Genomic DNA, 72,089 nt, shown 5'->3' with positions numbered 1-72,089 from the left:
ATTCAAGGTATTAATACACGTAGACACCGAAAACTACGGAGCTCACTATCTAGACATTGTCATCGGCAACCTGGGACACCTAGACATTGCATTCAACGTATTATTACACCTGGACACCGAAAACTACGAAGCGCACTATGTGGACCTCGTCATTGCCAACCTGGGACACCTAGACATCGAATTTAACGTACGATTACACCTGGACACCAAAAACTATGAAGCGCACTATCTGGATCCCGTCATCAGCAACCTGGGACACGTGGACATCAAATTCAAGGTATTAATACACGTAGACACCAAATACTACGGAGCGCACTATGTGGACCTCGTCATCGGCAACCTGGGACACGTAGACATCGAATTCAACGTACGATTACACCTGGACACCGAAAACTATGAAGCGCACTATCTGGATCCCGTCATCGGCAACCTGGGACACGTAAACATCGAATTCAAGGTATTAATACACGTAGACACCGAAAACTACGGAGCGCACTATGAGGACCTTGTCATCGGCAACCTGGGACACCTAGACATCGAATTCAACATACGATTACACCTGGACACCGAAAACTATGAAGCGCACTATCTGGATTCCGTCATCGGCAACCTGGGACACGTGGACATCGAATTCAAGATATTAATACACGTAGACACCGAAAACTACGGAGCGCACTATGTGGACCTCGTCATCGGCAACCTGGGACACCTAGACATCGAATTCAACGTACGATTACACATGGACACCGAAAACTATGAAGCGCACTATCTGGATCCCGTCATCGGCAACCTGGGACACGTGGACATCGAATTCAAGGTATTAATACACGTAGACACCGAAAACTACGGAGCGCACTATGTGGACCTCGTCATCGGCAACCTGGGACACGTAGACATCGAATTCAACGTATTATTACACCTGGACACCGAAAACTATGAAGCGCACTATCTGGACCTCGTCATCGGCAACCTGGGATACCTAGACATCGAATTCAAGCTTGATTCATAAGAATCGACTTAAAAATTCCCTAGCGGCACTTTCTGCCAAGCGTAGAGAACCTTCTTTTCCGTTGACTCAATATATATTATATATTACCTAATTTACCTAAATAGAAATCTTCCTCCTGACCGATAAGTCTATCGACCTAATTTCGAAATACGCGCGCGATATCGAAACTGGCGATACCTGCGCCGCCAGTGTCGAAAAAGTGAAAGTGACGTTCTCTGTTTGTTACATGTATGTTATAAAGAGCGGTCGACGTAGACGACGACGACGACGACGACGTATCTTAATAAAAAATTTTCACATTTGGACTTTGCGTCGCAATATCTCCGCTCGTAGGGCACGTAGCAGAATATTATGAGAGAAACCCCCCCCTAATTGGACCCCAAGCTATCGATCAAGCCTACTTAGAACTTGATCCGTTCACTCGTTATCGAGATCTCAACATCTCGGGTACTCGCAACCCGTCGCGTCGCGTAAAAGAGTCACGGTCGGTCTCGCTCCGCGTGTACTTGGCGCGAGACACTACCGTGTCTCTTGATATTGTTTTTTTTTATACAAAAGTGTTTGTAGTAAGTACTCCAAAGCTTCACAAATTTTTGCTGGTTTTATAGTTTCATACATGTAATCAGATTTATGTTCCATGTGCCTTTTTAGTTTTAATTGAATAGTCGACATTTCATCAAAAGTTCTAGGTAAAACATTTATCATCTCAATAATTTCAACTGGGATATTAACTATACTTCCTTTTAGTGATAATTGAGGATTAATAGCATATGGTTGCAATGCTTTTATTTGCATAAACGGAATATATGGTGACACCATTCGTTCTTTAAGGGCAGTTAAGTTTGTCACTACTTTTGGCACATTTGAAAATCTTAAATCTGCATTTGATGCTGTTTTTGGAACGTCTCCTGATGTAATATATTTTTTTCATGTCTTGCAGACGTATTCCGATGAGTTATTAACAATTTGATTAATAAATTTATTAATTGCAATTTTTGTGTCACTGAATTTATTTCGTATTTTCGTAATATTAAAACGTTCTACTGATTTAAAAAAAAAAAACAAATTTTCACAACACATACTATATCTGGTCCAAATTTTCTGTTTTTTTTTTTTTTTTTTTTTTAAATTTCATTATCAATACATTATGATAATATTCAGTATCTTTGATGCTACTATTTATTTTGTTCCGAACAGAATTGCTGTAGTTTTCTCGATATCTAAAAAAATCGTCAAGTCTTAATATCTTTTACGTTCAATATAAAAAATTCTTTCATTTGCGTTGTAGTTAAGATCTTCCCGTAACGTGCGCAAAACTTGTATTCTATCTCTATTTTTGATTTGTTTATTTATCTGGTAACTTGTATCTTTTTTTTTTACTTTTATTCTTTGTAGATTTTTGTCTTTCTCTGCTTCTTTAAATACTTGATTTCGACGTTTATTTATTATTCTTTGCTGATTCCAGTCTCTTTCTTTTTTTTATACATAGGATCTTGACGTATTTGCGTCATGCGTTGTCTGTTTTTTTGTCTTTCGGCTTCCTTGTATGACGAAGAATATATTCGTATTCTTTTTACGCGTTCTACTGCTTTTCCTCTTTCTTTACTTTGTTGTTGTATATTTTTTTTAATCATATTTTCAATTTCATCATTCTTTATATCATTAATATCACTGTCATTTGTTATTTTTTTATTAATAACATTTTGCGTATCGTCTTTATCAGTCGAAAAACAATCATATTCACGTTTACGTTTCATGTTTCTTTTTTTGGTATTTTTCTTTTGTTTTTTTTCTTTATATTCTTTATTAGATCGTAATTTACTCATCAAAAGTTTATTATCATTATTTTTTAAATTTACACTTTTTTTCTTTAATTTTAACATTTTAATAGTTAAAGTTTTTTAGTTGCCTTTTTTATCAAATTTTTTTTTTCTTATGCCAACTCATTTTTTCACTTTCTTTTTGGTTTCTTTTATTTTTAGTTATTTTTATCTGCTGTTTTTCTATCTCTCACGTTCTAATTCTGTTGAAAAAGTAGAAGGAATAAAGGTAATTTACTCGCAATCACTCTGTTATGTATCTTTAATATTGTCATATTAATATTGTGTTTGTAATTTCAGTTCTTTACTGTTAAGATACAATTTCACGTGCTGCTAAAACAAGCAATTTAAACGACAGATTTGTTGCTCCTCGCGGAAAAAAGTTAAATCTGAACTTTATATGGATTTTAATAAAATCTCCATTTAAATTTTATTTGATTTAAATTAATGCTGAATAACTGCATTAATATGGCTCATATTTGTTTTATATATAAAACTTAATTAAGAATATACGAAGAAATATCGATGTACATTTCGATTAAACATCTCGAACATATGAATACATGTTGTATATTCTTAATCGACCTGTATACTTATACGTATGTTTCGTAGTATACAAGATATATATACGTAATTCTTTTATAGTGTATCATTTCATCATCAAAATATTTGTATTTAATTTGGCTTAATAAGGATTTAACTAGCTAATATATTCAATTTAAATATTAATTTTATTGAAACCATATATGAAATTAATAAGTTGTAAATCTTATTCAAATTTCATTAAATTCAAATAGGACTTTTATATATTCTTAATATGTTGAATTCAAATAAGACCTTTATATGTTCTTAATAAGTTCTAAATCTAATTTAAATTTAATTAAATTCAAATTCCTTATTCAAATTTAATTAAATTCGCATTATGGATCATTCATATAATCCATATATGCGCTTGGACAAGTTTAATCCAATAGTAAGATCTTATTTAAATTTAATTTTGATCCATATTTGGAACATTATAACCTTGGAACATTATAACACATTATAACCTTGCAGATTCGCAAAACTGAAGAATACTAAAGATGCATTTATGCGAGGAAAATGTATTTGAAGGAATTGAATATAATTATGATATAAATTATATACTTATATATTTCATATCAAGTATATTACATAAAAGCAGAACACGAGTGCCTTCAAGAATATTTTCGATATCAAATTGACAAGAATAAATATTTTTAATGTAAATGTAGTGTAAATAAAATGTAGTATACTGAAACAAAGTCTGGTATTCAGAATATCTTTAAAGGCACTGTACGTGTTTTGCTATAAGATCTGCGTCACAATTATCGTTAACTTATCTAATTTGTACAATTTTGGTATCGTTTGACAAGCACTTTATAATTTTATTGTAATAGAACAATTTTAGAAGATTTTTAATAAAGACAGTAATAATTCAATTATATAAAATAGAAGATTGACAATATTTATATCATAATTTTATATCATAAATATTGTTAAAGAAACATTGGTACATAATACATATTTTTATTTTTATCTTTAAAATGCAATAAATATGAGTAATGTTTCCAATGGAAAAAAAAAAAAAATGAAAAGACAATACAACTTGTGTTAAAAACGAAATGCAAGTACTAAGAATTATATCTGTATTATTCATTGCGCTATAATTCTTATGCAATATGGTATTTATTTTGCTAACATCAATTATAATAACTAAATAATTAAGTTTTGTGTGACAATAACAGTGTGTATGTGCTCTTTTCAAATTTTTTCCATGGCACTGGCTGAATATACAAAGATAGTATTTCCCTAATAAATAATTATTATGCGTAATAATGATTTATTACGGAATATTGTCGTGGACCACCCCTGACGCGTCTCCGCTGAGCGTACCAGCGTTGCCGGCTCCGACCGCGTCCTCTTCCTCGTCGATATCCTGTAACAAAATACGAATAGTATAAAAATATTCTAAATAGTAAATACAAAATTAAAAAAAAATTAATTTTTATTAAATATGTACTCATTGGTCCCTGCTGCTGTATTTGCACCATCAGTTGCAATTTGGCTTCCTGCTGTGCGTGCGTGCGTGCGTGCGTGCGTGCGTGCGTTCATACCGGTATCTTGTCGATGGTATTGTCCAATTTATTCACGTTTGCCAATATTGTTTCTGTGTTATTCACTGGATGCTCATACAGTTTTAAGAAACTTTCTGCGATATCATCTTCGATATTATCAAATTTTAATGTATTATTCTGTCTTTGTTCTCTATCTTCAGTAATATTGCGGTTACTAGCAATCTAAAAAATAAATTATTTAATACAATATAATAAGTAATATTATACAATATTTTAAGTCATTTTAAGAATAATGTATTTTGTTGCTACGATATTATATGTATAATATAGCGAGGGTTTCATGCATGTGTATATATCAAGGGGTCAATAGAAGAATAAGTATAGTTTTTTTTGTCAGTCATTTTTTCAAAAATTTACCGCAAAAATGATGACATAAAATATAAAAAAATTGTATATACTGTGTTCGGCTACAGATGGGAGAAAATTTAAGGAGTGATTCTACAATATAAAATAATACGAAAATCAAGAATAATAAAACAAGTAAATATTTAGACATTAATATGATTATAAAACGAAGCCTCTACCGAAATTTTGTTATTCTTGATTTTGTAATTCTGAATATTTAAATATTTACGTAAAGATGCTTAAAGAACGTAAATATTTAAACATTGATAAATAATTAAAAAACCATTTAAGTTTACCATTAAGGTAACCATTAAGAAGCCATCGATCTTTACCGATGTTTTAGATTTTTTATGATTAATAATTTTGCAGTTCCCGACGTTCTCCAATTTATTCAGGTTTGCTAATATTGTTGCCGTTTTCTCGCTTATTTTGTCTATATCTGAAAATGACACATTTTTATATATGCACATATAAAATAAAACATATATTGTTATCGCTTTTTCGAGATGCTAATTGGTTATTAATTTTTAACGCGAGAATTTTAAGTCATGTCGATCTGTCAAAGTCTAATGTGATAAGCAGCGCAAATTAAATTTTGATTAGTTTATTTTTTTGCACGAACATTACGAGTGAGCGAAGCGAGCGAGCAATAACCAAAACCTAGTATATATGTATATATGTAAACCAAATATATATGTAATATATATATACATATATTATTATACAGGGTGTCCGAAAAATCGCCTACTCCACTTCGGGAGGTGATTCGGGACCCAAAAACAAGCAAAAAAGTTCATACAAACATAGGTCCGGAAATGAGCCGTTTCCGAGTTATAGCCTCTTATGTTCAAAAATCGTAATTTAGAATCCGCTTGGCATCCCTCTTTCTCAATTATTTCTTAAATTAAAAATTTTTATTTTTAAATATTTTTAATTTTTTTAATTTTAAATTTTTTTTTAATTTTTCAATATTTGTAAATACGATTACATTATTTTTAAAAGAAATCAGTTGTTTCCACAGCTACTTGAAATCAGTTGTTTTCACGGCTATTCAAAATCAGTTGTTTTCACGGCTACTTGAAATCAGTTGTTTTCACGCCTATTCAAAATCAGTAAGTAAATCACGGCTTTTCAATAAGTTTCAAATTATTATTTAACAACACCTTACTTTTAGGTTGTATCTAATCTTTCCGTATTCATCAATGGATCGTTTAAGTTTTAATGAATTAGCTGATATTTAAAAATAAAAATTTTTAATTTAAGAAATAATTAAGAAAGAGGGATGTCAAGCGGATTCTAAATTACGATTTTTGAACATAAAAGTGGCTATAACTCGGAAACGGCTCATTTCCGGACCTATGTTTGTATGAACTTTTTTGCTTATTTTTGGGTCCCGAATCACCTCCCGAAGTGGAGTAGGCGATTTTTCGGACACCCTGTATATGTAAACATGTATTATATATATTTGATTTATATACCTTGATATAATTTTAATTTGTTTTTCAGCTCCTTATTTTCTATTTGTAATGTTCGTATCTTGTCTTCGAGAACACTCTTTGTTTTTTTTTCCATAGGTTCGTAATTTTCAGAATCCGATGATGTGTCATCTATACATTTGGACCACTAAAAATGAAAAAAATTTAACATTACATTTAATTTTTAATTACATCAATAATTACAGATAAAATACGTAGGTCACTTACATCAAAGTGGGTTCTTTTTTTGCCAGCTTGTTGAGTTTCCTTTATAATACTTTTCGCCCTTTCTTTAGAGGCATTTATTACATCATGGATTGTGCGTTTATCCTGCGTATTTGAAATTATATCAAGTATTTGTATATTATGAATTGAAGCATAGGGCCGACTCATAGCCCATTTATATAAAAGTGGGATTAGTTTCATGATTATTTCTTTAGATTGTGTTTATTATACAGTACTGCTCAAAAGTCTAAGATCACCTGCTAAAAGCATTCGCTAATTTCAAACATCAGTAGCTCAGCGCCGCACAGTGGGGCGAACGCCTCATTTTTCGGTTATTTGCTTATAACTTCTACATTTTTCAATGAAATGACTTAAAACTTGACATAAATAATGTACGATTATTATACATTTAGTGTATAAAATCAAAATTATTTAATTAACAATTTTTCATAAAGCGCATAGATAATTTTTTTATTTTTTAAATACTTTTTAGTTTTTTTTAAAGTCGGTTCTATTTTTAAAAAAACTTTTTGTTTTATACTTTTTTAGTGCTTCATTAAATTAATATGAATAACTATTATTGGATATTTCCTTACTGCTCCGTACCCTGATGTTTTAGCGCGATATTTTATGTACTAAAACCTTTCTGGAGAATTGCTCTATAGGACAGTGAAAACCGCATTTAAATCCGTTCAGTAGTTTTAAAGAAAATCGTAGTCATACATACATACATACACGCCGAATATAGAACCTCCATTTTTTGAAGTCGGTTAAAAAATAAAGTTAATTTGATTTTCAATGATAGTCTTAAACCTCGGAATGTTTAATTTTTGTGAGTTTTATAATAGAAAAGGAACTGTTTTTCTTGCTTCTCACATCTATTTCTTGAACTTAATCATCATCTACATCATTATCGCTGAAATATAATAAACATTTTGCATCTTCAGTTAATTCTTTCTTTTTATGTCCCATAATTTTTCGCGAATTAGATATTATTGGATCTGAAGCAATTATCAAATTATTAAAAATAACTTCATTATTTTGTATTCGCGACATTTTTCGGGAATAATTTTCTCTATATTTTCTAAAATATTTATGGTTTGCTTCCTGAGCATCTTCAGATAATTGTCCTATTGGTATGATAGCATTTTTTATAATATCACTGCCTTGAATCAATAATTTGTGGACTGAGACTGGCATGTAGTACCATGGGTATAATGATACAAATAATTCGGCAGTTCTAAAAGCATAAGATTCGAATTCCGACACGTTAATCCTATTCCCGCTAGCGATTACTTGCAACAAAACTTCAAATCGAGTTATTAAGTTTTTATCTAAACTTGTAATGGCAGCTGATAATTCTGAATTAGCAAAAAATTTTCTGGCCGTGTTGCCATCATTGGATGTACCTTTTCCTTGTTGCACGAAGTCTATCAAGAGACCTGCTTTTGTTCTGAAGGCAGTCTGTATCTCTCTTTTTCTTTGCTCGACTTCTCGTTTATGACTCTCATTCCTCGCTGACCAACATTTGATATTAATTTTATACGAAATATGTAATAAGCATTCGAAACAGCGAATCCAGCAATGTAATCGTAATTGTAATGTAATTGTAATCGTAACGGCCAGCTATCCATTTTGACTTCAAATTTTTTGTGAAATTTATGATTTTTTGTTTCAATGGTTCCAACGCGATTTTAGGTAATTCAGTATCAATACATGATATTATGTGGCTTATTAAAGCCTCATAATTTGATAAATCAAGATTATTTGCACGCATACAATTAAAAAGTTGACGATTTGTTCGGAAATTTTCCATTTTGCGAGCGTGTTAAAGTGTAATCTTCTATATCAAGAGACACGGTAGTGTCTCGCGCCAAGTACACGCGGAGCGAGACCGACCGTGACTCTTTTACGCGACGCGACGGGTTGCGAGTACCCGAGATGTTGAGATCTCGATAACGAGTGAACGGATCAAGTTCTAAGTAGGCTTGATCGATAGCTTGGGGTCCAATTAGGGGGGGGTTTCTCTCATAATATTTCGCTACGTGCCCTACGAGCGGAGATATTGCGACGCAAAGTCCAAATGGGAAAATTTATTTTTAAGATACTCCTCCTCCTCCTAACGCCGATCTTGTATGATGACGTCATAATCAGAAACGTCACTTTCACTTTTTCGACGCTGGCGGCGCAGGTATCGCCAGTTTCGATATCGCGCGCGTATTTCAAAATTAGGTCGATAGACTTATCGGTCAGGAGGAAGATTTTTATTTAGGTAAATTAGGTAACATATAATATATATTGAGTCAACGGAAAAGAAGGTTCTCTACGCTCTACGCTTGGCAGAAAGTGCCGCTAGGGAATTTTTAAGTCGATTCTTATGAATCAAGCTTGATATAATATATATTTATTAAGTCAACGGAAAAGAAGGTTCTCTACGCTTGGCAGAAAGTGCCGCTAGGGAATTTTTAAGTCGATTCTTATGAATCAAGCTTGAATTCGATGTCTAGGTATCCCAGGTTGCCGATGACGAGGTCCAGATAGTGCGCTTCATAGTTTTCGGTGTCCAGGTGTAATAATACGTTGAATTCGATGTCTACGTGTCCCAGGTTGCCGATGACGAGGTCCACATAGTGCGCTCCGTAGTTTTCGGTGTCTACGTGTATTAATATCTTGAATTCGATGTCCACGTGTCCCAGGTTGCCGATGACGAGATCCAGATAGTGCGCTCTATAGTTTTCGGTGTCCAGGTGTAATAATACGTTGAATGCAATGTCTAGGTGTCCCAGGTTGCCGATGACAATGTCTAGATAGTGAGTTCCGTAGTTTTCGGTGTCTACGTGTATTAATACCTTGAATTCGATGTCTAGGTGTCCCAGGTTGCCGATGACGAGGTCCACATAGTGCGCTCCGTAGTTGTCGGTGTCTACGTGTATTAATATCTTGAAATTGATGTCTAGGTGTCTCAGGTTGCTGATGACGAGGTCCAGATAGCGCGCTCCGTAGTTTTCGGTGTCTAGATGTAATAATACCTCGAATTCGATGTCTACGTGTCCCAGGTTGCCGATGACAAGGTCCACATAGTGCGCTTTGTAGTTTTTGGTGTCTAGGTGTATTAATAACTTTAAATCTGAATGTAGGACACGTAGATATCGAATTCGAGGTATTAATACACGTAGACACCGAAAACTACAAAGCGCACTATGTGGACCTTGTCATCGAAAACGTGGGACACCTAGACATCGAATTCAACGTATTATTATACCTGGACACCGAAAACTATAGAGCGCACTATCTGGAACCTGACATCAGCAACCTGGAACACGTGGACATCGAATTCAAGGTATTAATACACCTGAATACCGAAAACTATGAAGCGCACTATGTGAACCTCGTCATCGGCAACCTGGGACACCTAGACATCGAATTCAAGCTTGATTCATAAGAATCGACTTAAAAATTCCCTAGCGGCAGAATCAAGAGACACGGTAGTGTCTCGCGCCAAGTACACGCGGAGCGAGACCGACCGTGACTCTTTTACGCGACGCGACGGGTTGCGAGTACCCGCGATGTTGAGATCTCGATAACGAGTGAACGGATCAAGTTCTAAGTAGGCTTGATCGATAGCTTGGGGTCCAATTAGGGGGGGGTTTCTCTCATAATATTCCGCTACGTGCCCTACGAGCGGAGATATTGCGACGCAAAGTCCAAATGTGAAAATTTATTTTTAAGATACGTATATATACTTCTAACGCCGACGTTCTTGTATGATGACGTCATAATCAGAAACGTCACTTTCACTTTTTCGACGCTGGCGGCGCAGGTATCGCCAGTTTCGATATCGCGCGCGTATTTCGAAATTAGGTCGATAGACTTATCGGTCAGGAGAAAGATTTCTATTTAGGTAAATTAGGTATATACTTATATAATATATATTGAGTCAATTGCTTCATGTTTATCTGGAGAGATTTCGTATCCTTACATCGTATTACCACCGCTGCCGGAAAAGAAGGTTCTCTACGCTTGGCAGAAAGTGCCGCTAGGGAATTTTTAAGTCGATCCTTATGAATCAAGCTTGAATTCGATGTCTCCTGTCAGTCAGTTCATCATCTGATCAGTTAACCTATCTCGATCGATCGAGAGACACGGTAGTACGCGCGGAGCGAGACCGACCGTGTGACTCTTTATTACGCGTCGCGAAGTAAGGTGCGACAACGCGCACATACGCGCGTACGCGAAACGGCAGTAACACCGTAATCGTGCCGGCGATATACTGAATTGAATTGCTTCGTGCTTATCTGGAGATTTTGTATCCCTACATTGGGTGCGTTCAGCCGATACTCCGCTAGCCTAGCAATCGTGAGCAGTCGCTCGTTTTCGCTCGTTTCCTCTCCTTTGACCCAATGGATTAAAAGGAGAGGAAACGAGCGACTGCTCACGATTGCTAGGCTAGCGGAGTATTCGGCTGAACGCACCCATCGTGTTACCATCGCTGCCGGAAAAGAAGGTTCTCTACGCTTGGCAGAAAGTGACGACTGACACGTTCGATCCCGACTTCGTTGATCGCAGAAGAGCTGAACTCGAGGTACGTTTCCGATTTGCAATTATAAAAGTATCGTGCGATGAATGTTGTACCCAATTATAACCTCAAATGAAGTTGTGCACGTTGCTGAAAGATATATATATATCTTGATATATAGGCTACGGTCAACGTGATACAAATGCTCTGGAGCGTTCTTCTTCTCCTTCTTTCTTCATTGAAAGAAAAGAGAAGAGGAATGCTTCGAAGCATTTGTAGTGTCACGTTGACCGTAGCCATAATATCATATTAATACATTATTTATTTTTAGATATAGGTCAAGGATTGCCATTTAAAGCTGGTACGTTTGATGGGGCTGTCAGTATTTCTGCGCTTGTGGTTGTGCTATGCAAGCAAAACTTTGCACAATCCTACAAAACGTTTATATCGTTTCTTATCAACGTTGTATGCATGTCTGTCAAGAAGCGCAAGAGCAGTGTTACAATTCTATCCAGAGAACGGTGAACAGGTTGTTGATATATATATATATATATATACTTATATAATAGGCTACGGTCAACGTGATACAAATGCTCTGGAGCGTTCTTCTTCTCCTTCTTCTTCATTGAAAGAAAAGAGAAGAGGAATGCTTCGAAGCATTTGTAGTGTCACGTTGACCGTAGCCATAATATCATATTAATACATTATTTTATTTTTAGACGTAGCTGTTGATGAAAGAGAATTAGATGGTGACTTAATTTTGGGAGATATAGATCAAGAATTGCCATTTAAAGCTGGTATTATTGGAACCACGAGAGTCGCGTGGCAAACGGGAAAAGAAAACCGAGGACAGTAAACCAAGCAGCGGAAAAATATCCCTATTCGACTTTCTCGAGGATAAATTACCTGTACAACCTGAGAGTGTCGAAACAACTAATTTGTCTCAAAACAGCTACATACAAATTAATAAAAGTAATCAAGATCGTTTTGAATCAAGAGGATTTGATTATATATATATATATATATATATATATATATGTATATATATAGATTATATAGAGACATTATTATATATAGAGATTATATAGAGACATTATATAGAGATTATATAGAGACATTATTATATATAGATATTATATAGAGACAAAGATTAAATCCTGTTGCTCTCAACGTCTGCCTCTGCCTCGTCTACCCCAATGGTAATTGGGTGATGACAATTTATATAAGAAGGCCATGAATCTTTCTTCTTGGCGTCGTATCCCCGCGGCTCTGCCTCTTGGTCTGCGAACTGTAAAATAATAAAATTGTATAAGAAATTTTATGAATTAAATACATATAATATGAATTAAATTTTTTATATATAACGAGAAGATATTTATTAATTTCGATTAAGATGGTTTGTTTTGATTAAGATGGTTTGATTAAGATGCATTGTTATTGCGATAAATGTTACCACATGCCTCAGTGGTCGAATTGAGACGACGCCTGCACGGATAGCGGGAGGTTCCAGGTTCAAACTCTGGCTGGGGTAATATTTTTCGCAATCGCAATCAACTTATTGGCGGAATATATCATTACTTTCTGTTAAATATATATATAATATTAATATTACCTTGTCTATCATCTTCGGCATGGAAACGATCGGCGACGACGGGATCAGCGGCGACAGGTCCGGCGACGACGGGACGGGCGGCGACGGGACGGTCGGCGACGGAACCGGCGGCGACAGGTCTGGCGACGGGACGGTCGGCGACGGAACCGGCGGCGACAGGTCCGGCGGCGACGGAACCAGCGGCGACAGGTCCGGCGGCGACGGGACGGGCGGCGACGACGGAACCGGCGGCGACAGGTCCGGCGGCGACGGGACGGGCGGCGACGACGGAACCGGCGGCGACAGGTCCGGCGGCGACGGGACGGTCGGCGGCGACGGGACCGGCAGCGATATCGGTGGCTGATCCCGATAATTCTAACCCGAAATCAGCGAAATCGTTGTCATCATCTAGATCCATCTAAAATAAAATAAAAATAGCAACATTGTAATTATGTGAAATTATGTGAAATATATATATATTGAAAAGACAGTACTTACCATTTGTACTTTCGCGATTTCTCTCAGTATGAAACGGTGGTTTCGTTGGCTCCTGCCTCTAACCGAGGACAATACGGCCAGTATTTGCCACTGTTTGTTATACAAAGTCTGGAACACTGTTAGCGTAGCGAAGTCTGAATGGAAATAATATCAAAATGTAGGAAAACTCGAGGACAATACGGCAACATATGAAATCGGCGACGATGGCGGGTAAAGTGTTTAAAAGCGTGGAATACCCTTATAGGGTAGAGAGCCTTTCAGACTATATTCGGAAACTTCACTCTGGCCTAGTTTATATTGATCACTTGATACGCGTATTAAATAGTAAATAACTAGTAAATTAGTTTGATTATTGGTTTGATACGCGTATCAAGAGATCGGTGTAAACTAGGTCATTCGAATACACACCAGCGTCGTTCTGGAGCCTTATTCTCGAATCGTTTTCATGAAACTCGCATGCGAAATTCAATGTTTTTCAAATAGAAAGTCGCACACGAAAATCATTAGGGCAGGCTCGAGAATACGGTCCCTGTCCTTGTTCAATTTTTAGTAACAAGATAAAGCGATGCGGTGTGCACTCGAATATAGTTTTTGAATGCAGCCCTAAAGGCTCTATCTATACACGCCGATAACGTCGCCGCCGATCATGTCACCATCGATCACGTTGCTGTCGATCACGTCGCCTATCACGTCGTCGTTGATTACATTATTCGTGGTTGTTGCGTTCCGCGTACGCGTTACCGGTTCCTACGCTTTGTTGACAAATACATTGTGGGATTAATAGCAGAGAAGAATTCTCTCTGTTGTTATTGATAGTATTTCGTCGTTGTTCGTGGCTCATAAGCTATTTCGCAAATAGCTTACAATCTCATCATATCTGTGAGTGAAGGTTATATTGTCGATATATTGCGATATCTCTGAGACAATATCTTTTTCTGTGAGTGAGTGAATTGTTAACAGATTACATCCAGCGGACGGTGAGTCGCGTCAGCACCGCTCCTGTTATCTTATACCCATAACGAGGCCCATAACAAGGTAACTATTTTTTTAAGGTGCCTTTTCACGTTGACACTCAACGCTCATTTTCAGCAAGAAAAAATCTTCAGAAATAATATATGTATCTATAAGATATATATATATATTATTACTTGAAGATATTACTCGAAAAAAATTAACTCTAATCCATCCAACGTTTTTTCCGTCACTTCATTCCGCCAATCATGCACTTTCGTGTCTCACGCATTTTTCAGTACTGTTAACAGCTTTGAAAAATTCTCAAAAAATTATTATAGTATTTTTATACCTTCGACTAAAAATCAATGTAAAGAAGATTTGGAAATTATTTATTTAAATATTTTTTTACAACAATTATATGTTGAAAGACGCACGTTACGACTTGTTTTATTTAAAAAATCATAACTCACGAACAAATTTACAAAATTTAATGCTTCAAAGCGCAAATTAAAGCTAAAAGTAGTGCGAATGAGAAAAAATATGAGATAATTATTGATTAAATAAGAATACTTAATTTTGTCGCCGCAAATTTGGTAATTTTTAAATGGTACAGAAGAACTTTAAGGACTTAAGGAATGCTAGAAAAAGAATTTCTGAATAAGAAAACTAATTTGAAGTGTGACAGATATTTCTTATGTAAAAAAATTAATTTTTTTCATAGTTTCTCCCCACCTTTTCAATCTGCCTCTGAGCCATAATAGTCCTCTGTGGAATGTCAAATTTTTTTTTGACAGAAATATTTTTTAAATACGCTCAAATTATACACAAAAATACATTTTTATCGAAAAAAAAATCTCACTTACCTTTCACACAACACTTTCGTGTCCCACCGAGATTTTGATTGTTCGCCGTTTCGAGAGTAAATGAGCTACGGCTCTGAAATTTCTGTCCGATGCTCCCTACTACAACAACTTTTTTTAGGCGTGGAGGAGATAATCCCACGCTCGTTTGTTTTTTGGAACAAACGATCGCTAGAAATCGCGTGGGACACGAAAGGGTATGGTTGGATGGATTAGGGTTAATATTTTACTTATTTCGAAGTCTATGTTTGATTATGCTGGGACGATTAACGATGATTCAGCGACGACGCTGAACATTAAACAAATTCAATTTTATTTCTTGGATGCTAGCGTCAAAGCGATACCACTACATTCACCTTATTGATGACGCTTATTTTCAATGTCTTATGAATTGACACCTTAAGTGTGCAAGTAGAAACCTGCACATTGATTTTTAAGTATGCAAATCATAAATTTACTGAGTTCTAGAATAAAATACCTTTCCCAGGTAGCACATACACGTTTCAAAAATGTTTTACAAGCATTTTTCCGAAACATTTTATAACCGATTTCTAGAAACATTTTTCATGAGTAAAACTGTCCATTCGAAAAACGTTCGAAGAAACGTTTCTTTTCCGATAATTTAATATGCTTTCGAGAGTTACGTCACAGGTTATGTAACATAATTAATTACTCGACAACCATGCAGACAATTATCTTCAACTTTGGCATGGACGACAGATTTCCATAAATGAATATTTTCCATAAATTTGAACTAATTCTTATCAAATTGATTTGACTAACCAACCTCCTTAATATTTTTATGTCGAAGAAAACTACATCTAAAATAGTTAACAATTTTCTGCAACAGCATTTTGTTATTCGATTATTACAAAATAACTTTAAAAGATATACAATCTTTATCAAGAAGTACATCTGCTACGCGTTTTGTATTTCTATTACGTTTTTATTAATTTAATTAGTACCGTTTAATTATGATAATTAGTTGTTTAAAAAATTAAATGCCGAAATTGTTAAACTGCCAATGAGCCCCGATCTCTCTTATTGATGTGCACCAGTTCAGGAATTTCTTCAAAATAAAACAAACATATAAACGTTCTTTTAATAGCCACGTTCAGCAGAACGTTTATTTTGCAACTGTTGGAAGTTTTCTAAGCTCAAATTTGTCCGATGACAAATAGATTAAGACCGGTAGGACAAAATTAATTTAAGTAAATAAGTGGATATATGTGCATGGATAAAATAATTTATTTTGTGCAATAATTAGTGCAATATAAATTTAAATGTTTAAAAAAAGACTATTAAAGCTATTATAGATAAATATTAAGTCAAACCTTACCGATGACCTTGACCTTGACATATGTTGTCAAGGTCATCCTTCTGAGTAACCTTCAAAAGGTTTTAGCTGGCAGTCATTGTTTATTAAAAAGTTATAAACAAAAAAAGTTTAAAAAATATAGACCTGGGTTTTTTACGAGCAGAATCAATCACTATTTGTACTTGCGTTTGTACTTGCGGGGATAATTTGTACTGCAAAAATATAAAGTTTTATTAGTAGAATCAATTACTACTTGTACACTCGGGATAATTTGTGAAAATATAAAGTTTCAGATTTTCTATCCTCACCGTTCGTTCGGAAACTGTCCTCCATTTTCTGTACTTAAAAGTATTTAAAACAAATTTGAAGATTTTAAAAGTACATAATTTTAGAGTTATTTTAGCCGACCCAGCAACTAATTTCTTTAATATATTTTACTTCTGTCATGCTAGATGCTAGTACTCCTATTCTTTATTCATTTTATGCTTGGTATTCGTAGTCGGATCTCATTTTTATGATCGTCTTAAGTACAATCTTAAGATATTTCAAGTCAATCACAAAGCATTTTAAGACATTACTTAAGATGGTCTTGAAATAAGATTTGACTATAAATATTGGGCTATTAAATTAAATTGTATTATGTAAATATATATTTTCTTTTGCAGGTCTTCTGGAAAAAAAAAATATATATATATATATATATATATATATATATATATCCGGCTGCTCTTTGGCGCTGTGTAACGGCTGCCACAAGCGCTGGCAAACATTGGCTGCTATTAGCGCTAAATTTTGGCTGTTTATACGGCTATATTTGTAAAACAGCTGCATTAGCAGTCATAGAAAAATATCTTATTTTCAACAAGTAACATGTCGGTACACACAAAAAAATTTATTACTTTAATGCCTACAGACAGAAATATAATTGTCCAGGGTCAACGGCTGACGGACATACATATGGATCATTTCCATAGACTTTTACAAAGTTGTTCAGATTATAGACCTGTCGGAATACAATTGCCTGATATGATTCAACCTGTATCACAAGATAAAAAACACATTCAAATATTGTGTAGCTCGTCACATTGGGTGTGTTGTTATTATGATACAAAAAATATATTTGTATATGATTCCTCACATAATAAAACATTGTGTAAAGATCATGAGCGATTCTTGGAAAAATTATTTCCAGCACATGACTTTAAAAAACATCCCGTCAAATTTCCTAATGTGCAACGTCAACCGAACTGTAGCGATTGTGGTGTTTTTGCTATAGCTTTTGCTACTTCATTGTTATTCAATATTAAACCTGACAAAGTAAAGTATGAATATAAGTTTATGCGTTCACATTTGGTACAAATTTTGGAAAATAATGTTATGGAACATTTTCCTCAGGATTTGCAAAGTGCTAATCCTCAAAAGGTACTTCCATTAGCAGTGATAAGAGATAGAGAAGCTAAAGCGACTGCTCAACGTATGAAAAGACATTTTAAAAGTAATTACGCTAAAGAATGTCGGGCAGAAAAACAGGATTTAGAAAATCGCGCTACAAAGCAGCAACGATGCAAACAGAATTTACCAAATAATCGTGCTCAAGATTCACAATGTGCTATTTCTCAAAGAGTACTTCCATTAGCGATAATAAAAGCGACAGAAACTGAAGCAATTGCTAAAAGTGCAAAGACACATTCTGAAAGTAATTATGCTACAGAATCTCGTGCAGAGCAGCAGGATTTAAACAATCGCGCTATTATAAAGCGATCCAAACAGAATTTAAAAAAAAAGTAATTTTAAAACGTAAAGAAAAAAATATAATTATTCGAGGCAAATGGATTACGGACGCTCATATGGATCATTTCCATACACTTTTGCGAAGTTGTTCAGATTATGAACCTGTCGGAACATGGCGAATTCAATTGCCTCAATTTATTCAACGTATACCAGAAGATAGAAAACATATACAAATATTGCACAGTTCGTCAGTTCCGTTCAATTGTGGAGATCCAAAACTTAGAGATAGAAATGGACATTGGGTATGTAGTTATTACGATACAACAAAAATATATATCTATGATTCACAAAATAAACAAGAATTGCACGAACATCACGAGATATTCTTGAGAGAATTATTTCCAACGTACGACTTTGAGAATAATCCTGTCGAATTTCCTACTGTACAATATCAACCAAACTGTAATGATTGCGGAGTTTTTGCTATAGCTTTTGCGATTTCATTATTGTTTAATATTAAACCTGACGAAGTTAGATATGATCACAGAGTAATGCGTTCACATTTGTTGAAGATTTTTGAATCGAATACAATTGAACATTTTCCTCAAGATCCACAAAGTGATGCTCAAACAGTGCTTCCATTAGCAGTAATAAGAGATAGAGAAGCTAAAGCGACTGCTCTACGTATAAATAGACATATATCTCAGAAAGATTCCTGTGAAAACATTAGTAATACTGGAAATAATTGCGCTGAGAAACGTTGTCGAGAGGAACAGGACTCGTCAGAAAATGATCGTGCTAAAAAACGGCGTCGATATCAGAATTCAGAAAACAATTGTGTTAATAATACTAAAATTAATCGCGCTAAGAAACGGTGTCGAGACGAACAAGACTCGTCAGAAAATGATTGTGCTAAAAAACGGCGTCGATATCAGAATTTAGAAGACAATCGTGCTAAAAAACGACGTCAGTATAAAGACAACTTAGCAAATAATCGCCTTAATAAGCGAAAATATCTTATACATTCTCAGCAAGGACGAGATAGACAAAGAAAATATTATCTTATACATTCTCAGCAAGAACGAGATAGAAAAAGAAAAGATTATCTTATACATTCTCAGCAAGAACGAGATAGAAAAAGAAAAGATTATCTTATACATTCTCAGCAAGAACGAGATAGAAAAAGAAAAGATTATCTTATACATTCTCAGCAAGAACGAGATAGAAAAAGAAAATATTATCTTATACATTCTCAGCAAGAAAGAGATAGACAAAGAAAATATTCTGATCGTAAATGGCTTTATAATAAGCGATATTATGAGAGAAAGAATTCTAAATACGTACCTGCGAACAAAAATCACGATATTGCCAAAAATATTACTAGAAAATATGCAAAGTTTTGGTCACGAAATTACATACAATTTCTTATTCCTGTGGCAATTGAAGACATCGAAAACAAACTTAATATTAAAAATCCTACTGAAAGACGATTAGAAGCCGAAAGAATCTTACGTTGGTGTATGCGTATTCGAGATAGTTTTGTCAGCAAGATCTCTAAAATATTAGCTTCACTTAAAAAGAAATCAGACGTGTGCTTGACTCTTGCCGCTGAATGCTCTATAAATGACGATAAAATACGTGCATTATGTGGCACATCGGGACATACAGCTTCATCCGAAAATTATTTTATCGACACATATCATAACATTGCTTCATCACAACTGTTGGTAATTAACGAGAAAGGTAAAACTACGAATGTATTACCTTTGCAACAAGCACGAGTCAAAAAATCATGGTTATGCAATGCTTTGTGTAAAATTTATGATGATCTGTTGATGAAGATTCTAATCGATCGTTATGAAAAATTTCTCAAAACGATATTTGCCTGCACTTTAAAGAAAATACCACAATTGTTAACAGATATTCATACATGTACGATAAAGAATTCTGATAGAAAGGGTCACACACATGCCTGTTACATTGATGCAACTCTTTGCAAAGCTCTATTTCTTCCTGTTTTATTATTATCACCTCATTTTCCAATGGTGAGATATATTAAACGTTTAATTTATCAAATGACAAGTTTATACGACAAAATGTTAAATCTGGAGAAGGCTTTAACTTCTGTTGATTTAGACATGTTAAACGAAATTATAATTTCGGCACAACAAAAAGCATATATGTACAAACATCAGCAGAATCGTACTACTTTGAGTGAAGATGAAATCATGTCTTGCTTTAAAAACGCATTTAAGGCTTTTACTAAACGCTCCATGGACACACCTCGATATGTTTGTGCATCATGTGAGAGACTTTTATATAGAAGAAGTGTCTCTGAATTTAATAAGCTTAAAGCACGAATAGATATTCCAATTTGGAGAGATTTAATGGCGCATTTAGAAAAACATAATATTACTCCGCAATACATATGTAATTACTGTGAAAAAAAATTCCGTGACGGATTAATGCCTGCGTATTGCGTTTTAAATGATCGTATTGTACACGATCCACCTGAAGTAATATCATGTCTTAACCAGTTTGAAAAAATTCTCATACAAAGAGCTAAAGCTTTTCAAACTGTCGTTACAATGAAACCTGTTAGTAACAAGAAATTGCCTCACAGACAGATGGTACAAAAAGTAAAAGGTAGAACGTTTCATTTACCGTTACCTTTACAAGAAACATTGAACAAAATATGTCCTGATACTGATCCGATTAATATCAATCACGAACTGTACTTTGTACGTGTTAGAGGTATTCCGACAAAATCAAAAATGATTTGGGAAGACATGGTAGACGTTAACAAGGTTTTTGACGCCTTAGTGTGGTTAAAAGAACACAATCCTTTATATTCTCATATTGTATTGCCAAATACTTGTAAGGAGTTTTCTTTACAAACGTCATTATTAATCGATCCAGATTTTGAAGCACAGGAGACAGAAAATGCTACTGAATCTAATTTGGATGACGAACGCGAATCGAGCCCAAAAAGTCCAACGCAAGAAAACAACGTAGACGCTACTTTAAATAATGAGCGTAAGGCAATGTTAACTCAGGTTCTTGACGAAAGTAATGATTATTACGATTACGAGCAATATACTATTTATCCTTTATATGAAAAAAAATTATGTAAAACTGATACCGCCTTATATCAAATGTTAAAAATAGCCGATTTGCCCTTGGACAATCGTGAGAGATCTTTAGATCTATTGTGTTTTCCAGATTTATTTCCTTTTGGTATTGATGGACGACACCAAGCTAGACGGGTTAAACTTCACGACCATGAATTTGATAAATGTTGTTTGATGTCCAAACATCCACAATTCAGATTAAATATACAATTCGTATTTTTTCTGTATAATCTGTACACTTTTCGTCAAATAAATCGTGGTATTTATAGCAAACTATGTACAACTAAGCGTTATACGGCTTCAGAATATTTAGAAGCACTACAGACAGATGTATTAAAATCTGACTTGAGTACAATATTCGCCACTATAAGAAATACGGAACAATACTGGCGTATACCGAGGAGTAATTTAAGATGTATGACGCAAGAATACGGACCTGCGACATGGTTCGTAACATGGAGTCCTGCTGAATGGCTGATGCCTGACTTAGCTGCATATCTTCGTGAAGTAAATGGATGGCCTGACGATTCGACGCCCATTAGTGTACTCGTTGCTAAGGATCCCGTGTCAACGTCAAGGTTTCTTGATAACAAATTCAAAGCGTTCCTTGATTTTATTTGTTCCAAAGATAATCCGATCGGAAAAGTGGCGCATTATTTCTGGCGACGAGAATACCAAGGTAGAGGTATACAACATTTCCATTTATTAATTTGGATTGAAGGTGCGCCAATTATCGGGAAATCTTCTGTTGAAGAAGTTTCTCAATTTATTTTGCAACACATAACTTGTGAAATGCCAGATCCAAATATTTCACCATTGTTATATAGGCGAGTCAATACGCATCAACGACACAAACATAACGATTATTGTCTTCGTTCTAAAAAAGTAGGACGCAAAACGATTCGTGTGTGTCGTTTCGGGTTTCCTCGTCCTGTCACGGAAACGTTGATTTTGAAAGATGTCATAAGTTCGATAGCAGGTAGGAAACGATTGAAACATAGAAGTAGGCTTTATCATGTTCCTCGAAAACATGATGAGATCAATATAAATGATTATCATCCTGTTCTTCTTACGGTATTAGAAGGAAATGTCGATATACAATACGTAAGTGAAACATCCACGTTGCTTACTTGGTATATTACTAAGTACGTAAATAAACCAGGAAAATGTGAAATATCTGATGCTGTCCTTGATAGTAAAAATAAGACAAAGAAATCATTGCGTCAAGAACTTTGGAATTTTACTTTGCGAGCCACGAGTAATAGGGAATGTGGATCTCTTGAAGCCTGTGATGGAATGTGTGGTATTCCTTTATGGGGGACTGATTCAAAAACGACTATAAAATGGTTAGATGTTAATCAGATACGACGTAGAAAAGTTAAAACTTATAAGGAAATTGAAGCTCTTGACGGAGATTCTACAAATATATTTTGTCCATCTGTAATAGATGAACATTATCCACGGAGACCGAAAGAATTGGAATCTATGTTTTTATATGAGTTTGTACAGTGGTATGATATTTTAAAAAATAAACCACGAGGTAAAAATATTGAATACTACACGATGGAGAATGGTTATTATCTAAAACGGCGACAGCGTGGATGTCTTATTAATCACTATAAATATAATGTCAATACGCAGCCGGAAAATTATTTCTTTTCATTACTGCTCATGTTTAAACCGTGGCGGAAAATAGAAGATCTTAAAGACGGATGTGATACATATACAGAAGCATTTCACAAGGAAAAGTTATATCTTACGGAAGCATTGCAATATCATGAAAAATTAGAGGAAGTGCAAAAAGCATTTGAAACTGCGAAGCAATTAGTTGAACAATATTTAGATAATTTGGAAAAACAGCATGAGTCTCAAGATGATCCCGATAATCCAATAGGTGTTCAAAATATTGAGGCTGGTGAAGCGATGCAAGATTTTAAGGATCTTGGTGACAAATTAAATCAGGAAATCGATGTATCTGAAATGATTTCAAATCTGAACGCAGATCAAAGAAGAATATTTGACAGAGTCATCAACGCCGTAAAGATATCGCCGGATAACGAACAATTTAAACAATTACTATTATACGTTAGCGGAGAAGGTGGTACTGGTAAAAGTTTTTTAATTAAAACAATTAAATGCTGGATAAAACAAAATCTTCACAAGGATACTGCTGTAACAGCACCTACCGGTATAGCGGCGTTTAATATCGATGGTTTAACAAATCACAGGCAATTGCAGTTACCTGTTGAACATGGTGATCAGTCTCCTAAGTATACACTATTATCTGATCACGTTTTGAAAGTTTTACGAGCAGATCTTAAAGATGTTAGTCTTATTATAATTGATGAAATATCAATGATATCTAATTTAACTTTCATGTATATACATTTACGACTATGTCAAATATTTGATACCATGGATGACGATTTCTTTGGTGGAAAGCATGTTCTTTTATTTGGAGATCTGCTTCAATTACCTCCTGTACGTGAAAATTTTATCTTTGTTCCACTATCAAAAGCAGAATTTAATAAATATATTGGCAGTGTGGGGACTACTCCTGAGGAATGGTTGTGGCAAAAATTTCAATATGATGAATTGACGATCAATATGCGTCAGCAAGGAGATACAGCTTATCGTGAATTACTCTCGAGAGTTCGTATTGGTTTATTGACAACTTCTGATTCTGAGATTCTCGAGAAAAGAAGAATATCATTGAAAGGTCAGTCTTTCGATGAAAGATTATACGAATTGTGTAATTATCTTGATAATTTGCCGCCTAACACTGTTTGTTTACTGCCTACTCGTTATTTGTGCGATGTTCTTAACACTGCAATGCTAAGTCGTATTGCTTCGAAAGAAATATTATTAATTGCTCAAGATACGCTTGACTGTGATAATTATATTAAACGAAAGGTACAAAAGCGATTGACGGATAATGAAGACGATGATACCAATACAGCTGGGCTTTTGAAACAAATTACAATTAAAATTGGAGCGAAAGTTATGATAAGACGCAATATTGATGTCACTTTGGGCCTGGTAAATGGTACAATTGCTACAGTTATTTCTGTTGTGCGGGATATATCTACCGATTGTGTAGAAAAGATTAAACTTCTTTTACCGTCTGGTTTGGAGTATTGTATTGAAAGAGTAAGTGTCAAGTTTAAAGTAATGGAGAAAGCATATGTTATCAGAAAACAATTTCCCATAACTCTCAGTTATGGCATAACCATTCATAAAAGTCAAGGATTAACCTTGCAAAACGCTGTTATGGATATAGGTAATTCTATATTTAGTTGTGCTCAGTCATATGTTGCGTTATCCCGAATACCGTCTTCGGATGGATTGCATTTAATTAACTTTGATCCTTCAGCTGTAAAAGTAAGTGAAAGAGCTATTACCGAATATAATCGACTAATACGAACATTTCTACCGCAAGCACAAACGATTCCTATTTCGAAAAAACGTTTTCGAAAAGTAAAAGATGTTCCGTGGACATTGTCGAAAATAATCAATGCCGGTCAAGAGTCAGATCAACAAGTTGGAAAAAGTACTGTTGAGCCGATACCTGTTTTGCAAAATGAAGATGGAGTTTCATGCTACGCAAATTCAGTAATACAATGTTTCTTGCAGTCAAGTATTATTAGGAAAGTGTTGCTTAAAGTTGATAAAGATGATTTAAGTATATTAGCGCATAAATATGACAAACGATTACCTAATTTGAATGCTGATGCGATACGGACAGATTTAGGAGAGCGCTTTACGAGTCGTGGTGATGACAAACCAGCAAAACGAGACGCTCTTGAATTTCTTATTGCCATTTGCACAAAATATAATTACATAAAAAATTTGGTCGGGCATCAAGTTCTCGTACTACTAAGTGCATTAGCAACTCATGTGGTTATACGACAAAAGATAATATTACTGATAACATAGTTGTTCCAATTTCTATTAATAATTTGAAGAAGAAAAGTTATAATCTTAATAATTTATTGAAGGATACATTTTTAAATTGGGGTCCGTTATATGGAAAAACATGCCAATTTTGTGCAGGAAATCTAGTATTAGAAATGAATTAACGTTGACGAAAGAAATAGTTATCATTCATTTAATTTTGTTCTCGTCACAGGATAATAAATTAGTGAAAATACCACAGACATTTAATTTAACTGGCATATCAACAACTAAGATATCGATAGCTAAACAGCAGTATAAAGTAATGAATACTATATTTCATCAGGGTACATCTATTGAAGATGGTCATTATACAAGTATGTGTAGAGAAAGGACATTTTGGATTGAATTTGATGATGGAAAAATTATAGAAAATAAACGATGGCCTACAGGTGCTAAAGGTATTTATATATTATTTTTGGAAAAAGTTGGTAAGAAATAATTTATACAAGCAACGTAATATACATGCATATTTTACATAAAAGCAATGTCCGGCAATGTGTATATATATATATTTACAACTTCAGACACATTTCTTCATAAGGTGTAATTTTTTTCTGTTAAGATTAAGATGCGTAACACTACAAAAAGGCGTGATATCCGTACAAAATTACCTTTTTCAAAAAAAAGGTAAAAAAATGCGCCAAGTACACGCATAGTAGTACATATGTATTATGTTGTTACCTCGAAAAAAACAAAGTGGTAGTATTATACCTCGAAATAACACCCTGTACATACTGTTTATACAATGCGTAATACTACAAAAAGGCGTGATATCTGTACAAAATTACCTTTTTTAAAAAAAAGGTAAAGAAAGGCGCCAAGTACACGCATAGTAGTGTATATGTTGTTACCTCGAAAAAAAAAACAGTGGTAGTATTATACCTTAAAAAATCTAAGTAACAAGTGGTAGACGAATCTTTTTGATATACTGAAAAAAAACAGGTGACGAATCTTTGTATCTCAAAAATCTCGAAAAAACCTAAACAGTAGTATCTTCACCTCGAAAAAAAAAAAAGTAGTAGTATTATACCTCGAAAAAACCTAAGTAACAAGTGGTGGACGTAATCTTTGTATCTCCAAAAATCTCGAAAAAACCTAAGCAGTATTATTTTATTTCCAAAAAATATACTCAGTGATACACATCACAAAATTACGTTACCTTATCAAAAAAAGTCGCGCTCAAGTGATCTATTCACCTCAAAAAAAAAAGTATAGTATTATACCTCGAAAAAACCTAAGTAACAAGTGGTGGACGTAATCTTTGTATCTCCAAAAATCTCGAAAAAACCTAAGCAGTATTATTTTTATTTCCAAAAAATTATTACTCAAGTGATACACATCACAAAATTACGTTACCTTATCAAAAAATGAGTCGCGCTTCAAGTGATCTATTATTACAATTACAAAAAAGAAAAGATATCTCTTTTTAAATTACAGCGCCAATTACAGAGAACATACACTGAGAAAAAAAATTTGTCAATCCCAAGAAATATTTAGTCCGATACGTTCAACTAAACATTTTAGTTAGTTAACTAAACATTAGTTGAATTAATTAATTCTTGATTAAAGAAACGAAATAAATTGTTGAAACAACTAATATTTAGTTAACCAACTAAAATGTTTAGTTGAACGTATCGAACTAAATATTTCTTGGGATTAATAATTTTTTTTCTCAGTGTATTTTTTGAGATACAAAGATTACGTCTACCACTTGTTACTTAGGTTTTTTCGAGGTATAATATTACTACTGCTTTCTTCGATTAGAATAAAAAATTGAATCATGAAGAATTACACAGAGGTAACAGTACAAAATACAAATATTTTATTAAAATATTTAAACCCAACAAGGGAATACAAGGTATTTAAATACAAAGTTTATATATGTATTTTAAAAGGTTTAATCGCATCGCAAAGAATTACAGAGGTAACAGTACAAAAAATAAAAATATTTTATTAAAATACATAAATTTTTCTTGTCAAAAAACTCGGCGCTGCTAGAGGAGAGAGAGAGAGAGAGAGAGAGAGAGAGAGAGAGAGAGAGAGAGAGAGAGAGAGGGAGAGAAGAGACCTTTTACAAATGTAGATATTACTTATTCTATACTTATTCTATACTTAATTCTAATCGCTTTAAAAATCTAAACTTATCCTAACTTATCCTATACTTAGTAATAAGCCGCATTATTCACCGTCACACACACACACACACACACACACACACACACACACACACACACACACACACACACACATCGCCCACACCCACTCGTTCGCACATACACACCAGGCTGACCTAATTTTGAGGTCTAGCAGCGCCAAGTTTTTTGACAAGAAAAATTTATGTATTTTAATAAAATATTTTTATTTTTTGTACTGTTACCTCTGTAATTCTTTGCGATGCGATTAAATTTTTTAAAATACATATATAAACTTTGTATTTAAATACCTTGTATTCCCTTGTTGGGTTTAAATATTTTAATAAAATATTTGTATTTTGTACTGTTACCTCTGTGTAATTCTTCATGATTCAATTTTTTATTCTAATCGAAGAAAAGCAGTAGTAATATTATACCTCAAAAAAACCTAAGTAACAAGTGGTAGACGTAATCTTTGTATCTCGAAAAATACACTGAGAAAAAAAATTGTTAATCCCAAGAAATATTTAGTTCGATACGTTCAACTAAACATTTTAGTTAGTTAACTAAATATTAGTTGTTTCAACAATTTATTTCGTTTCTTTAATCAAGAATTAATTAATTCAACTAATTTTTAGTTAACTAATTAAAATGTTTAGTTGAACGTATCGGACTAAATATTTCTTGGGATTGACAAATTTTTTTCTCAGTGTATGTTCTCTGTAATTGGCGCTGTAATTTAAAAAGAGATATCATTTCTTTTTTGTAATTGTAATAATAGATCACTTGAAGCGCGACTCATTTTTTGATAAGGTAACGTAATTTTGTGATGTGTATCACTTGAGTAATAATTTTTTGGAAATAAAAATAATACTGCTTAGGTTTTTTCGAGATTTTTGGAGATACAAAGATTACGTCCACCACTTGTTACTTAGGTTTTTTCGAGGTATAATACTACTACTTTATTTTTTTTCGAGGTATTTTATAATATTCTATATATTTTTCACTATACCCTGAAAAGGACGCAAAGTGAATTGTATAAAGCAACGACAAAAATCAAAACTTTCAAAATCAAAGTCTTTAATCGACTACTGATCGAGAAAGACTGACGAAAAGTTCTTATCTCCGCTGTTTTTATTTTCTCCCTCTTCCCTCCCCTCCTTTCCCCTCCCTTCCTTCCTCCTCCCCTCCCCCCCTCGAGGAGAACGAATAATTTAACGTAGAGCAATCTTATTGGTTCATGGATTTACAGAATGCGCAGTACTCCAAATATATTTATCCAATAATATTTATCATATTGCTATTATATTAATTAATTGTTAAAATATGGATGTAATTAATCGTTATATAATAGCAATATTTAAACAAATTATATATCCCCCTTCGTCTTTCTTTTATGAGAAAATAGACATCCATGTTCACTCGACATGATCAAATTTGAGCTATTCATGGACGACGTTCGACTATGTCGAGTGAACTTTGAGGTCAATTATCTCAAAAAGGGGGATGAATGATCATATATGGCCAAAAACTAGACACTTTGCCCTATCAAATGGCGCAGAGCAAATCTTAATCCATTCTAATCCACAAACTTTCTTCCTGTTTGAAAATTGAAGTAAGAAATTTTTAATAGTCGAATATGTCGTGTATATTTATTAATATATAATAGTACTCAAATGACATAAAACTAAAATAAATATGTTTTTTGAACTTTAATAAATAAGTTCTGATAGGCATTTAACTCATATTTCCAGTTATACTTTCGGCGGAGACTTTTGAAAGTAACCTATCGATCAATTACTAGAATTTCAGTATTCACGAAAATGTCATACTTTATCAGATCATTTTGAGGAAATAACAAAGGTTAAAATCAATTATAACTACATTTATTTATAGTTTAGGATATATATTAACATAAAATTTCGTCAAAATTTGAATTATACGTTTTTCATTTTTTCGTCCAATATCCGGTTTTTGATAGATTCGCCCCACTGTGCGTCGCAGCGCGCGCGCAACGCCGTCTACACGTGGTACTACGGGCTCGCGTTGGTCCCGCTAGAGCCTTTCACGGACTCGGATTTACAACAGATGGCGGCACACCACTGTCCCTATATTGAGAAAGCGCGGCATTTTGAACAGAAAACATGAAACGCAGATCTTATAAACCATACTTGAAAGATCGATGTGCACGCGTACCGGTAACAACTCTTCATTCTCGTGAAAAACATAGGCAATTATTGGAGCGATTAAATCAGGTATGTATATTTAATGTTCTCTATAAACTGGTTTTTCTTTCAAAAACAAAACTAATTTTTCAAGAAATAGTCAACGAGAAACCATGTTGACTTTTTTCAAAATTTGTAAAAAATTTGGATTTACGCCGAGAATAAATGAAAAAAGTGAAAATTAAAAATTTATTTTTGTTTTTCATTGAATTTCGAAACTTTTACAATACATCTTAAAATATTTTTGTGTTTGTTTTTCATCATAAATTTGTCTTAAAATTAAAAAAAAATCGGATGCGTCGACGGTTAATGTTTTTATATTTAGATGGAATACTTATATATTAAATATTTAAAACTTTGATCCGCGATTATTGAATAGGAAAGGAATGAAGATGGTAATGTGGAAATAGACGAGGATATTGACTATGCAGTACCTACACACCTTAACGAACCTTGCCCAGAAAAGGATAGTTTTGACGAATGTGAAGCCGATGATAACGATTTTCAACTAAATGAAAATGTTGCAGAAGAATTGGTAAATATTTGGAATTGTTACGGGTATTGCAAGAAAAGATATTGTCGTATGAGGTAATTGATGCAAAACTGACTGCATTTTGAAAAAGACTATTTTCTTGAGATCAATAATAGTAATAGAACATATATTAGAGTATGTCTATTTACCGCAGAATTTTGAAACTGATTTAAAATATTATTTAATTGTTGTACGATAATATATTACCCAATCAGATGAAAAAATCTATCGTAAATATAGTGTTATAAACATTTTAAAATGTTCAAAATAAAAGAAAAATTCTTATTTAATAACACGTATCTTTGTATGGGAAGAATTATTGTAACGAAATAGGAATAATTTACAGGACTTGAGTAGTATAAGTGATGGCAATGATTTTATTAATATGGATGTAGAAGACGAACGTGACATCAATGAAAAAATCCATGATGACGAAGAGGACTTTCAAAATTGAGATGGAAACTTTGATCCCAATAATAATGTGGAAAATGTGCCCAACGATGAGGTTTGTAATATTGTAATTCATTTGAAGTACTGGAAGGCGAATATTATTTTCTGAAATATCTCACTTAATTAATTCCTAATATTTGAATATACTATAAATAACAAATAAAACTATTTCTAAATAATGTTTACTTTTTTCTCTGTATATATCTGCAAAAAAGAAATCCTATTTTCGAAGGCTGTCTGTTTGAGATCGCAAATTTGGCATCGCGACGAAGTCGCGTTCGGCTGCATGTCAGCACATGCACGCTTGCAGTAAATTGAGTAAATTAATATTTGCGTGAAATGCCGCTCAAGAATTGTCACGGGATATTCGGTATAGCCTGGATCTTTCAGGATTAACTTTCCAGAAACTTTAACATTGTTATCGATAATAAAGTCAAACAACAACGCTAGAACAAAGAAACGATCCATGCTATACACAACGCACTCGAAAACAGGTGACGACCCCGTCGGGTCGCCACGTGAAACCGGTGACGTCAGCTCCATGACGCGGGACTCCGACGGCCAATCACCCTCCCGAAATTCTGGGAAATCTGCAGGGAGGGAGTTTCGCCTCGGAGGTGTTAAAAGGACCGCCGCTGCGCCGCGAAACCGATTTCGCTCGCAGATCATAGAAAACCGCTTTTCGTACTCCGCTTTGCATACCGCCTTTCGTTATTCCGCGTTTCGAACACGCTTTCGCCGCGTTGCTCGTCGTAGCCTCTGTGCGCGCTTCACGGCTTCCTTGGCTAAAAGGAAAAGACTGTAAATAACTGTACATTATACATTTTCGAATATATTTGTTTTATTTTTCAATTCTGTGCTTGTTCCCTTTTTTTGTGGTCGTCTTCTACCTCGCGCTTTCTCGCGCTACCGCGTGCTCTCGAACACTGTCCTTTAACGATAGAAGAAAGCGATATTCTTATAATGAGTCATGCGATTCGTCACCAATCAACGGATGCTGAAATTGACGATCTTATCAAGTTAATCAACTGCCATCTTCCGGCTCCAGTAAATCCTACAAAATATATGTTCTTTAAGAAATTTGCCAATATTGCTAAAGTTCAAAATCACTACTATTGTCCATCATGCATTATACCATTACATTTTGGAAATGCAAAAAGGATTAATTGTCCAAATTGTCAAAGTTTATATATTGAGACAGATCTTCGACGTAGTGGTAGTTTTTTTGTATACATTTCTCTAAAGGAACAATTACGATATTTATTATCAGGGCTATTGTTCTATCAATTGCAAAGGAATGGAGACTACGGTGGTATTTCTGATGTGACTAGTGAACAAGTGTATAAAACATTATTAGAGAAAGGGATTGTAAACAATTTTGATATTAGCGTGCAATGTAATCTAGATGGAGTTAGTACTTTTAAATCATCTAAAATGTCAATGTGCCCAATTCAAGTTGCAGTAAATGAACTTTCATACCGAAACAGAAAAGATAATATTATATTAACAGGTTTGTGGTGCGCGGTAAGGAGAAACCTGTGATGGATATTTATCTGCGATCATTTATAGATGAATTGAAGGATTTACAGGAAAATGAAATTAATTGTTTACCGCCAAATTTTGATAAACCTGTAAACATTAAAGTGCATACTTTCTTGTCACCCGTAGATTCAGTTGCCAGATGCACTTTACAAAATATTAGTCAATTTAATGGGGAATACAAGTGTTCTCTTTGTTTGCATCCAGGAGAACATGTAAAAATTGGGAATGGTTATGGACGTATTTACTGTAGTGATAAACGCCGTGCAAGAACAGAAGATCAACACAAAATACATGCTAAAATGGCATTAGCAGAAGGTACTCCTGTCTACGGTGTTAAAGGACCTTCTTTATTTATGCTGGTACTTATTTTTAATATCATAAGTTCTTTTCCACCAGACTACATGCATTCGGTATTATTAGGCGTTGTTAAAATGTTTTTTATTGCATGGTTTGACAGTAAAAATTCTGAATACCCGTGGTACATTGAATCAAAGAAAAGACAATTTAATCACCGTCTACTGAACATTTTACCACCATGTGAAATAACTCGAGTACCTCGTTCTCTTGACGATTTGAAGTTGTACAAAGCGTCTGAGTGGAAAAACTTGCTTCTTCTTTATTCCTTACCATGTTTGCATAATTTAATCGCCGAACGTTATTATAAACACTGGTCGCTTGTTGTGTATAGTACGCACATCTTATTGTCCTCAAAAATTAGTGAATATGATTTAAACGAAGCTGAAAGAACACTGCGAAAATTTATTTTTGATACGGAAAGGTTATATGGGTCAGAATATATGAAATTTAACGTCCACCTACTGCTACATATTCCTAAAGCAGTAAAATTGTTCGGTGCCCTTTGGGCATGGTCGGCTTTCCCCTTTGAATCTTATAACCGGATACTGCGAGATATGATTTATAATTCTCAATCAGTTTTACATCAAGTGTGCAAGTCTTATTTAAGATTGCAGTCTATCAAATATAATAATATTTTTCAGAAAGAAAAATGCAGTGCTGTAGGCAAACAGTTATTTGATCATTATTTGGGAAAATTTAGAACAACTCGGAGTTGTCTGCTGTATGGCGATAATTTAAGAATATTTGGACGCGGTAAATCAGTAAAATTAAATATAATCCAAAAATTACTGTGCAGGCAGTTCTGCGTGAAAATGTTGTTGAGAATGCCACATCTTACAAACGTTTCATTTATATTATTTATAAACATATTTTATATCATTCTTGCAATTACAAAAAAATTTATATGCGAAATAATAGTATTATAAAGACAATACACGGTACGTTTCTAAGTATATTGAATATACTACGTGTCGTAAATGTAAATGGAAAAAAGACATACGTTATAATAGGAAAAGCATTTGATCTCTGCGGTGATGAAACTTTGTGTACAACAAATAATATTAATTCATCAAAATATTCCTATATCGCGCAAGAGAGTAATAATACAGTAGCGTGTCTTTTAGATCAGATAGACAAAAAATGTATTATTATCCCCTACCGTGATGATAAACACTGTATAATACCGCTTGTCAATGTATTTGAGACTGATTAAATAACAAATGGTAAAAGACATGAATATTATAACTATATAAAATACAAGTAATACATATATACATATATATGCATTTTAATTATATATCACAATATTATATACATAATTCTATATAAAATCATGTTTCCTTAATTTAAATTTTTATAACGCACCGGAACATTTTAAAAATTTATATATATATATATATATATATATATATATATAATATATATATATATATATATATATATATATATATATACTGTTGGAAAACTTGTGTTAAATATAACATAAATCACATGTCCAAAACGGTCCACTCAAATTTTTGTGTTAATTTAACATAATATGGATGTGTTAAGTGATAACACTGATATTATGTTAAAATATTTTAACAGAAAGGAAATGTAATTCTGATCGTAATTTGAAGTTAATTATGTGTACAATTAACATAACTTTTATGTTGAAGTTGAGATTGTAAGATAAAATCAACACTCTATTTCTGTAAATTTTTATTCCTACTTCTTTTATATAGAGTAAAATCAACATTCTTTTTCTGTAAATTTTAACACATTTAATAAATACGTTCAAATTGTGTTACTTTAACATATTTTTTAAGTTATTTTAATTACTTTACATTTTGAATTTGTAAAATTCAATTAACATAGCAGGCATATATTAAATCTCACACGTATGTGTTGATTATTTTACACAAAAATTTTAACAAGGACTTTTTTTAACAAGACCTCTGTTTTCAACAGTGTACACACACACACACACACACACACACACACTCACACACCCACACCCACACACCCACACCCACACCCACACCCACACCCACACCCACACCCACACCCACACCCACACACACACACACACACACACACACACACACACACACACACACACACACACACACATACACACATACATATACAAAAGATTAGGATTAAAAGAGAATAATCTTGTTTCCTTGGATTCTCTCGTGAAATTAAGGAATTAATCGTAGACAGCACCAATATTCTTTGGATATCCATATAACATCTATGCCAAATAACTGAACCGTGAATAGCAAAAAATTGGCTTTTATCTATGAAATTTTCTTATTTTCTACTAATAATAACACTGCTGAATTTATTTAATTAAATTACATTTTAACCGGGAATTTAGTGGAATCATTGCCTAACGGTTTACAGTCATTGACAAAGTATATATCATCAGGGATCCCATTGTTGCGCTTATAGGGTCGCTACCAGGAGAGTCTTGATCACTTTCTGCCACTTCTGCGTCACAAATCGCAAACGAAAGCAGGTGATCTTGTAATGACGTGGTTTTAAAGAGCGCCGAGAAATCCGCCGAACGTGCCCATTATTATGAACAGAGGTATCTCGTAGATTTGATGTGGAATCGAATCAAATTTTCCTAAATTCAGCAACCCAGGATACGAAAGATCTCCGGGGTGTCCGTGGTACGCGCTCAAGATTACGTTCAAAGTGAACGTAATGATCATGCTGACGAAGAATGTTCTCCATATAAGGCTTAAATTTAATTTTTTACATGGAACCCTCTATATTGTATTATATCGTTCAAAAGGGCATAAAATAAGAAAAATTTTAGCGCTAACCAGAGGTCGATACGTTGACCCGTTCGAGAGCTATTTAGGGTCAAGAATGGACTTTTTCCAACTTTGACCTTAAATAACTTCCCAACGGATCAATGTATCGACATCTGATCTGATTTGTACCTAAATTTTTCTTATTATATGCTCTTTCAAACGGAATACTACAATATAGGGGGTTTTATTTCAAATTTTTGAGCTACATTACTTAAATTGATACACCCGATATACATGTATATATATCGAGGATATATCCCACATAGCACGAAATATTTCAAAAATATTACTGATATATTGCAATATATTAAACACTTAAATACTTTTAAAGCGCGTCATCTAACCTATGCATAAGAAAATTGATTGGTTTATATACATATGTGCATAAGGAAATAGACCAATCCATTTCCTTATACATATGCATTTATGCAAGTTTATTTGGATAGACCCTTAGGATCTCTAGGTTAACCGAAACTCCATAAGCGCATATTTTGATATATGCGTACTCGCCGTATATAAAATAATAAATATTTTTTAAACATACATGTGACATTGTGGCATGTAATTTAAATAAAAATAATAAACATACATACAGTAACAAGGTGAGAAAACTTGTATTATAAAAATAAATAAAAAGATGTATAGATGTGTGGATAAATTATATAATAAAATAATAAGAAATTTATACTGGTACTGTAATAAATTGACGATTGACGAATTATGTATATTACAAATATGTTACTATGTAATTTTATTATTTTCGTACGAGCAACAACATTAATGAACAGCACAAACCTTAAAGGTTATATTATGTACACACATATATAATGATTAATTATTATTATTGCTCATTAATGTAGTTACTCGTACAAAAATAATAAAATTACAAAACAACATATTTGTAATATATGTATGAATTTTTATTACTTTTATTTTATTTACATGCCACAACGTCACATGTATATTTTTAGAATATTTATTATTTTATATATGGCGAGTATGCATATGTCAAAATCATATATGTAATACTTTAAAGGCCATGGCGCGTACAAAAATTTTAGAAGTAATCGCAAGGCCGTAAGAAAATTGACCAATCACAATCAATTATTCTTTGACTGCAAGGAGAATTATTGATTATGATTGGTTAGTTTTTTTACTGTCTTGCGATTACTATTAAAATTTGTGTACGTGCAATGGCCTTTGGAGCTCAGACATAGTGTATGGCACGCCGTTTTGCTATTTAATACTATCATAAAAATTCTACCAAATTAAATTGATACTCAAAGAAAAGAAATTATTTTATGTCTAGACATATTTATAATTCATTGAATTATTATTAAGCTATTACATAATTGAAAATGCAGAATTAAAATTATGTCTAGACAAAATATTAATTCTGAATTTATTTTATGTTATGACATAAAATGTTTTCGGAAATTAAAATTATGCACATAATTGTAATTGCCGATTTTGTATTATGTACATAATTTTAATTTTACAATTTGTATTATGTACATAATTTTAATTCTTGAATTTTTATCTACATAATTTTAATTCTTGAATTTCCATTATGTACATAATTTTAATTCTTGAATTTCTATTATGTACATAATTTTAATTCTTCAATTTCTATTATGTACATAATTTTAATTCTAGATTTTTTATGTACATAATTTTAATTCTTGAATTTCCATTATGTACATAATTTTAATTCTTCAATTTCTATTATGTACATAATTTTAATTCTGGAATTTTTATGTACATAATTTTAATTCTTGAATTTTTATTATGTACATAATTTTAATTCTTGAATTTCCATTATGTACATAATTTTAATTCCTGAATTTTTATTATGTACATAATTTTAATTCTTGAATTTCCATTATGTACATAATTTTAATTTCTGAATTTTTATTATGTACATAATTTTAATTCTTGAATTTCCATTATGTACATAATTTTAATTCCTGAATTTTTATTATGTACATAATTTTAATTCCTGAATTGCCATTATGTACATAATTTTAATTCTTGAATTGCCATTATGTACATAATTTTAATTCTTGAATTGCCATTATGTACATAATTTTAATTCCTGAATTTTTATTATGTACATAATTTTAATTCTTGAATTTCCATTATGTACATAATAGAAATTCAAGAATTAAAATTATGTACATAATTTTAATTCCTGAATTTTTATTATGTCTAGACATAATAAAAATTCATCCAATTTTTATTATGTCTAGACATAATTTTAATTCTGCCGCTAGGGAATTTTTAAGTCGATTTTTATGAATCAAGAATTCGATGTCCACGTGTCTCAGGTTGCCGATGACGAGGTCCAGATAGTGCGCTTCATAGTTTTCGGTGTCTACGTGTATTATACCTTGAATTCGATGTCCACGTGTCCCAGGTTGCCGATGACGGGGTCCAGATAGTGCGCTCCATAGTTTTCGGTGTGTGTATGTGTGTGTGTGTGTGTGTGTGTGTGTGTGTGTGTGTGTGTGTGTGTGTGTGTGTGTGTGTTCAGGTGTAATAATACGTTGAATTCGATGTCTAGGTGTCCTACGTTGCCGATGACGAGGTCCACATAGTGCGCTCCGTAGTTTTCGGTGTCTAGGTGTATTAATACCTTGAATTCGATGTCCACGTGTCTCAGGTTGCCGATGACGAGGTCCAGATAGTGCGCTCCGTAGTTTTCGGTGTCCAGGTGTAATAATACCTCGAATTCGATGTCCACGTGTCCCAGGTTGCCGATGACGAGGTCCACATAGTGCGCTCCATAGTTTTCGGTGTCTAGGTGTATTAATACCTTGAATTCGATGTCCACGTGTCCCAGGTTGCCGATGACGAGGTCCAGATAGTGCGCTCCGTAGTTTTCGGTGTCTAGGTGTATTAATACCTTGAATTCGATGTCCACGTGTCCCAGGTTGCCGATGACGAGGTCCAGATAGTGCGCTCCGTAGTTTTCGGTGTCTAGGTGTATTAATACCTTGAATTCGATGTCCACGTGTCCCAGGTTGCCGATGACGGGTTCCAGATAGTGCGCTCCATAGTTTTCGGTGTCGTAATAATACGTTGAATTTCATGTCTAATTTTAATGAGATTTGTTAATTATTTTGGCTAAAATTTGGGAAAAACGAATTCGTAATTCCGACCGGCCAACATGTCGAAATTACGGATTTGCTTATCCTAAATTTTAGTCAAATTAACCCTTAAATGCCACACTTCTCAAGAATCTCGTAAATGACACATGAAGTCTAAAAGACCCCAGCATGAAAAATGTCTCCTTACTTATTGATTTTTTGATATTTAGTTATGAAAATTATTTTCAATGTTGTTCAAGGCTTAGAAAAGAGAACAAAATGCTTATATTGTTAAAATTTCAATTTCAACATAGTATAAAAAATTAAGATTGCCAACAGTTAAAATATTGGCTCCAAAATAAAAAAAATAAAAAATAATAAATAAATAAATATGAGCTCCATTTTTGGCGGGAACATTTGAAAATATATAATTGTAAAGGGTCTGGGGTCCGCTGGACCCCGGGTGGTATTTAAGTGTTAATTAACAAATCTCATTAAAATTATGCTCATTTTAATCAGTAAGATTAGCCGTAACCCGGTACAGAGCCGGATTTTTCATTTTGCCTCTTAAAAATTTATAATAAAAAAAATACAGATTTGCAGCTAACCCAACCTGACACAGGTCTCCACCGTGACTCCTGCCGATTCTTAAGGATCGACAGGAGTACGGGTGCACTTTATGCACTAAATGCATTTTAAACTGCACTTTAACTGCAATATTCGTAATTATGTACATAATTTTAATTCTTGAATTTCTATTATGTACAAAATTTTAATTCCCGAATTTTTATTATGTACATAATTTTAATTCATGAATTTTTATTATGTACACACGGCGTCAGAAATGCCTTTACACCAAAATGGCTGATGTGCCCCAATAGTAGCCATTTTGGTGTAAAGGCATTTCTGACGCCGTACGTGTGTACATAATTTTTGTGAACTCTAGGAACTTGAGACAATAACGTTCGCAACACTGATAATAAAAGTGGCTACAGGACATGATTCTATACAGCCCTAGCGTTTACATTTGTGCACGTTACTTTCCCCACGTTTTTACATAACTTATATAATAGTCGCCATCCAAACTGTGTATTGTGTTCCTGGAGACGAGTTTGTGTTATTGAATAATTCAATTATTTGTAAGTTTTAACTTGATGCAATTTATCGGTAAGTGTACACTGTTATTATTATTATTATTATGCCATGTCAATAGTCAAATGATTGGGTTTCTTGTTTTTTCTGTGACTTATTTATAAGTTCTGAAATTACCAGAAAAGCGTAATAATTGTCGTTTATCAGACAAACAAATCTACATTTAAGGCTGATCTACAATGTGCTCTTTGCTTCCTGTTTTCTGCTCTTAACCTCTTTGCGACTATCTCGTATTTCGCAATTCCGTCGCGTAACGCAATGTTTTTTGTTCTCTGTCGCTCAAGATGAAAATTGACGAACTTCAGAAGAGACAAGAAACATCACGTTACGCGACGGAATTGCGAAATATGAGATAGTCGCAAAGAAGTTAAGAGCAAAAAACAGGAAGCAAAGAACACATTTTTATTGTTGATATAGCGACAGATATTGATTGAAAATTAAAACATCATAATATGTTTTAGCGAAATGGAAAATCGTGTAGACGTACACGTCGTGCGTACTCTTCGTAGAATTAGAAAAATCCTTAGTGAAGCAGTGAGGTCTTATCAATATGATGGAAATATAGAGCAACATTTGCTTCCTGTTGCTCAGCAAAATTTACAAAGGATATCTACAGCGATATCAGAAGAAACATACAACCAATTGAAAGAAGCAATCGAAGCCTTACTACTTATCAAAAATGATCGACAACAAACAAGGGCCTACGTAGCTCCGAGAGTTAACTTGAATGGTGATTTTTTTATTATTACTTCAAAATTTATTTGAATCAGATTTGAAATGTTTAGTAAATTTTCAATGGTAAAACGTTTTAGAATAACTTTCTTTCCGAAGTTATTAACTTACTTGCTCTAATTTGTAACTTGAAAATTTATTTAAAGGACCAGGGCGTCCCACCGTCCAAATAAATCAAGGTCAACTAAAAATGCTGTATGATGACGGATGGACAGTAAGTGAAATGGCGAAGCATCTTGGATGTTCGAAAAAAACTGTTTATCAGAAGTTATATTCTTTAAATATGCCTATACGTGCACGATATGCTCAAATTTCTGACGATGACTTAAAATTAGAAATTGTAAAAATCCACGAAGAGCATCCAAACGCTGGACAAACGGTAAGATTCCAAATGCGTCTAAACATATTATTCTTATTTTTATTTACATTATGTTCATTTACAGATGGTACAAGCATATTTAAAAGCAGCAGGTTTTCATGTACAAAGATATAAAGTGAGACAAGCTTTAAATGAAATCGATCCCATAGGAACAGCGAGTAGATGGAGTCAATCAATCAAGAGGAGGACTTATAAGGTACCAACACCAAACTCTCTGTGGCATATGGATGCACATCTGAAGCTCTCCAGGTATGTACGAATATATTTTATTGCCTTGGTTTCTAAAAACGTTTGTAAATATATGTTTTCTTTTACAGATGGGGCTTCGTAATTCATGGCTGTATTGACGGATACTCTCGGCTGATAATTTATTTGGCATGCAAGACTTCTATTCAAGCCGAACCTGTCGTGACTTTGTTTGCAGAAGCCGTAGGCAGCTATGGATTACCGTCACGAGTACGGTCAGATCATGGTTATGAAAACATTCTCGTGGCTTTTTTGATGAATACGATTCGTGGCTTGAATAGGGGAAGTCACATTACTGGAAAATCCGTACATAATCAGAGAATAGAAAGATTATGGGTTGACGTTTTTAAAGAAGTGTGTGACTCCGTTTATTCTGAATTATATGCTCTGGAGAACGACAATATTATGGATGTGAATAATCTTGTGCACAGGTTTTGTGTACAGTATGTATATAAGAAGGTTATTGATAGACGACTGATATCATTCCAGTCTGCATGGAATGTTCACAATTTGAGAACAGAAAATAATCGCTCACCGCGTCAACTGTGGCTCGAAGGAATGTTGCAAAATTATAATACAACTTCGACCGCAGTTCAGGATGTTTTCGAAACTAATATGAATTTACACGAAAGACTTTCTGAGTCCTTGAGAATATTAGGAGTAGATGTTTCTACTCCTATAGTAAATCGTGACAATACTGATTCCCTTTCATCGAATTTTACTGCATGTTTAGACCTAAATGAAGTACAAAAAATGCATCTGGAAAATGTCATAGCTTTGGATAAATCAGATCGCGAGAAGTACACATTATGTGTAAATTTATTGATGAGTTGATTTCTCTACCTTATCGACGCAAGTAAAATGTACATTTATAAGTTTTGTTAATCTATCAGTGACCAATAAAATTCACTCATAAAAACTTACATTCTATCGTTTAAGTTTTCATCAGTTTTTTCCTCATAAATTAAAGGGAACATTGAATTCGTTGAATAGATATTCTTCAAATTTTTATTATTCTCACTTCGTACATCTTATTGTTTGGTACAATTGCGTAAGAAAATATGTTGTATTTTAACACTGTTTGTGTAATTGTTGTATGTCTGTATGTAATAAAATAAACGAATGTCATTGCTTCATAATTCCATACATAACTTAAAATGACTTTTCCTCTTTGATAATAATAAAATAAATGAATGTCATAACAAAACGAATGTTGTAATAATTAATGGTAATAATACTAGTAGCAGGAACATTATCAAAAAACTTCATAAACCTCATACATAACTTAAAATAACTTTTTCTTTTTTCTTGCACGTTTACATGAGTATGTACTATTCCTTCAAAATTGCCACAGTAAAAATCAGTCAACTTATCAACATATATCACATTTATCTTTTGTACTGTTTACCGTCTAATCGCACATGTACGTAGTTTAAAAATGAAACTGAATATTTAGCTCATTGATTTAACAAACTAAAAGAAATTTAAACATCAATATGACGTATACTCTTTGACTTCTTCAGTATGCAAACAAATGTTTAAATCATTTTTTAACTCGTTATAATTTACGTAAGTTTTTGGCAAAATTAATGTATCCGTACATGTGGTGAATATAGGTCTTTGGCTCAATCCAACAGAGTCATTAAACTTAATATTAATAACATTTGGCATTTGATACGAAGCTGTTACTAAAAATATAAACTTTAGTAAATTGTCTTTATCAAGACAGTTGATGTACATAATCAAATAATGTAGCACCTCATTTTCTTCATTTGTAAGATAAGGGTCGGTGACTAAGCAATTGACGACTTTGGTCGGAGTAGGTACCTGCATATCTAAAAAAACTGTAAAATCGCAACGTCCCCAAAAATCGGGATATTTTTCTGGTTGTACACCCTGACGAAGTTTGTCAATTAATTTCCGCGGGATGTCGACCAACAATTCGGTAGCAATTACTTGTAATTGCTCTGAAAAAGTTTCAGAGTTGGCTTTTGCGAAAAATTTATTTGATTGGAAAAAGTCGCCAATAACTTCCTGTTCTTTTTCTGTCAGAGATGAGAAATTTCTTTGACCTTTTTGAAGAATTTTTCTTAAATATGGATTTACATAATTCATTAATTCCTGCAATAGTATTGTAGGATCAATATTGGCATCAGACTTTCCGATCAATGTTAAAGTAATCCTCGATAATTTTGCTGGAATACTGTTAGTTAAAATCAACATGTGTTCGAGAATCCGTCCAATTGTAATGAATTTGTCTTGTTCGCTCCGTTTGTTTAATGGCAAGTACGGAACGAGACAATCTTCACCTTGAAAAAACGTGCTCGAGCATTTGTCAAAAAAGATGTTAAATAATTCTTTCGTGAGGCCACCGCCATCAATTCCTATTTCGCCGATAAATTTCACGCTTAAATTTTTGCTCAGAAGTTGCTCGTCCGCATAAAGACTCATCAGTTCATTGACACAATTGGTTCTGGAGATATCGATGGTTGCAGTTTCTGCGTTTTCAGGTAGAGATGGGAATGAAACAAAATTATTTGCTGGATCAAACTCTTCGGCGAGACCTAAAAAAAATAAATTTTGGTTTTTACCTACGCGTTACTGTAATAAATCATTATTTGCTGGTGATTAAATAGTATATATTTATGAATTTTTGAAAACTATCCCTTTTCGCTATAAGAACATCTTACAAGACAAATAATGTTTGCATACACAAATGATCATCGTCATCCTCATCTAAATTCTCTTCGTTTATTTCTTCAATCCTTTGTCGCCATGTCCTTGTCGAATGACGGCGTTCGCGAAGAGTGGTATTGGACAATGTTGAAGGTGAACTTTGTTCTGGATTATTCACATTCCGTGCGAGATCTCTCGTTTGATTTACGATTGAAGCACGAGTTGGTGATAGAATGGAATTAGTGTGCGATGATGGACGAGGAACAAAATCTTCATCTGCAAGAATTGGCAAATCGTTTGGAAAATCTTTCAGTGGTAATACCACTATTTTACTCTGTCCTATTTCGGTCTCCAAGTCAGATCCATTGTCAAAACTGATGCGAATAATTTTTTTATTTTGTTGCATTCTTGCTATCACAATTCCGCACATTCGCAACATATGCTGAATGTGCGGATGAAAAAGAATAATTATGCTCGTCTTGATTTCCTCGCAAGAACTGTCTCTTTGTATCTCGAGTAATGTATTCGCTTCACCTAGATATAACAAGTTTTTAGAATCATGACACAACGCATTCTTTTCAATAGTATATGTTTATTGTTTCTTCAAACGAAACAATCAACATTTTACCATAAATACCTAGTCCTCTTTGCTTTAAAAATTTTAGTTCCGGCTTTGATGGGAAAAAATCGGCGTTCGACAGCTTCATTAACACGACTTTTTTTTTGAAAGTTCTCTGCCTCTTTCGACCTCTGCGAGGGGTGGATGTTAATTCCTGTCTTCTAAAATTTCTCCTTGTTGATTGAATCAATGAAGAAAAATTTCTCTCTTCTAATGTTGATTGATTTGATGCATTAGCTGCGATTTGGATTAGCCGATGAGCTATATTTTCGTCGCTCGACATTTCTGATTTCTTTTTTTTTCCTGAAAGGTAGTTGAACCTGTAGCTTAAAATTAAAATCTACTAATCAAAACAAATTATCTTACCTGATTACATGTAAGATTGAGAACTATGGAGACTATTGAAAACACTTATCGAGGAACATTATTAACTGGTTAAACACAATTGTTATTCAAGGTTATGTAAAAACGCGGCAAAAGGCACGGTGGTAGATATGGGCTGCATTCGAGGAGCGCGCTATTAAGGTGCCATTACATGGGAGCGTCCGAGCGTCGAGCGTCGAGCGTCAAACACGTGCGCATCACCTTTGCGCAGGATTCTAAACCGAACAGATTTCAGCGTCTTGACGCTATTCCTATTGCAATGGCGAGTGACTAGGTAAGTAAGTTATGTTCCTGTTTTGGCATATCTCTTGTTGAGATAAGTAATTAAAATATTGTATGTCATAGGCATCAGATATAACGTGCGGCGTGTGCACGGCAACAATTGCGAGTCAAAATATTAAGAGTCACCAATGTGTGCAACAATGGCACAGTATTACCATCGAGTCTGATTCCCAAATATTTTATCCTACGAATGGTATGGCCTATAATTCATTAAATTATATGATAATATACAACTATTGTATATATACATATATACATACATATATATATATATATATATATATATATATATATATATATATATATATATATATTATATATATTAGAGCGTGTCATTTTGGGGCAACTTTCTTTTTCATTTCACGAATAACATATATACTTCCAGGAAGGTAAAATAAGATACCTGTTAAATTTTTAGCCCTTAATATTAATATTAACAGGTCGCTCATCGCGATTTTTTATTTTTTATTTAGTAAGATAGAAAAAATTTTATAACTATCTAACAAACAGTAATACAGCATTGTGCCACATAGATTTTCTGTAGTAAATTTACCGCTCTACAAAAAAGATCATCTCTTATCATTTTTTCATAAATTCAACCGTTCAAAAGATATTCAAAGTTAAAGTTTGATAAATTTTATAAAACTTGTTTTTGCTTCTTATGAATTTTGTATCATATCGACTATCAAAAATTATGAAATACTCAATACATATTTTTGTAGAAAATTTAACGATCTACGGTTTATAAGTATAAACCTTAATATCGTCTAAATAATTATATTTATGAAAGAAACATAAGAGACCTTTTTTGTAGATCGTTAAATTTTCTACAAAAATATGTATTGTCGAGTATTTCATAATTACAAAATTCATAAGAAGCAAAAACAAGTTTTATAAAATTTATCAAACTTTAACTTTGAATATCTTTTGAACGGTTGAATTTATGAAAAAATGATAAGAGATCTTTTTTGTAGAGCGGTAAATTTACTACAGAAAATCTATGTGGCACAATGCTGTATTACTGTTTGTTAGATAGTTATAAAATTTTTTCTATCTTACTAAATAAAAAATAAAAAATCGCGATGAGCGACCTGTTAATATTAATATTAAGGGCTAAAATTTAACAGGTATCTTATTTTACCTTCCTGGAAGTATATATGTTATTCGTGAAATGAAAAAAAAAGTTGCCTCAAAATGACACGCTCTAATATATATATATATATGTATATATATATGTATGTATATATGTATATATACAATAGATGAATATTATCATATAATTTAATGAATTATAGGCCATACCATTCGTAGGATAAAATATTTGGGAATCAGACTCGATGGTAATACTGTGCCATTGTTGCACACATTGGTGACTCTTAATATTTTGACTCGCAATTGTTGCCGTGCACACGCCGCACGTTATATCTGATGCCTATGACATACAATATTTTAATTACTTATCTCAACAAGAGATATGCCAAAACAGGAACATAACTTACTTACCTCGTCACTCGCCATTGCAATAAGAATAGCGTCAAGACGCTGAAATCTGTTCGGTTTAGAATCCTGCGCAAAGGTGATGCGCACGTGTTTGACGCTCGACGCTCGACGCTCGGACGCTCCCATGTAATGGCACCTTATAGCGTTATTGCATCATTCTGTCTTTATCGCTCATCAGGTGTAAAACAAGGATAGAACAAGCAAATAGCGCTAATAGTGCGCTCCCCGAATCCAGCCATGATGGAAGGAAACAAGGTCTGTTCGTTAGAGGGATGCGCAGACGTCGCGACTAGAACAAGCGAGCGCCATGTTGGATATAATAGATATTCTTTATATACATGGCCTTCTATTGGCTAATATCCTCAATGTTTCCTGTTTGTTCCAACGCACTCATTGGTTATTAGAGAAAAATGTGCAAGAGCACACCAGTTTTTTTTCCAACATGGTGGTATAGAGTCTTTAGGCTGCATCTCCATAGAGAGAGAAATAGCGGAACGGAACTAAAACAGAATCGCCCTAATTGGCTAATCTTCAGGTGGAGGCTCTCAAAATGGGATATTAGCTAATGAAAGGAATTTCGTTTTAATTCCGTTCCACTATTTCTTTCTCCATGGAAATGCACCCTTAGAGGTGCGTTCTACTTAAAGCTGGATGCGCAATACAAAGATACAGGCAACAGGAACAGGGACTTAGATAGCACAAGACGTCCTGAATATGTCCAGGATGTCCTCAGGACCGTCCTTAACATGTCCAGGATGTCCTGGGATATTTTCAGGATATTTAGTTGTTTTCCAGATAGCCAATAACATCCTCGAAAAATCCGAAGGACATCCAGGACAACATGTATTGTTGTAAATATTTTATATGAATATTTTATTTGACTTTATTAATTGTTGTAAAATACTTAAAGTAATTTCAGAATGTTAAGTACCGTAATAAATTATATATTTTTCATAAATGTCCACTACACTTAAATAGCATAAAAAATCCTAAAATCACCCTACGCATGTCCAGGATATCTTGAGGAATATCGCAGGATATCCTGAGTACATCCTATAAAACTCCTCAGGACATCCTGGACACATTTTGGATGATTTTGGGATATCTTTTGAGGCGTATCCATAAAGAATCTATAAAACGTTTAGTTAACATATTTTAATTATCCACCAAAGCTCCATTAAACATCTATGGTTAATCTATACAATGTCTAAAAGAGATCTATCAATACGTCTAATAGAGGTCGAATGGAGGTGTGAAATGCGGAACTATGGATGTCTAGTAGACGTCCATGGGAAGTTACATGGATGTCTAATGGAGGTTTTTAATCTCTATGATGGACGTCTAGTGGACGTCTATTAAAGCTTTTTGTTCTGTGTAGGCGGCATTTAGTGGGACATTAGCCATCTTTTAGCCATCTTTTAGTCGACTCTAAGCTCTAACGAAAATATATCTATACCGAAAATTCGTCATCTTATAGTCATTTTTTAGACATCTTTGTGATCTCTGGGGCTGTATCAGTGCAAAATAGACGATGACACAGGCAATAATAGACATAGAATTTCCGTCACGCTGGAAATTCTGTGCCTGTTGCCTGTGTCCATACAAGGTTTCTGATTTCTGTTCCCTGTTCCTATATTATATATGATATACGCCATTATAGCACTTGGGCGTAAGGAGACCTTAATCCTACAGCCTACGTTTAAAGGTGAGATTTCATGGGCAGTGAAGTGCAGCAGCAGCGAGCAGCAGTTTAGTAGATAGATATGTTTATTGACTCCCCTCAGGGTTACAAGGCGTTTGGAAGGGACGTTCCCAACCCTTTACATGCACATAGCGTTTTGCAGGGACGTACCCAACCCTTTACATGAATCTCATTTCTATCCCGACCTGGCCATAACGACCTTTTACACATTACATTACTTCCCTCCCTTCCACGTTTCATACTCCCACATTCCTTATGTCCTCCCTGTCCACCCTACTTCCATCTGCCACTTCCTCGCGCGACATGCTCTCTGCACCCTATCTGCACTCTTTTTCTCCTCAGCCGCCTCTCACCTTGCCTCCTTCGCTTCCTATTCGGCTCCTCTTCGCATCCTACCATCTCTTTGTTCTGCTCCGATTCTGCACACAAAAAATTTCTTAGATCTCTCCTTACAACCCACTATCTTAACCCTCTTCTTTCTCCCTTCTCTTGAGGAAACCCCCTTTTATTCTACTCCAAATAGACAGACAGACCAGCTTTCTCCATAGATATCCCCTTCGTCTTTAACCGCCGCCTCGACGTCTCGCCGTAATGCCACCCCGCTTGGCACCTAACACCCGGCGCCGTCTCGGTCCTTCTCCACTCACCCCTCCAAAGCTGCCCTCCTGTTCTTCGTCTCCTCCTGCCTCACTACTTTCCCTTCCCCCTCCCCGCTCGCCTGTCTCTCTTCCATCCTCCCGTTCGTTCCCGCTCCCCCCTCTCTGTTCTCCTTCCCTCCTTTCCTTTCCTTTCCCTTCGCCCTTCAAACTCCTCTCTTTCTGCTTCCTCTCCTTCCTTCTTCCCTGCTCTTGCTTCACCTCGTTCACCTTCCTGTCCCGTTTCTCCGCTCTCTTCCCTTTCCTGCCCTTCCATCTTCTTACTCATCATCCTAACCTCCACGCACACTCTTGTTTTCTTCCGTCACCACTCTCCAATCCTTCCATCCTCGGCTCCTCCTCCACTTTCTCAGCTTCATCCGCGTCTCCTCTACCTGATCCGCCACACCGCTTCACTTTCTCTTCCTTCGCCTCCTCTCACAACCCCTTTCTCTTTCCTCCAGCAATCCGAGCCAATCATCCACTCCCCCGCCATCTTTCATTCCCCGAATTGCAGTATAGTAATGTTTGGCTCACTTTCGGCACAAATTTTTGCTGCTCGAAGTTCGGACCAATTTCATGAGCAGCAAAAATTTGCGCCGAAAGTGAGCCAAACATTACTAAACTGCTACTTGCTGCTGTTGCATTTCACTGCCCATGAAATCTCACCTTAACACTTACTCTTTTCATTCACTACTCCTACTGCCATTGTAGACGACGCGTAACTATTTCAATTCCCTAGAAGAGTTCACGAATTTTTATTATGTACATAATTTTAATTCTTGAATTTCTATTATGTACATAATGGAAATTCAAGAATTAAAATTATGTACATAATAAAAATTAAAATTATTAAAATTATTATTAAAATTATGTACATAATTACGAATATTGCAGTTAAAGTGCAGTTTAAAATGCATTTAGTGCATAAAGTGCACCCGTACTCCTGTCGATCTTTAAGAATCGGCAGGAGTCACGGTGGAGACCTGTGTCAGGTTGGGTTAGCTGCGAGTCTTTTTTTTTTATAAATTTTTAAGAGCCAAAATGAAAAATCCGACTCTGTACCGGGTTACGGCTGATCTTACTAATTAAAACGAGCATAATTTTAATGAGATTTGTTAATTAATTTGACTAAAATTTAGGATAAACGAATCCGTAATTTCGACATGTTGGCCGGTCGGAATTACGAATTTGTTTTTCCCAAATTTTAGCCAAAATAATTAACAAATCTCATTAAAATTAGACATGAAATTCAACGTATTATTACGACACCGAAAACTATGGAGCGCACTATCTGGATTTTGTCATCAGCAACCTGGGACACGTGAACATCGAATTCAAGGTATTAATACACCTAGACACCGAAAACTACGGAGCGCATTATGTGGACCTCGTCATCGGCAACGTAGGACACCTAGACATCGAATTCAACGTATTATTACACCTGGACACACACACACCAAAAACTATGGAGCGCACTATCTGGAACCCGTCATCGGCAACCTGGGACACGTGGACATCGAATTCAAGGTATTAATACACCTAGACACCGAAAACTACGGAGCGCACTATCTGGACCTCGTCATCGGCAACCTGGGACACGTGGACATCGAATTCAAGGTATTAATACACCTAGACACCGAAAACTATGGAGCGCACTATGTGGACCTCGTCATCGGCAACCTGGGACACGTGGACATCGAATTCGAGGTATTATTACACCTGGACACCGAAAACTACGGAGCGCACTATCTGGACCTCGTCATCGGCAACCTGAGACACGTGGACATCGAATTCAAGGTATTAATACACCTAGACACCGAAAACTACGGAGCGCACTATGTGGACCTCGTCATCGGCAACGTAGGACACCTAGACATCGAATTCAACGTATTATTACACCTGAACACACACACACACACACACACACACACACACACACACACACACACACACACACACACACACACACCGAAAACTATGGAGCGCACTATCTGGACCCCGTCATCGGCAACCTGGGACACGTGGACATCGAATTCAAGGTATAATACACGTAGACACCGAAAACTATGAAGCGCACTATCTGGACCTCGTCATCGGCAACCTGAGACACGTGGACATCGAATTCTTGATTCATAAAAATCGACTTAAAAATTCCCTAGCGGCAGAATTAAAATTATGTCTAGACATAATAAAAATTGGATGAATTTTTATTATGTCTAGACATAATAAAAATTCAGGAATTAAAATTATGTACATAATTTTAATTCTTGAATTTCTATTATGTACATAATGGAAATTCAAGAATTAAAATTATGTACATAATAAAAATTCAGGAATTAAAATTATGTACATAATGGCAATTCAAGAATTAAAATTATGTACATAATGGCAATTCAAGAATTAAAATTATGTACATAATGGCAATTCAGGAATTAAAATTATGTACATAATAAAAATTCAGGAATTAAAATTATGTACATAATGGAAATTCAAGAATTAAAATTATGTACATAATAAAAATTCAGGAATTAAAATTATGTACATAATGGAAATTCAAGAATTAAAATTATGTACATAATAAAAATTCAGGAATTAAAATTATGTACATAATGGAAATTCAAGAATTAAAATTATGTACATAATAAAAATTCAGGAATTAAAATTATGTACATAATGGAAATTCAAGAATTAAAATTATGTACATAATAAAAATTCAAGAATTAAAATTATGTACATAATAAAAATTCGAGAATTAAAATTATGTACATAATGGGAATTCCGAATAAATATTATGTCTTGACATAATAAAAATTTCTTTCAAATTAAAATTTTATATGAAATCTAGGATTGAAATGATAGTAGCACGTAATTCTAATTTTCAATTTTCATTATGTCATGGCATAATTTTTATTCACTGAAATTCTATTAACCATGACATAATTTTAATTCGTGAATTTTTATTATGTTGCAGCATAATTTTAATTTACTGAATTACTATGATAGCTTACATAATTTAAATTTTTGCAATTATTATTATGTTACGACATAATAAAAATACATTAATATTATCTCATGACATAATAAAAATGAATTAAAATTATGTCTTGACATAAAAGTAATTCGACATATAAACTGTACCTTTCTCTATGTATGGCACGCCGTTTTGCTATTTATTCATAAAATTTTTATTTTGAATTAATTTTACGTGAATACATAATTTTAATTCATTTTTATTATGTTATGACATAATAAAAATGGTTCCGAAAAACTATCTACTTCAGTTTAAATCAATTACTGAATTTTTATTTTAGATTAAAAAATCTTATTAATAAATAGCAAAACGGCGTGCCATAGGTTTGCGTAAATTTTTTACTTTTATGATTTAGAAAAATATGATGATGATGATGATGATGATATGATGATGATGACGTTGTTTTTGTCGTTGTTGATGATATTGATGATGATGATGATAAAATTGATTATTATTGCTGTATATGTATATATGTACGAAATTTATATATTTTATAGTAATATTATAAAATTATTTAAAAATTTTAATTATATGTGTTTAGGTGTGTTTACAATAAGTACACACATAAAGTAAAATATAAAGATTAAATTTGTATTTTTATTTTTTAATAAGTAATTTAATAATTATTGTATTTATTTGGTGAAGTAATAATTACATTGAATATTTTCGATATTTATATACTTCAATAAAATGCCAAGACGTAAAGTAGAACGTTCGAAAGAAGAAGAAGAGGAATTTCAACGACAACATCGTGAGAGAAAAGTGCAAAATCAATACAATCGCCGACAGATTGCAAAAAAAACAATTAATGAAAACAATGTAGTAGTTAATGAAATATCTGATACTAACTCTATTGCCAATACATCATCTGTTAGTAATGTAATACAAGATGTCACGTATACAGAATATCAATCTGATACTAATTGTATTGCCGGTACATCATCTGTTAGTAATGTAATACAAGATGTTACGTATACAGAATATCAATCTGATACTAATTGTATTGCCGGTACATCGTCTGTTGATCAAGTGATACAACGCATTACACGTGCAGAACATCAATCTCGTTATCGATTACGTAAGAAAGGACAATCTCATTTAAATATTAATATGATATCAGTTGATAATTTAGTTGAACATTATATTGGTCCTATGGATGTGTCGTGTATTCACTGTAACGCTAAGCATTTTGTAACTGAAAAAATTATTAATAGAGGAAATTTGTTTCATGATTGCTGTAATCATGGGGCAGTATGTCTTGAATCATTACCCATATGTCCTCATTTTTTACGTACTTTATTTGAAAGAAATCATGCAAAATCTAATCGTTTTTTCAAAAATATTTGTAGTTATAATAGTTCATTCTTATTTGCATCATTTAACGCTAATTTGATTAATTTTCAAAATAGACGACCTGGTCCATATTGCTTTAAAATACAGGGTCAAATATATTACCAATTTAATACAGCATTGCATGCTGCGCTAAATGAAAATCCAACTTATGGTCAACTTTTTATTGTAGATTCAAATGAATCTATAGATTATCGTCTTAATGATAATTCAAATTTGGATTTGGAAATCGTGCAAAATCTTGAGCACATAATGCGAGAATATAACGTGTTTGCTCAATCATATCAAATGATGGGTGAAGAATTAGAAAATCAACGACAATTAGAATCGAATCAATTAGAATTACAATTATTATTTAACTTAAGACCAGAAACGGATCGACGTCGATATAATGCCCAAAGAACGAATGAAGTTGCTGCTGTTTTCGCTACAACTGCTGATGGAGAAATCCCTGAATCATACGTTGTAGTACGTAATAAAAATACCAAAACTTTGCAAAATATCAGTATCATGAACCCAAATGTTGAGCCATGGATTTATCCATTGTTTTATCCATACGGTACTCAAGGATAGCATTGTCATTTAAAGAAATTAAATAGTGACAAACGTATAAGTAGAGAGCAATATGTCAAGTATCGCATGGCTATTCGTGATAATTTTAATATTTTTTTATTAGGACGACGCTTATTCCAACAATGGCTTGTAGACAATTATGTAAGAATTGAAAGAGACAGAACGGAATATTGCAAAACTCATCAAAAAGAGTTGCGCTCTGAAACATATCAAGGTTAGATTATATGCAAAATATGGTAAATAATTTAAATGGACGTATTGGAAAAATGGTTATACTTCCTTCTACGTTTATCGGCTCACCACGTAATATGTTTCAAAATTACCAAGATGCAATGACACTTGTTGTTAAATTTGGTAAACCAGATCTTTTTGTCACAATGACCTGTAATCCAAAATGGCGTGAAATTACAGAAAATCTTTTGCCTGGTCAACAAGCTTATGATAGACCTGATATTTGTGCTCGCGTTTTTAATATTAAAAAAGATTATCTTATAGATGTGATTGTTAAACAAAAATTTTTTGGTGAAGTAGCAGCATATGTATATGTTATTGAATTTCAGAAACGTGGTTTACTACACGTTCATATGTTGATCACTTTAAAACAAAATTTTAAAATAACAACTTCAGAAATTGTTGATAAGTATATATCTGCTGAAATTCCTGATCCATGTAAGAATCATAATTTGCATAACATAGTTATGAGACATATGATTCACGGGCCTTGTGGCGATTGGTGTTTAATAGATGGGAAATGTTCGAAACATTATCCAAAAACTTTCGTTGAAGAAACGAGAATGGATGAGGATGCTTATCCATATTATCGTCGACGAGATACTGGTAAGACTTTTGAACGACCTGGTGGATATATAGTTGATAATCGTTATGTTGTCCTATGTTATCAGTTATATTTAATAGTCATGTTAATGTTGAAACAGTTTCCAGTATCAAATCTGCTAAATATCTATATAAATATATTTATAAAGGTCATGATGCTGCCTCTATAACAATTGAACCAATAACAGAAAATATAGTTATTGATCATGACGAGATACGCAATTATATTGAGGCACGTTACGTTGGACCTGTAGAAGCTAGCTGGCGTATACTTAGCAAAAAATTGCAAGATAAAAGTCATGCTATAATACGTTTGCCAGTTCATCTACCTAATGAACAAAGTATAATAATTGAAAATGAATCTATTGAAGATTCAATGACTTCTGCCTTAAATCAAGTCACTATGTTAATAGATTATTTTGCACTAAATTTACGCGATATTGAAGCAAGAAAGTATTTATACGTAGATATTCCACGTTATTATACTTTTAAAAAAGAAAAAATTAATGGTAAAACTATATCACATTGGGTTAAACGTAGTAATTATAGGTCGTATAATTGTATAAGTCGAATGTATACTGTTTGTCCAACACAAATAGAATTATTTCATTTACGGTTACTGTTATTTAATGTTAAGGGAGCTACAAGTTTTGACGATTTAAAAACTGTAAAAGGAGAAATTTATCAATCATTTTTGGAAACATGTTTAGCTTTAGGTTTAATTGAAGATGATGATGAATGGAAACGAGCTATGGATGAAGCTGTTGGATGGATGATGCCACGACAGCTTCGTAAATTATTTGTGCGTATTTTAATACATATTGTCAACCTTTACATCCTGATGAACTTTGGGAAAGTTTTAAAATAGCAATGTCAGAAGATTATGCGCGACATTTTGGTATGTTACAAGCACAAAAAAAGTTTATGCACAAATCGGTGCTATGCTTCTTGCTGAAGGCAAAAGTTCACCGATTTTCCACAAATGAAACAATTAATAGAAAATAATGAAGAAGAAAGTAATGTGACCATAGAACAAGCAATGGAAGTAGGTATTAGGCAATATAATCAATTAAATGAAAAACAAAAAGAAATAGTTGATTTAATATTAAATAGATTAAATGATAAAAGTCGTAATAGTCATTGTTTTTATATTGATGGCCCAGGTGGATCAGGTAAAACATTTGTATACACAACAATTTATTATTTAGCTCAAATTCGAAGAAACGTGTGTGTACAATGGCCTTCACAGGTATCGCAGCTACGTTACTTCCTGCTAGAAAGACAGTCCATAAAATTTTTAAATTGCCAGTTCCACTATTTGTTGACTCATCATCTCCCATTAAAATTCAGTCTAAAGAAGCTCAATATTTAAAAGAAATAGATATCTTTATTTGGGATGAAGCACCAATGGCGCCACGATATGCTTTGGAAATTATGGATCGAACATTGCGTGATATTATGAATAGTGATGTATTATTTGGTGGAAAAATTGTCATATTAGGTGGTGATTTTAGACAACTTCTTCCAATTAAAGTACGAGGTACACGAAGTGAAATTGTGAATCTTTCTATTAAATTTAGTTTTCTCTGGAAATATTTCATAAATTTCTCTTTGACAGAAAATATGCGAGTTCTTCCAAATGAAATTGAATTTGCCAAATTTCTATTAAATATGGGTGATTTTAATGATAATGTACAAATTCCTGAATGTTGCATAGCACCACCTAATGCAGATATTGTTACAGATATATATGGTGATTTAATACAAAAAAAAAAGAATTTGACAACATGGCTAAATGTGCGATACTTTCTGCGCGAAATATCGATGTAGACGAAATAAATAAACAAGTTGTTGAATTATTAAATAAAACGGAAGAACGAATTTATACAAGTATAGATAGTGCTATAAATTGTGGCAATGATGGTGACATTAGTGAATCTTTATTACCAGAATATTTAAATACTTTGTCTCCATCATCTCTTCCTCCTTACGAATTGTGATTAAGACCGAACTGTGTCATTATGTTAATAAGAAATTTTAATATCAATGAAGGACTTTGTAATGGTACTAGATTAATTGTTATAGAACTTGCAAATCATTTATTGAAATGTAAGATATTAACAGGTGATAAAACAGGAGATATTGTTTTTTTAAATCGTATAACATTGTATTGTGAAAATGTATATCCTTTTACATTTAAAAGGAGACAATTTCCAATAAAATTAGCTTTTGCTATGACGATTAATAAATCACAGGGACAGACATTTGACAAAGTAGGAATAGATCTTCGTAAAGATGTTTTTAATCATGGACAACTTTATGTTGCTTTTTCACGAGTTCGTTCCTGGCAAGCATTAAAAGTTTATCTTGGCGAACAGCGAGATAGTAGATGTGTTAAAAATTATGTATATAAAGAAATATATGTTTAAAAAATTATGGATTATGGATGTTATAGATGTAATTGTCTAACAATGTGGGTTTACGACATTCTATCCAAAATGATATTTACATCTAGCTATAAAACTTACAAGCCCGCCAAAAAATATTAAATAAGCAATGTTTATCAAAATGATTATAAAATTATTAATATCTTATAATATTCACAAATGTTTGCAAAATTTTTTCAAATTCTTTAAAATACTTGAAAAAAAATAGAAAAATTAACGTCAAACGTGACAGACTTATACAGTCAGCTAGAAGGTCGTCATCAGACAAAGGATTAATATTTAAGACAATTTGAAATCTCTAGAAGGAACTAATAAATATTCAGATAAATTTTTTTGTTTCCTCATAGAAGAAGCTTTGTTTACATAAACTTCGTATATAGACCTTTGATCGCATATAAAATTAGATTTAATCAACTAAATGTTAATGAATTATACATGAAATAGGGGTAGAAAAGACCGAAGAGAAAATTGTTTTTTTAGTTTTTGATGCTAATGTGTTTCTTATGTTCTAAAACGTCAAAATATTGCATTTAAAAAAATGTCGATACGTGCGTATGTATGTATGTGCCAAATTTACCGAAATTTGTATAACTCTAGAACTAATCAACCAAATCTTAACGAATTATATATGAAATAGGGGTAGAAAAAATTGAAGAATATAATAGAATTAATAAAAATTGCTAATAATAAAGGGGTTACCAATTTCTGTTTTAAAAAATCTATATGATTGCCCTAATTTTCGCAAATTTTGAGATATCGAGTTTAATTTTTATTTTATGGATAGAGTATTGTTAAAGGTAGGTTGGTGTTGAATTTGGCAATGATCGGTGAAGGGGTTACTGATTTTTGCCTAAAAAGTGTACAAGTTATACATGTAATCTTATATATAGAACGTATCATTAAAGGAAGGTTGTTTTGAATTTTGCAAAGATTGGTGAAAGGGTTACCAATTTCTGCCTAAAAAATATATAACGTAGACCAAGGCAAATCGGATTATTAATTAACACGCTAAAATAGCTCGTTTGAAAAAAAAAACATTAACACTATCTTAAAACTTATATTGATCCAATTTGCCTCGGTCTACCTTAAGTTTGAGGATAGAGTATTATTAAAGGAAGATTGTTAGTGACTTTGGCGAGGATCGGTGAAGGGATTATCGATTTCTGCTTAAAAAGTGTATAAGATGTACATGTAATTTTATATAGAATATTATTAAAAGAAGGTTGTTTTGAATTTTGCGAGAATCGGTGAGAGGGTTACCGATTTCTGTTTAAAAAATGTGTAAGTATCTTTAATGACACTTTATCTATAAAAAAAAAGTATACAAGAAGAAACTTGTACATTGCTTCCTCAGTTTTTCAGTGTGCAAGTAGAAACTTTGTACATTGCTTTCTCATAGTTTTTAAATGTACAAGTAGAAACTTGTACATTGCTTTCTTATAGTTTTTAAGTGTACAAGTGGAAACTTTTACATTGCTTTCTTATAGTTTTTAAGTGTGCAAGTGGAAACTTGTACATTGCTTTCTTATAGTTTTTAAGTGTGCAAGTAGAAACTTGCACATTGCTTCCTCCATGAGGAAGTCAAATTAATAAATATTTATTAATAATTATGCATTAAAAAACAGGCTTCCCCATAGAGGAAGCAATGTGCAGATTTCTACTTGCACACTTAAAAACTATAAGGAAGCAATGTACAAGTTTCTACTTGTTCACTTAAACAAGTTTCTACTTGCACACTTAAAAACTATGAGGAAGCAATGTACAAGTTTTTACTTGAACATTTAAAAACTATGAGAAAGCAACGTGCAAGTTTCTACTTGCACACTTAAAAACTGAGGAAGCAATGTGCAAGTTTCTACTTGTTTTGAATAATACAATTACATAAAGTAATTTGTACAAATGTTACTTATTTACTGATTTGTTACACTAATAATTTAATTTTTTCATAAATTATCCTTTTCTAAAAAGGAGATGTGAAGTTTATTGTTGTCGCTTTTCCGCGATGCCGATTGGTTCTCTTGCTGCGCTTACTTTATTTGCAGCTGTCATTGTATATTTTGACAGTTGTGTGTATCAAGAAGTTAATAGTGTAATAGTAATAGTATAATGTTAAAGCTAAATAGCGCGCGCGAAGCGCGCGTCTGTAGTGTCTAGTTATATAAAAAAGACATATACATAGACATGAGGAAGGACAATCAATTATTTGATAATTGCCCCAACGTTGATGGAACAAATGAATTCTCTGATAATTGCACCAACGTTGATGTAACAGAAGATGAATTATCCAGATTTGAAAAATTAAAGGGTGCAAAATTGCTAACAGCAGATGAGGATCTAGAGCACATTCAAATGTATGATAGGACAGTGTAAGTACTATTTTATATAAGGTATTCTTAATAAAAATGTTTAATATTTTTTTATAATTATTAAATTTCATTGATTTGAATTCTAAATATTAAATATTGAATAGTAAATTAAATATTAAATATTAACATAATTAAGGCTCCTGCTAGCTCGCGAGCCAATTCCGCGTTTTCGCACAGACAGCGTCACACTTGGCAAAACTGTGAACTATAAGGCGTGAAAAATGACACGTCAAAGCAAAATTATCCCAATTTACAGCGTTATTCTTTATTTTAGTGCAGTGTTTTTACATTTAAAATTATTGTGATAGTGTTAAAATACATCGAAGATATCCACTTTATTGTGATTTAATATGTGCAGGCACATACTTATTTCAATTCGGCAACTGTTAAACGGCTTGTTTTCGTTTTTGATTAGACAACATTCACTTCGACAAATGTGGATTACTCATATAAAAGGGGATGTTCGTTTCGGTGTATTTTACAAATCTATTTTATCGTTTACAGATGGTATTTTATTAAAAAGCATTTTTATTTTAGTGTAAATCACAAGAATTTTTATGATATACTTTCATGATTTTCTCGCTTCTGATGTCATCAATCCAAGATGGCTGCAGTGAGTGAACAGGAGCCTTAAATATTAAATTTTTATTATTATGAACTGATTTTTTTAAAAGTATATTTTGTAACTATCATACATTTATAATAATGGTATTTTAATAGAGAGATTGTCGGATATGTGGACGGCATAGAAACTCCACGTAAAATTGGAGATGATAAACAATATAAGTTTTTCAAGTTCTACTTGAATAATGGAAAGACCAAAGGAATACAAGTCGTTGTATGGAATGAAATTATCGAAGATGTTGAATTCCATATACAGCCAAATTCTGTAAATGCTTTGAATATATATATATATATATATTGTTGCGCCCGCTCGCCCGTGCCGAGACGTTCGTTCTCGTGGGCTGAAATTGGCTTCGCTCCGCAGAAGTTTCAAGCCGAAGCGCGTCTCTTGACAACGGGGACGCATAGAATTATTGATTTAATTATCGCCTGTGAGATTGATCTGGTGACTCGAATCGTTTGGTCCGGTTTCCCAGAACTCTCTTGTATTCCGTTCTGAGTTTAAATAAATCCGAGTTCCTATTTGTATAACGAGAGTGGTTATTTCTGCGATCCCGGAATTACGCGGACGCGTTCGTGAGTGCGCGCGACACGAATAGCGAACGGAGCGTAACACTTTTTGGGGGCTCGTCCGGGATCGCGCGTGTGAGTGTGTGTGCCATGACGACGCTAGTTGCGACGAGAAAGAGACGCCTGGTGGACTCTTCGGAGCCTGCGACGGAGTCGGCAGCTTCAGAGACGGCAGCTCTCCAAGCCGTGCTACAGGAGATGCGGTAAATGCGCGAGGAGCAGGCGCAACGTGATGAGAAACTTGCCGCAATGCTTCGCCGGCACGATGAGGAGCTCCAATTTTTACGGGGAGACCGGTTGCCTTCTCAGGAAACACAGCTAAGTCCTTCCAATATTAGAGCGAATCGCGGTCCGGAAGTAGAAGCCGTTGGTGTGGGAAACGGCGCGCGCAGTGAAATCGGATATAAACTTAAACCTGACACGTTTGACGGTGTGGTTCCGTTGCGAGAGTTTTTCTCGCAATTTAATTTAATCGCGCGCGCAAATCAATGGGACGATGCGATCAAAACCGTAGCTTTGGCGTCGTGCTTAAGAGGAAAAGCGCGTTCTGTCCTAGAATCGGTAGAAAATTTAGAGAATTTGGGTTACGAAGAACTAAAGTCCAAATTAGAACTACGTTTCGGTGAGGGGCAACTTTCGCAAAATTATTATACTCAGTTTACGAACAGAAGGCAAAGATTCGGGGAAGAAAGGCTCTCTCGATTAGCTTATCCTGAGTGTCCCTACGCGGTTTGAGACAAGATCGCGTGCGCTCAATTTGTTTCTTCTCTTTCGGACGGATTTGTTAGAAGGACTCTTCAGCTAAAAGGGATTACCTCGCTGAAGTTGGCCATAGAGAGGGCAAAGGCCGTCAAAATTATACAGGGAGGAATTTTTGAAAGAAGAAGGGATTTTGAGAAGCGATTTGAGAAGGGGAAGGATAGGGGCGTGAAGAGTAATGAAAAGGGGGACGGAGATGAAAAAGTCGAAGAAAGAGGAAAGAAAAGTTATGGTTATGAGCGGAGGGATTGGAATAGAACAAAGGAATGTTGGAATTGTGGAAAGGAGGGACATTTCCGGTTTGAGTGTTCTGAGAACAAGGGAAACTCGGTTTAGTTGCTCTCGGCGGGGGGAGAACAACTGAAGTGGGCATTACCCCGAGTGTTAATTGTTCTCAAACTTTTTCTGTTAATCGAATAAAGTCAAGTTCAAATTATTTTAGTTATAAGGGGATGTTGGATGGTAACGAGTGTTGTTTCAAGATAGATGCGGGTTCGGATGTTTCGATTCTTAGTAGAAGAATGGTTAGAGAGGGCAAGCACATCATTCAGATTAAGGACAATTCTCTTAGATATCCCACTGGAGAGGTAGTACCCATCGAATTTAAGGTCATGGCAAAAGTTCTCTTGGGAAATTATTTTATGGAAATTCCTATGTATGTAATAGACATGGATGATGATTGTTTATTAGGTGTAAATTTCTCAAGGAAGATAAATTTAGAAAATGTTTTTGAATTTGCTTTCATTTCTTCGGAATCCGATAAAGAAAAGGTTTTGAGTTGTTCTCGAATTCAAGTTTCTTCCGAAAGAGCTCCATTCTTGAAAGAACTCTATACTAATAATTCCTCAAATTTAAATAAGGCTCAGAAAGAAATTTTTACGGATTTCTTAGAGGAGTATCAGGATGTATTTTCCGAGGTGATTGTTGCTGGTAATTGTGGAGTCGTCAAACATGTTATCAATTTAGAAGATTCTTCTCCCATTAAGCAGGTTCCTCGTCGAATTCCCTTATGAATGCGAGGGGAAGTAGAAAAGATTATTGAGGAAATGAGGAAGCAAGGGGTCATAGAGGAGTCGCAAAGTCCGTGGGTTTCTCCTGCTGTTTTGGTAAGGAAAAAAGGTGGAACGTTGAGATTTTGCGTCGATTATAGAATGGTAAATGCAATAACTAAAAAAGATTCGTTTTCCTTGCCTAGAATAGATGACATTTTCGATCAGCTTTCGGGAAACTTTTGGTTTTGCACTCTGGATCTTAAAATTGGTTATTGGCAGGTAAAGATTCGTCCTGAGGATAGAGAAAAGACTGCCTTTTCTATTGGACGTGGATTATGGCAATTCACTGTAATGCCTTTTGGGCTGTGTAATGCCCCTGCTACCTTTGAGCGTTTAATGGAAAAAGTATTGCGAGGATTATTATATAAAATTTGTTTGGTTTATTTGGACGATGTAATAATTTTCGGTAAAAATTTTAATGAAATGCTAGAGAATTTAAAGAAAGTGCTCTCACGGTTACGTTCTGTTAATCTTAAAGTAAACCCTAAAAAGTGTATTCTTTTTGCAAAGAAAGTAAAATATTTGGGACATATAGTCTCTTCAGGAGGTGTTAATACAGATCCGGAAAAGATCTCTGCTGTGAAGGATTGGCCGATTCCACATAACAAGAAGCAGCTTCGAAGTTTCCTAGGGTTAAGCTCATATTATCGGAAATTTGTAAAAGGATTTTCTTCTTTAGCCAAACCTTTATATGCTCTAACAGAAAATCAGGTTAAATTTTCTTGGGACGAGAAGTGTCAAAGTGCATTTTTAGAGTTGAAACAAGTGTTATCTTCTTCTCCAATATTATCCTTCCCGAGTGGGGAGGGAGAATTTATTTTGGACACTGACGCTTCGAATATTGGAATTGGCGCAGTCCTTTCACAAAAGCAAGAGGGAGTAGAAAAAGTCATTGCTTATTTCAATCGTGTACTTAGTAAGTCTAAGAGGAATTATTGCGTTACTCGTCGAGAACTCTTGGCGATAGTCGATTCTATTAAATTTTTCCGGCATTATTTTCTAGGGCGGAAGTTCTTGATCCGTACGGATCATGTTTCTCTTAGGTGGTTGATGTCCTTTAAAGACTTAGAAGGGCAATTGGCGCGTTGGCTGGAGAGATTCCAGCAATATGAGTTCGAGATTATTCATCGCAAAGGCTTAATTCACAAGAATGCCGATGGGCTTTTTAGACGACAATGTGAATCATTTGGTTGCGAATATTGTGTCAAAGTGGAGAGAAGACAGATGGAAGAATCAAGAAAATCAGTCGCTCGTATTATTCTCATAGGAGAAACTCTTCAAGATTGGCGCAAGAAGCAATTAGAGTACGTTAGCATTGCTTTTATTTACCGCGGGAAGGAAACGGGAATACGTCCGTCTCGTTTTGAAATACCCGCTGGAGATGTCTCCGCCCGAATATATTGGTCTTATTGAGATGCTTTGAGTTTAAAGGATGGGGTTCTTTATAAGAGATGGAAAGCACCGAATCTTAAGTCAAGTATTTTTCAGCTTATTGTTCCTCGAAACCGTGTTAACCAGATTCTAGAGAAGGCGCATAATTCTTTTTCTGGAGGGCACTTTGGAGTCAATAAAACTCGAAAAAATCCGAAAGCGGTTTTATTGGGCTACCTGTAAACAAGATGTGGAGGAATGGTGCAAAACTTGCAAAGTTTGCGTGTCTAAAAAAGGCCCTTTGGGGAAGGAAAAGTCCCCATTACAAATTTATAATGTTGGGGCCCCATTCGAAAGATTACAAATGGACATACTTGGCCCTCTTCCTTTTACTACTTCCGGAAATAGATATCTCCTCGTCATTGTTGACTGTTTCACCAAATAAGTAGAAGTTTTTCCTCTCAGGAATATTCGGGCAAGTACAGTGGCAGAAGTCTTCGTTAATCAAGTCATTTCTAGACACGGGATCCCTTTAGAAGTCCATACGGATCAGGGGAAGAATTTTGAGTCCAAACTTTTCGCAGAATTGATGAATCTCCTTGGAATTCGGAAAACGAGAACAACTGCTCTGCATCCGAAATCGGATGGACAAGTCGAGCGGCAACATCAGACTATTGTTAATTATTTGGCGAAGTATATTTCTGAAAATCAAAAAGATTGGGATCGCTGGGTCCCTATGTTTTTATTGGCTTACAGATCTTCTAAACACGAGACTACTGGAGTAACTCCCGCCGAGCTGTGTTTTGCCCGAGATCTTAGGTTGCCGTTAGATCTGCTTTTGGGAAGTCTTCCGAGGGGAGGATCTCAGTCAGTTGAAGGTTTTATTGGGAATTTGAAAGAGAAATTGGACAAGATCCATTCCAACGTTAGGGAACGTATGGATATAAAGTCTTCACGAGCAAAGTCTTGGTATGATCAAAAGGCCAGGCAAACTCTTTTTCAAGAAGGGGAGAAAGTTTGGTATTATAATCCTCGAAGGATGAAAGGTAGAGCCCCTAAATTGCAGAGCAATTGGGAAGGACCTTTCTTAATAGTGAAAAAGTTGAATGATGTGGTCTATTGTATTCAAAGATCTGTGAGACATAAGAAGAAAATTGTGCATGCGGATTGGTTGGCTTCTTTTTCCGAAAGACATTAGAGTTTGATAGGGATATTATGGACTAGGTTGGGTGTAATAATTTGCGGGGAAGGTTAATTACGGTAGAAATTAAGATTGTTGTGTTGCATTGTTTACTGCGCATGTTATGTTGTTCTTAGAAATTTACGGAAGCCGAAGCGGTCGTAACTTCTCGCCGAGTTGGACATCTTGGGAGCTGGCTTGTTGCCGAACCTAATACCGGCGAAGGATAAGTTACGAAGCTAGAAGACTGCCTCTCTCACGGTTGTTTGATCCGTGGTTTTTCCGTGAGACATAGGGCAAATGCCGAGGCAGGGACTTGGGGAGTCTTTCGAGACGTTAGGTCCACGATAAGCTTCCCCCCTTCCTTTGTCCGAAGATTTAGAAGAGGAGCAGCGACATCTCCGACGACTTCGGGAGTTGAGAGGAAGAGGCATGTGTTGGGAGGCGAGATCTCCCGCGAGGGAACTGATGAGGGGTCGCCCTGGAGTCGGCAGGGGGGAGAAAGTATCTCCTTCCGGAAGATGTCGATTGGGGACTCGCTCCATGAGGAAGAGGACATGTTCCTGGACTACCAGAGTACAGTTGGGACCGAGAAGAGGACGGTGCCCGGTAACTTGTGGCAGCAGCCCAGGGTAGGGCAGGAGACCGTCCCGGTACCCTGGAATCATACAGAAAAGTTCGCCCAGTCAGGAAACTGCCGGACTCGCTCCAGGAGGAAGAGGACATGATCCTGGACTACCAGAGTACGGTTGGGACCGAGGAGAGGACGGTGCCCGGTAACCAATATTGTAAATTAAAGTCCTGGATTTTCAAGGTCCGAGGGGAAGATCCGGACACCGCCGCAACTGCGGTGCTCTTCGCGTTCCAAACCCTATCTCCCTGCTAGAGGTTTCCAGGGAACTCGATTGGCCTGATATATCCCGACAATTTACATGCAGTTTGGGCCATGTGGTACACGCTCGGACTGTAAATTAAAGTATATTTTGTAACTATCATACATTTATAATAATGGTATTTTAATAGAGAGATTGTCGGATATGTGGACGGCATAGAAGCTCCACGTAAAATTGGAGGTGATAAACAATAGTTTTTCAAGTTCTACTTGAATAATGGAAAGACCAAACGAATACAAGTCGTTGTATGGAATGAAATTATCGAAGATGTTGAATTCCATATACAGCCAAATTCTGTAAATGCTTTGAATATATATATAATATATATATATTGTTGCGCCCGCTCGCCCGTGCCGAGACGTTCGTTCTCGTGGGCTGAAATTGGCTTCGCTCCGCAGAAGTTTCAAGCCGAAGCGCGTCTCTTGACAACGGGGACGCATAGAATTATTGATTTAATTACCGCCTGTGAGATTGATCTGGTGACTTGAATCGTTCGGTCCGGTTTCCCAGAACTCTCTTGTATTCCGTTCTGAGTTTAAATAAATCCGAGTTCCTATTTGTATAACGAGAGTGGTTATTTCTGCGATCCCGGAAGTACGCGGACGCGTTCGTGAGTGCGCGCGACACGAATAGCGAACGGAGCGTAACAATATATATATATATATATATATATATATATATATATATATATATATACATATGCTTTATCAAACGCATCAAAATGTATTACAATTATTATTAACTTGTGAAATTATTTATTTTCTAGATTATTCATTTAGACGGAGCATTGGCTCGTCCACTTAAATTTGCTCATTACAACAGTGGCAATGTACCGTATGAATTGCAAATTTGTTCAAATATTGTTATTAGCACTTTGGGTAAATATGAGTTTAACACTGTATCAGATGTACTACCAGAGCGTGTAGAATTTAATGAAGTTATAAATACTTCAAAACGAGTCAGTAAGTTTCTTCACATTTATTATTATTTGCATGATATACATTTATATATTATATTTATGTAATATTTCATACATATATGTACGTACACACACACACACACACACACACACACACACACACACACACACACACACACGCTCACACACACACACACACACACACACGCTCACGCACGCACGCACGCACGCACGCACGCACGCACGCACGCACGCACGCATATATATATATATATATATATATATATATATATATATATATATATAACTAAAATATAATTTGTTTTTAATATATTATTTAAAATTATAATTATTTTTTACAAGTTTTGGTCGGATATGTAAAAACCAAATTTGGAGCCGTGCATCATAATAAATTTAATAAGCTTATTGGTTGTGGATCATTAACTGATGGAGAGTTTAAATTACAAGTTTACATAATAAATTTTAAGGAAGATGAATATGACAAGTTTGATTTTAAAAAAAGTGATAAAATGGAAGCAATTGGTGTAATGCAGACGGGTAAGTAGTTTTGCAATTTATTAAACTTATACTTTAAGATAATCAAATAATATTTTAAAACTATTTTTTTATATATTTTGGTAAAATTTAAATTGATCTTTAATGAGTGTTTTTATTTTTATAATAAGTGTGCAATATATGTTACAGCCGAGCCGCCATATTTTTTGGTTCAAAGTTTGAAAGATATAAAACGAGTAGATGGTTGTTTACCTTTGGAGACAGTGATAAAGGTGTCTCGTTCGCTTAAAAAAAGGTGTTCTGAAGGAAATTCAGTACAGGTAAACATACAAATATACATTAATAACAATAACTATAATTTCGAGAATTTATCTTCTGTTTACTGTAAAATTTGTTACAAATGACTACTGTAAAAAAAAGCATTTTAGTGAGAATGCTCAGTAATTTTTTAGTATAATTGGTTCATATTTTTGGTTTATTTCCAGATCTAAATATAAAAGTCTATCATAATAAAGAATTACTGAAGGCTCACTGAACTGCTTTTTCTTCTGAACTAATGTCATTGTTTTTATTTGACAATAATTTTTTTAAATACGTTTTAAGTATATTTTAGACATGTAGTAATCATATTACTTTTCATAATTCACTGCTACTATTTCAGATTATGACATCTAAAGCAATAAAATACATAATAATAATAATTATTATACAAGACGTATTATAGTAAAAATATTTTTTGAATGAAATACTGTTTGTAGTTAATACATGAGATTTAAAAAATATACTAAAAATTCTTTTTTTATTTAGGAAAATATTAAATTATTCATATAACTCAAAAAACCTTATTTTCTAAAAAACGTTATTTAAAAATTTGAATTACTGTTATTCGGGTACTAAATATTTTACAATAAAAACATTGATATACTTTGGTAGAGTAATCAATAATAGTAATCATGAAGCATTTACTTTTTTTTTTACAAAAACATTCACTTTTTTTTACTTTTTTTTTACTTTTTTACTACAAAACACAATGACACTGACGCTTTTTGATGGTGAATTTTTTAAATTACAGAACAGATGATATAACGATTTACCAGTTTAAAGTTTGTACAAAAACCATTCCAACTGTATAAATAATTAAAAATTTCTATTTTTTGAGTTATGACGCTGTTACATGAGTATAGAGTATATATATAGATTTTTTATGAAAGAAATAAAAAGAAAATTTTTCTTAGATATATTTTACACATTTGATTTATCAATTGCAAGTGTTTTACAGAAAAATGTTTCCTTATTAATATATATTGCAAAAATTTTATTAAGTGTCTTCTTGTGTCTGATGTTATAATCTGTGATAGTAGTAATAATTCGTAAAAAGTTTTTTATTTACATATAAATATTGTGTATAAATAAATAAATACTTTTTCTTTTTCTTTTACAGAAAAAAATGTCCAAGTTGCCGCTTACGTAAACTGTTGCCAATCTCCATTTCTCCTTCTTCTATCTTACTTCTCTAATCATTAAACCCTCCTCCTTTATCCATTCTTCTTCCCCTTCTAACCCCTTTCTGACTTCCATCATTATCCCACCTATTGCTTTTCCTCTTCTTCCAATTCTTTTTTTCTTTACACCCTGTATCCTTTAGTTGAACTCTTTTGGCACGTTATTCTTCATCTTCTCCTGTTCCTCCTATTTCAGCCATGTTTCCACCAACCCCACGACATCCCACTTTTTTATCCTTTCCTAAAACCCTTCCTGTTTTCCCTTTACTCCCGCTACATCCCAAAAGCCTATCTTTGGGCTTCCTTTCTGTTCCTTCCCCTCCTCCTTCCTCCTGCATTCCTTTCTTCCCCCTCCCCCTTCTTTTTCCTCTCTTTCACTCTTTTTTACTTTCCACACTCTACTCTCTCTGACTCCATTCCCCCTTCCCCTCAGCCTCACCACACTCTCTTCCTCCCTTCTCTACCTCTCTTCCCTCTTTCCTCCGCCCTCCCCTCCCATCGTTTCTCCTCCCTCCTCACTACTTTTCTATTTCATTTTTCCGTCTCCCTCTCTTCTACTCCTTCTCTTCTCCACTGTTCCTCTTTCTCCCATCTCCTTTTTTTTGCTCCTCTCTCTCATTTCCCCTTCCATCTATCAGGACTTTTTTTCCTCATCCCAACTCCACCTCTTCCCCTCTATCCAAATCTTTCCGTACTTTACCCAATCTCTCCTTCTATTCCTTCTCTCCTTCTCAGCTATCCTCTCCAGGCTCCATTGCATTTTTCTTTGATGCTTTCCTTCAAGGTCATGTCATTCTTTATTCTTTCCATCCTCCCTTTCAACACATTCTTTTTCTGCATTGCCTCTCTTTTTCTTACTCTATCTTTTAACCTAACTAAAACCATCTTCTCTTTCCCCGTCTTTCTTCCTATCTCTTTTAGCTCCTTTATTCCTCCCTCCTCCCCCTCTAGCCATAGCTTCTCTACCGCTTTCTTTCGCCTTCCCTCCTCTACCTCCTCTTTCACTACTACATTGTTCCTCCTTCTGTCTCTCTCTTCTAACTCTCTCCACCTTTCTAGCTCTCTTACCTTCGTTTCCATTGCTTTATCTCTTTTTCCTATCTCCCACTTTCCTTCCTCTTTCACTTGTTCTTGCCCTTCCTTCCTCCCATTTCTCCATCTTTTAACTAATATATTTAAATTTATATATTAGTTAACTTTTTTATATACACTACCGCTCATTAATTTCAATATACCCCTATATTTGTTAATTTCTCTGTAAAGGATGAACATGATACATATGTTTTGTACAGAAATGAATACATTTGCTGTTATAAACACTTGCATGCATTGCATTTTTATATATTATTTATATAAAAATGTCATGCATGCAAGTGAAATGTTTATAACAGCAAGCATTCATTTCTGTGCAAAACACGTATCATGATGTTCATCCTTTACAGAGAAATCAACGAATCTGTTGTATATTGAAATTAATGAGTGGTAGTGTATATGTTACGGGCAAAGTCAGCATGGTGTGCAGTGTCGGCATTGCCCGGGCAATGTCAGCATTGCACAACGCGACTGGGCAAAGTAGTTTATTAGCGGACATTGCCCGGTTTGATGTGGGCAAAGTTAACACTGCCCATCCAGCGATGGCAATGTCAGCAACGATTATCACATTGCGGACTTTGCTCGGTTCAAAGTGGGCAATGTCGACAATGCTAAATCTCCGTGGGCTAAGCTGCGCTAAATGTATGGTAATTCTTCAGTTTAGCTACCTCAGCACAGAAATCGATGCAATTAGGCTTAATCGACGCGTTTTTGCACGAAACGAACGAATCTGGCAGAAAAAAGTGTCGCTCTGCCCCGCGACGCGAGATACACACGTGTGTATGCCCTGCTTTAACGAAAATCACAACTTCTATAAAGCAGGGCATACACCAGCATACACACGTGTGTGTGCCCTGCTTTAACGAAAATCACAACTTCTATAAAGCAGGGCACATACACACGTGTGTATGTGCCCTGCTTTAACGAAAATCATTAAACAGTTACATCGTGCAGAATAACCAAGCATCTCGATTCAAGCAGTTAGGTCTCACGCTGGGAGTTTCATTAGTTTAATTATGCGTGGGAAGCACACACACACACACGGGGGGGTGCGAGGGGGGCCTTCGGCCCCCCCTTCCCCGCACCCACCCCGTCGGTAGGCAGCGTGGACCTCGCTTTACAACATAAAGTACATGCTAAGTTGTAAAGCGAAATTATAAAGCACATGCATGGAGGGGTGCAAGGGGGCTTACATGCGTGAGCACACGTGAACAGAAAGGCTTTTCTCCCCTGCACCCTCCCCCATGCATGTACTTTATAATTTCGTTTTACAACTTAGCATGTACTTTATGTTGTAAAGCGAGGTCCACGCTGTCTACCGACGGGGTGGGTGCGGGGGAGGGGGGGCCGAAGGCCCCCCTCGCACCCCCCCCGTGTGTGTGTGTGTGTGTGTGTGTGCTTCCCATGCATAATTAAACTAATGAAACTCCCAGCGTGAGACCTAACTGCTTGAATCAAGATGCTTGGTTATTCTGCACGATTGATTCATTTAAAATTGGCGCAGTTTTACATGCGCGTGCGACCACTGAGCATGCGCATATGGCCGCAGGGCACGTTCAGTGTTGCTACATGTCGTCGGTTCAACTTTGACGATTAATATCTCGCGTCGCGGGGCAGAGCGACACTTTTTTCTGCCAGATTCGTTCGTTTCATGCAAAAACGCGTCGATTAAGCCTAATTGCATCGATTTCTGTGCTGAGGTAGCTAAACTGAAGAATTACCCTTATTTAGCGCAGCTTAGCCCACGGAGATTTAGCATTGTCGACATTGCCCACTTGGAACCGAGCAAAGTCCGCAATGTGATAATCGTTGCTGACATTGCCATCGCTGGATGGGCAGTGTTAACTTTGCCCACATCAAACCGGGCAATGTCCGCTAATAAACTACTTTGCCCAGTCGCGTTGTGCAATGCTGACATTGCCCGGGCAATGCCGACACTGCACACCATGCTGACTTTGCCCGTAACATATATAAAGAAGT

General features: G+C 34.5%; 3 protein-coding genes and 4 long non-coding RNA genes across 8 annotated transcripts; 5 read left to right on the top strand and 2 right to left on the bottom strand.

Moving 5' to 3' along the window:
- The first annotated feature begins 11,325 nt into the window (after positions 1-11,325).
- LOC139817735 (uncharacterized) lies at positions 11,326-12,896 on the top strand. Its single transcript, XR_011733302.1, has 3 exons — positions 11,326-11,612; positions 11,878-12,075; positions 12,266-12,896. It is a non-coding gene; the product is annotated as an uncharacterized lncRNA (long non-coding RNA).
- A 247-nt stretch (positions 12,897-13,143) lies between these two features.
- Positions 13,144-14,607, bottom strand: LOC139817736 (uncharacterized). The gene is made up of 2 exons (XR_011733303.1): positions 13,636-14,607; positions 13,144-13,555 (listed from the first exon to the last, which is right to left on the bottom strand). It is a non-coding gene; the product is annotated as an uncharacterized lncRNA (long non-coding RNA).
- A 9,771-nt stretch (positions 14,608-24,378) lies between these two features.
- LOC139818014 (ATP-dependent DNA helicase PIF6-like) lies at positions 24,379-26,468 on the top strand. The gene is made up of 2 exons (XM_071786411.1): positions 24,379-25,241; positions 25,870-26,468. The coding sequence occupies exons 1-2, from the start codon at positions 24,462-24,464 to the stop codon at positions 26,023-26,025; spliced, it is 936 nt and encodes a 311-aa protein (XP_071642512.1). The 5' UTR covers positions 24,379-24,461; the 3' UTR covers positions 26,026-26,468.
- A 12,122-nt stretch (positions 26,469-38,590) lies between these two features.
- On the top strand, positions 38,591-42,301 carry LOC139817922 (uncharacterized). Of its 2 annotated transcripts, XM_071786222.1 has the most exons (5): positions 38,591-39,887; positions 40,334-40,602; positions 40,751-40,983; positions 41,048-41,232; positions 41,301-42,301. In XM_071786222.1, the coding sequence occupies exons 2-5, from the start codon at positions 40,338-40,340 to the stop codon at positions 42,061-42,063; spliced, it is 1,446 nt and encodes a 481-aa protein (XP_071642323.1). In that variant the 5' UTR covers positions 38,591-39,887; positions 40,334-40,337; the 3' UTR covers positions 42,064-42,301. The 2 variants fall into 2 exon arrangements, with proteins under 2 accessions (XP_071642323.1, XP_071642322.1); XM_071786221.1 differs by lacking the exon at positions 38,591-39,887 and having other exon boundaries at positions 39,931-40,602; positions 41,301-42,300.
- A 113-nt stretch (positions 42,302-42,414) lies between these two features.
- On the bottom strand, positions 42,415-45,369 carry LOC139817921 (uncharacterized). The gene is made up of 4 exons (XM_071786220.1): positions 44,891-45,369; positions 44,543-44,827; positions 43,942-44,439; positions 42,415-43,793 (listed from the first exon to the last, which is right to left on the bottom strand). The coding sequence occupies exons 2-4, from the start codon at positions 44,805-44,807 to the stop codon at positions 42,721-42,723; spliced, it is 1,836 nt and encodes a 611-aa protein (XP_071642321.1). The 5' UTR covers positions 44,808-44,827; positions 44,891-45,369; the 3' UTR covers positions 42,415-42,720.
- Positions 45,370-54,642: 9,273 nt separating this feature from the next.
- Positions 54,643-55,702, top strand: LOC139818208 (uncharacterized). Its single transcript, XR_011733414.1, has 3 exons — positions 54,643-54,821; positions 54,968-55,159; positions 55,529-55,702. It is a non-coding gene; the product is annotated as an uncharacterized lncRNA (long non-coding RNA).
- Positions 55,703-64,199: 8,497 nt separating this feature from the next.
- LOC139817681 (uncharacterized) lies at positions 64,200-67,664 on the top strand. Its single transcript, XR_011733293.1, has 3 exons — positions 64,200-66,376; positions 66,847-67,042; positions 67,363-67,664. It is a non-coding gene; the product is annotated as an uncharacterized lncRNA (long non-coding RNA).
- The last annotated feature ends 4,425 nt before the right edge of the window (positions 67,665-72,089 follow it).

This window comes from Temnothorax longispinosus, chromosome 8, assembly GCF_030848805.1.
Source record: "Temnothorax longispinosus isolate EJ_2023e chromosome 8, Tlon_JGU_v1, whole genome shotgun sequence".
In the NCBI taxonomy this organism is placed as follows: Eukaryota; Metazoa; Arthropoda; class Insecta; order Hymenoptera; family Formicidae; genus Temnothorax; species Temnothorax longispinosus.
The sequence above is the reverse complement of the archived record's forward strand: the minus strand, read 5'-3'. Positions and strand labels throughout refer to the sequence as shown.

Coding starts and splice junctions, on each gene's coding strand:
- LOC139817921 (XM_071786220.1), bottom strand. CDS start 44,807: ATGTCGAGCGACGAAAATATAGCTCATCGGCTAATCCAAATCGCAGCT. Junction 44,440..44,542: donor TTTAAAGCAAAGAGGACTAG/GTATTTATGGTA, acceptor TGTTATATCTAG/GTGAAGCGAATACATTACTC. Junction 43,794..43,941: donor GGATGACGATGATCATTTGT/GTATGCAAACAT, acceptor TATTTTTTTTAG/GTCTCGCCGAAGAGTTTGAT.
- LOC139818014 (XM_071786411.1), top strand. CDS start 24,462: ATGCTAAGTCGTATTGCTTCGAAAGAAATATTATTAATTGCTCAAGAT. Junction 25,242..25,869: donor TTTCATGCTACGCAAATTCA/GTAATACAATGT, acceptor ATATTTCATCAG/GGTACATCTATTGAAGATGG.
- LOC139817922 (XM_071786222.1), top strand. CDS start 40,338: ATGGAAAATCGTGTAGACGTACACGTCGTGCGTACTCTTCGTAGAATT. Junction 40,603..40,750: donor TCCGAGAGTTAACTTGAATG/GTGATTTTTTTA, acceptor ATTTATTTAAAG/GACCAGGGCGTCCCACCGTC. Junction 41,233..41,300: donor GCACATCTGAAGCTCTCCAG/GTATGTACGAAT, acceptor TTTCTTTTACAG/ATGGGGCTTCGTAATTCATG.